This window comes from Talpa occidentalis, unplaced genomic scaffold, assembly GCF_014898055.3.
Source record: "Talpa occidentalis isolate TD23 unplaced genomic scaffold, MPIMG_talOcc4v2.1 talOcc4.6, whole genome shotgun sequence".
NCBI lineage: Eukaryota > Metazoa > Chordata > Mammalia > Eulipotyphla > Talpidae > Talpa > Talpa occidentalis.
Window position 1 is genome coordinate 106,067,108 of NW_023604972.1, and position 72,089 is coordinate 106,139,196.

At 39.7% G+C, this 72,089-nt stretch overlaps 1 protein-coding gene across 1 annotated transcript; it reads left to right on the plus strand.

Moving 5' to 3' along the window:
* Positions 1–2,066: 2,066 nt before the first annotated feature.
* RHOBTB3 (Rho related BTB domain containing 3) lies at positions 2,067–58,229 on the plus strand. The gene is made up of 12 exons (XM_037530700.2): positions 2,067–2,210; positions 2,386–2,611; positions 7,201–7,387; positions 14,858–15,012; positions 18,256–18,367; positions 21,199–21,564; positions 27,952–28,064; positions 30,999–31,119; positions 36,018–36,191; positions 38,730–38,896; positions 44,177–44,273; positions 55,256–58,229. Coding segments are annotated over exons 1-12 (1,836 nt in total). The 5' UTR covers positions 2,067–2,208; the 3' UTR covers positions 55,372–58,229.
* Positions 58,230–72,089: the final 13,860 nt, after the last annotated feature.

Consider the following 72,089-nt stretch of genomic DNA (forward strand, 5'->3'; position numbering starts at 1 on the left):
TGTTGATTTTGATTTTTACTTTGTATTAATTAGTCTTTTTCCTGGTCCCTTATGAAAACACTCTTTCTAAGTGAATAGTACAAGTGTTAACTATATGCATCTAGTTTGAAACAGATCTCCAGAAATTTTTCATCTTGCAAAACTGAGTAATTCCCCCTCCCCCCATGCCATAGTTGCCCCCATTCTACTTTCTGTTCCTAAGAGTTTGACTACTTTAGATGCCTCACATAAGTGGGATAATGCAGTGTTTGTCTTTTTTGTGACTGGGTTACATAACAGTATAATGTGCTCAAGGTTCATTAATATTGTGACATATGACAGGATTCCTTCTTTGTTTAAGGGTGAATAATATTTCATTGTATGCATATACCACATTTACTTTACCCAGTCATCCATTCTGGTGTCTTTGTTTTTGACCTGTATTTACTGGAGGAGACCTATGAGAAAATATATTTTCTAAGGACCCAAGAGAAAAGGTCATTGAGGCCTCTTAACTATCTCAGTGTGTTTTACATTCCAGGGACTAAAAGGGAAATTATACTGAGTGCAAAGGGAAATTAGATTTAGGAAAAAAAATCAATGATTACATAAAGAATGCCTCCCATTATACCCTACTTGCACACCAGAAACTATTAAACTACTTTCAACTGAACAAGGACCCATAATAAAAAGCTATTCACATTCCAAAGGTTTCTTACCTTAGCCATTTCTCTGCTTTACTCATTACCTTCTGCTTCAGACCCTCAAAATGCTCTGTTAGGAAAAGAAACAGGGAAATTTAAAATTAGGGTAAACAAATAAATAAATAAAGGGATAAACAAGAATTCATTCAGCACAGACCACTCATAAGCATTTTCATGTTCATGGAGAAGCTGATCCCAGGGTAACCTCTGGCCCTTCTTGGTATTAGTGGATTCCAGTGCTCATTTGCATTGAGGTAGTTTGTGGCCTCTGAGGGACACTCATAACCTTTTCTTGAGTGAGTTATGAAAGAATCTAAAGTATCCTCGCATTAGCATGATTATTTTTTTCTGTTGCTCTGAAGAACTATTATTAAATATGTAGTGATAATGAGTACTAAAAAATCTCCGAGTAAACTAGTATTTAGCTAGTAAACATATCAAACCCTTCACATGCCATTTCTTTTTAAAAAACGATCATATAAAGAACCCCAGCGCTTTTTCAAAAATCCTGCAGTTTTGGTAAAAATGTTAAATATAGCTTGAAATAGTAAATAACCCTCCCTGAGAGATATTAGCAAATTAATTGGTCTGTGAACAAAGAAGGCTTTCTGCACCAGCATGAATGTTGCCTTTCTTTTTTTCTCGCAAGTATGATTTTAGAAAACAGCTGTAGTGCATGTTGACAAATGACAAAGCGGCAGACGTGGTAAAACACTTTCGGTGACAGCCAAGAAGAGGAAAAAAAAAAAAAAACAAAAAAACAAAACCGGGTTGCAGGAGAGGCCCACGGGCTTGAATCCGTCGCTTCCATAACCTCTTTTTCCAGCCTCCAGCGAGCGGGGGCCTCACCGCCCCATCCCCCATCCCCTGGCTCTGGTTACAGCCTTTCGAGTTGAACAAACTTGCTGCAGGAGGCTTGCGATCGGGAGCTCTCGGGCTCGGGCGTCTGTATTTATTAATTTATAGGGCGCCGGCCGCTCCTTTGTATCCCACGGCCGAGGCGGCACTCCGGGGCCTCCGCGGGGAGCGCGTACCCCGCGTCCGCCCGACCCCCAAGGCCGGCACGTGCTGCGCCCGCCCGCCGCCCGGCCCGCCAAGGGGGCGGAGGCCCTGGCTCGCCTCCTAACCCTCTCCCGGCCGGGAGGAGGAGCAGCGGCGGGAGGCGACAGCTGCCCGGCCTCGGGAGCGCGGCGGAGAGGGGGCTGCAGCGCCCGGGCGCACGGCCACTCTCGGGGGGGAGGCGAGGGGCGGCGCGGCCACCCGGGATGTTCCCGGGCACTTCCTGACTGGCTGGCAGCGCGCACCCGGCCCGGCTCGCACGCCCCGGCCCCCCTCGCCCGCGCCCCGCCGCCTGCTGCTCCTCGCGCGGGCCCGCTCTGCGTCGGCCGCGCCGCGGTGTTGGCGCGCGAGGGGGACGCGGCCCGGGATGAGCTGATTGCGGGTGAAGACGCCGCGGACCGACCCCGAGAGGCTGCGAGGAGCCGCCTGTCTCAGAGTCGTCGCTCTAGTCCTTGGATTCGAGACCATGTACGTACGCGCCGCGGTCCTGCCATTGTCTCTACCCCGACGCGGGGCTCCACCCCGGGCCGGGGGGCTGCAGCCCACCCGCGCCGCGCGCTGCCCCCCGCTTCCTGCTCGGCCGAGGGGACCGCGCGCTGACCACGTGCCGCTTCTCCCTCTCGCCGGCCTCTCTCCCCTGCAGGTCCATTCACATCGTGGCGCTGGGGAACGAGGGGGACGCGTTCCACCAGGACAATCGGCCGTCGGGGCTCATCCGCACCTACCTGGGGCGAAGCCCGCTGGTCTCCGGGGACGAGAGCAGCTTGTTGCTGAACGCGACCAGCACCGTCCCGCGCCCCGTGTTCACCGAGTATCAAGCCAGCGCGTTTGGGAACGTGAAGCTGGTGGTCCACGACTGTCCCGTCTGGGTAAGGGGCGGCCCCTGCTGTGTCGGGGCGAATGGAGCTGAACCTTCCCCCTTTCGTGGATGTGGCATGTCGGGTTACCTGGATAGAGTTTGCAAGCTTTGGGGGCGGGGGCGGGGGCGCGGGAGGGAATCTGTGGGCCTTTGTGCCACTGGGTAGGGGCAGCCTCGTCGGAGGACACGCTTACAAGGCGAGAAGCCCGAGTGGGAAAGCTGAGCACTTACTTACCTTTCACGCCTGTGGGTTGTCCCTTGGGTAGACAGCTGACAGTTGCTAGTGTCAGCCCCAAGGGAGCAAGGGATGGGGTCACCACGTTTCACCAGCAGAGAGCAATGTTTTTTCATGACTACCCTGTGGGTGATAGTGTAATATTAGTGTTCTAAAAATAAAGCCCTCTGAAAGCTCAATACTGGCAAAAATACATTCCGCTGGGGTAGTTCATAAGTAGGACCCCTGGAAAGGAGAGGAAAAGATAGGTACTGGGAATTAACTTTAAGTGATTCATTTATAGCACGATCCTTGAGAATTTTTAATTGGTGTTTTTTTTATTGAGGATAATAGACATATAACTGTGTTAGTTTTAGGTGTCGAACATGATTTGATACTGATGTATTGCAAAATGATCACCGATGTGCCCATTTGATGTTTTTAATTTTGGTGATCCATATACTTTTTGATATATTAGATGTGGGTTTTTTTGTTTGTTTTTTGTTTTTCATCATTCATAAATCAGAAATAATAATGCTTGGGATTCTAAGAAAACTTTAAAATTTGCCATGATTGGAAGACATTGTAGTGAAGTAGTTGTATCTTAGTGTACTTCTTGAGTGTTTGATAAAAGGAGAAAGGAAACTATTCCCTGACATATATAAATGTTTTCAGTACACCAGAAGTTTATTTTGAATGTTTTCATCTAATGTTATTTGAAATTTCTAATTATTTACTGGTATTGGAATGAAATTGCAGCTAAGGATTATATTTTGTAACAAAAGAAAGTTTAGTGACTGAAAAAGAAAATAGAAGTTGTCGTAATGTAAGGATTTTACATTTAAACAGCCATTTTAAAAAACTGAATTCAGAGTTATAGGAAACTAGTATACCTTTTAAAGTAATATATTTTTTACGTACAGTTTTGATATGCAGATTTCCCTATCATAGAAAGAAAAGACCACTTTCCCATATAAATTTTCAGATGGGGGGAGAATTATGTTAATAGGCTAAAATGAATGAAAAACAGATCTTTTCAATAACAGGGATGCTATTAAACTCCAACATATTACAGTGAGGATGTTATTCATAAGGAACATTGATAAAGAATTTATTGGCTGGAGTCCATGAAAACAAATAAAACACTTCTTTTTCCTTGGTCATTTCATTGTGAAAGAACTTACAGTCAAAAAATGTATATACCGTGAACATGTGCTAAGTACATAGAGGAAATAAATGCAGGGAAAATAAAATAAGCTGAATTAGGATGTTAGGATTACCTTTCCTGTTTTTTCTTTGAGCTGTTAACTCCTTCCTGTTTATGTTGTTGATTTAGCAAAAAGCAATTCTTGTGAGCCCATGTATTGTAGTAAATGAAATCTTCCAAATGGATTAAAATAAGCCATTGTAATCTGGATTTTTGCCATACACTGATTGCTGTTTTGTTATGCTAATCACCTTTTGTTTGGTGAACCACTGGTCCTGTTTAAGGCATTGAGTTTGTAACCAGGTATAATTTTCTAGGATATATTGGTTTTCAGACAAAGCAGAGCTATTATTATAAGGTGCTTTTCTTTTCTCAGTGGTAAGTAAAAGCCCGTGAGACATATTAAAGTTGATTGTATTCAGCAGCTGATATTTACATGTATACAGAGTCAGAATATTAAAAGTAGCAGAGCAGATAGAGCACAGGTTTTGATATCAAAAGAAGCAGTTATCAGATCTCCACATTGCTACTAAATAGCTCTTTTCCTTTTGAAGTCACTTATTCTCTCTCACCCTTATTTTCCCTGTCTATAAAATTAACAATATAATCTCTGCTTCCTAGAGCTGTGCTGATGAGTAAATGAGATAGTATATGTAAAGTACTTAGCATAGAGACTGGCATGTAGTAGGTACTCCATAAGTAGTAGCTGCTGTAATTATGGTTTTATTACAACTTTAGTGTAGCCATGTATCACTTTTACTGAGCAGAAGTAAAGTTTTCCCACTCATCGTTCAAGATTTACACAACTAGATACCTTGGGGTAGCAGTGTTAGTACTTGGTAGGTACTGTATTTGCAACCCCACAATTGAGTGAAATAAAATTGTTTTGCTGTTAAAAAAAAAAATACAGATTTAAAAAAAAAAAAGATGAGTTCAATTCTCCAAATGTTGCTCCAAACCTTGTGTTGCATAACCTCCAAGAGGAAATCCTGGAACTGATTTACAAGGGGTGGGAGAATTTGATTTCCTTCATAATTCTAGAAACTACTGGAGCATTTTCTCTTTGTTGTAATTTCAGAAAAATGCAGTCTTGTTTCCTTGGAGTTAGAATGAGATAGTTGTGCTTCTGTCCCTAGTTTTCCTCTGGATCCATATACTTAGCCTGGATCTTTGCCATATATACTTGGCACTTTTTAAAATAAATGTGCTTCAAATCATTACATGTAGGCCATTATTTAGTGTGTGTGTCTCTCTCTCACCCACCCCTTTTTTTGGTGCAGTTATATTATGATTTCATTTCTAGGTCTTTCCTGTTTACCAAAAGTATTCCATAAAAAGCAGTGAGGTAATACAGGCACAATTTTCTTGTGGCCTTAAAACCCTGATTTGAATTAAAAATAAAATTATTTATAGTCTTTATAGTCTCAATATCACAGTGTTAATCCATTTCTCATGACATTTTTCCCATAAAAGTCTCCTGCTTCCTCATACACCTTTGCAGCAATTTAGAGTTTTGAGCTATGGAATGTAAGAGCGATTATGTTTGATTTGTTCTCTCAGAATTGTTCTCTCTTTGATTCTACTTCTATTTAGTTTTTAAAATCCTGTTCATCTGACTTTGTCCTATTTGTTATATACCTTGTTAAACTTGTAGATTTTGAACTTGACTGTAGCAGAAAGAGTTGGAACTCAATGATATCTTGTGGTTTGCTTTTGGACGTTAGGGCCGAGCTCTGCTGGGAAGCTTGCACATTTTCTTAATCTTTGTTCCCCTAGACTCTCCCCACTCTTACACCCTCTATTAAATTCAAGCCTTGGCCTACACACCGTATACAAATTTGTCTTTTTTCAATTCTTTTAATCTGCCTTAAAAATTGCTTTATTTGTTCCTTGTTCAATAGGTATCAAAAATTCGAGTACCCCAAAAATCTCTAATTATTTTGACTGAGTGTGTTTTTAGGAAATGGGTGAGTTGGAAAGTCGAGAGAACAGGGAGAGGATTTGCTGGGGTTTGGGTAAGGAGAAACACTCTCCACAGTGGGTGTCACTGTGTTAACATTTCTCTAGAATTTTCCATCATAGGATAAAAGTTCTGACATGTAGATTTTGATCGATTGATTCCAACACAATTAATCCTGTTTTGGACTCATATTTCAAAGTGCAAACTTTTACAGAACAATAGCTTTTGGACCTCTTAGTCTTGTCTAGTTGTCAATTTTCTTAATCTAGCTTTATTGCATCCTAAAAATAGCTACCTAAGGCTACACGAAAGGACAGAATGATGATTAATAGTTAACTAGAAATGAGAAGGTACTTATGCATATTTAGCAGTGATATTAAGATACATATTTTCCCACTATCATTATTCACACAGAAGTTTTGAAAATTGCTTTTAAAATATTAAAGTACTGCATTTTAAAGAGTGGATTTGTAATAAATTACTTTTGGCTCAAGTCTAAATGTAAATATTAACAGTCATCCCAAAGTAAAGATTTTTATACTGGAAACATTTAGTCTGTATTTTTAATTTAGATGAGTAAAATACACTTATTACAAATATTTTCCTTACTATGTTTACACCTTATAATACACTGTATCTGTTATGGAGGTATTCTCCCCTTATACACACACATACACACACATACACATACACACACCCTATACAAATGCAGTCAATACTGGCCAAAGGATGGATAAAGTTAAAAAGTATATATGAGTTTATGAAATACAGATAAACTATGTGGAATTCTACAGAATTCACAGTATTACAATCCTCCTTTGTCTAACTGGGTCACAGAAAATCCTATGAAGCTTTCTTATTAACATACTGATGCTCTTATAGCTATTGCATTGTGTTACATTTTTTAAATTGTTAGGTGATAAAAATATGGCATAATTTGAAAATGGAGTGCTTATTTTTAAGTACAAATATCTGAAAAGATTGCTTATTTCATCAGACTCTCAGGAATTCTCTTTTACCACTTTCTAAATGGCTAGACTGAATAAATAAATAAAAGCTTCAAACATTTTTAGTTTTATGTTGTCACTTTTAAAAAATTACTTTATGATTTCCCAAAATTAAAATATAGGAAAAACTTAAAACTGCTATGATATAGTTTATGTCATGATTGAGTTGAAGACAAATAAACTGAAGACTGCTATTTGCGTTTTGGTTTAGGACATTTTTGACAGCGATTGGTACACCTCTCGAAATCTAATCGGGGGTGCTGATATCATTGTGATCAAATACAACGTAAATGACAAGTTTTCATTCCATGAAGTAAAGGATAATTATATTCCGGTGATAAAAAGAGCATTAAATTCAGTACCTGTGATCATTGCCGCTGTTGGTACCAGACAAAATGGTAAGTATTTAATTTTCTTTTTTATGAGAGCACAGGGACTGTACTGATTTTAAATAGAGCTAAGTTTATCAATGATTAATGCAGATTTTTTGAAAAACAAAATGACTGTGGATTTAAATACCAGCTGGTACCTCTTTATCATTGGCTATGACGAGGAGACATCAAAGGAAAGTTTCTCAAACTTCAGCTGTGTTTCTGAGGGGTACATACTTGGTTTTTAAAATGTTCTTCTGCAAAAGTAAAGGAAGTCAGTATTTGTGTTTTTTTGATATAGGAGAGGTATTAGGCTGACACTCAGCCTGGAAAACTCTGAAAATCTGAACATCTATCTTGTTGGGGAGGATGGATTATCCATGTAAGTGAGGACTTGGGGCAGGATTTTTAGGTATATTCAATAAATGAGCAATTCACTAACAACCCTGCCTAAGAGAGGATGAATGAATCAATATCCTAGGCTGATGGATTCATTTAGTTCAGTCCTTTTCAGTAGTTGCTACTATGTATGTTTTTGTCAACTATCTCAGGGTCAAATCAGAATTCACTTAGAATCAATGGTATTTTATAGTTCTTAGTGGTGTTTCCTCAGTAAAGCTATCTTTAAATTTTCATTTTTACTCACTTAATTTTTTAATTTTATTTTATGAGGTATGGCAAAGTAAAAAAAAATTACATTGACTAACCTTACAGTGGAGCCTAATGCATTTTTATGTATGTATACATCCATGCAACCATCACACCAACCAAAATAGAGAACATCGCAGCACATTGGAAGGCTCTCTCTCTCAGGCCCCTTCCCAGTTAATAATACCTTGTCCCTGGAGGTAATTGTTTTTCTAACAACTAATATCATGGATTAGTTTTACCTATTCTTTTTTTATATTATTATTATTATTATTATTTTTATTTTTGCATTGAAGAACTGGGGTGTAGGCCAGAGGTGGAAGGGGGTGAGAGGATTCACCAGAGACAAAGTGGGGAGCAGAACAGGAGGATCTACTAACATACACTGCTAAGGGGACCAGCAGGAGAGACAGGAGAGGTCTGCTGCACCATACGTAGATTAGCTCCCTGACTGGGGATCTAACTTAGGCCAGAGGGGTGATAGTGCTGAGACTTAACCCATACTCCACCAGGGAGGCCCAGTTTTACCTATTTTTGAATTTCATACAAAAGGCATTATACAGTATATAGTGTCTTGTCTGACTAATTTCAGTTAGCACAGTACCTTTGAGATTCGCCTGTGTTGTGCTTATCTGTAACTTGCTCTTTTTATTAGTGCACGTTATTCTGTTGTCTAGCTTTCGGGAGTGGGGGGTGGGGGTAGGAGTAGCTGTCTTTCATGATATTGATATCATTCAATAATCCAGGCCCACCAATTATTTTGCATAATTCATTCAGTTATAATAAGTGACTGAAAATAATGATTTTCTATCACTCTTTCTACACTTGTTTTCTTGTCTCACTGCCGCTATATCTTTCTTTTAGAATCATTATGAGTTATGGATTTATTTTTTAAAGTCAATATTTTGTAATCTATTCTTGTGATTATATTTCCTGATTCTTAGATTATCCCCAACCCCATTAATTTCTGGGTACATTCTTATTTGCTAACACAAAATGGTTCAGAGCTTAGAGTTTGCCTGCCCCAACCCTGGCATTAGTCATTTCTTTAGGAAGTTTTGGTTCCTTTTAGTGAGTAGAGATACTTAGATATCAAGAACTGGACTCTAGGGGTGCTTATTACTGGAGTTATCATTGCCACTAGACCACCATTTTATTGGATAGAGCCACATTTTTTTTAAATCATGGATTCCCAATTATACTTTTGTTCCAGCCAAGTATTTATATCTCACTTCAATAATTTTCCATAGTGAAGTCTTACCTAAAGTACCAGATGTTCATGATATAGCCCTTGATTACTTCTAGAAACTTGTAGGACACAATTCAGTGTTTCTTGAATATCTGTCACACTGAACAGTTTGAAGAACTTAATATCTTTGTGGCCTCCCTGCGGCCTCCTTAATATCTTTGGGGTTAAAGACAGAGTTATCAAGCTATCGCCAGCCACTGCAGCACAAATTCTATCACTGGCCAGCCAGGGAGCAACCCACATGGTGCAACAGACCTCTCCTGTCTTGCCTGCTGCTCTCCTCAGCAGTATATTTCAGTAGATCTGCCTGTTCTGCTCCCCACTCTCTCTGGTGAATTCTCTCACACACACCCCTCCGTACCTCTGGTTTACACCCCAGTTCTTGTATGCATAAATAAATTGCTATTTAAAAAATAAAAAAAAAGAACTGAATGTCTTTATATCTGGGAAAGTCTCTCCTTACTGACTTCCCAGATATCACCTTCCTTCAATTTTCTCCTTTATAGACTCTTATTAGTTGAAGTTGAAACTTTCTGGTTCTCCCCTCCATTTGTTTTATATTTCCTACCGCTTTATTCCTTTATATTGCATTGCAGATGAATTCCTTGGTCTTATTTTCCAGTTCACAAAAGAGGTTTGCTATCCTTTCTGCTTTATTAAAAAGTTTTCAATTTCAGCAGCTTTTCATATACAAAATCTTTTATTGGTTCTTTTTTATGGTTTTCTCGTTCTCTTTTAATGATGCAATACTTAAAAACACCTCTCTCACCTAGTTATTTTAAAATTCTGTTTTGATTGGTCGATTAAGGCTGGTTTTAAGGGGTGCATTCTAAGTCCTTTTATTTGGTGAGATTTTATTTCATGGTACAGATACTTCTCAAACTAGATATTTCTTATTTTGCTTAGTTTGACAGTTTAGATTTTCTATTGGATTGATGACTTCCCTCTCTGCGCTGCTGCTCTCTGGGTGGGGGTGGGGGTGGGAGTGGGAGTCTGCCAAAGATCCCCAACCCTTGCTGCTTCCACTGGGTGTTCCATCTAATCTCCTTCAGTTCTCCTGGTGGTCTCCTCCTTGATCCCCCATCACTGAACTCTCTTGATGTTGCCACAGTGAGTGGGGGCCCAGCTGCACTCTCAGCTTTAGCTTTCTTCTTATTCTTGTGCTGTCTGCCTTCAGCCTCTCAGGCACCCCTAGTTTCTGGGCTGTGAATCCCACCTCTAACTTTTGAGTGTTGCTGTATACCACATCTCCCCTCCTCCTTCCTATTCCTCTATCTTTTCCTTCCTTTCTCCCTCCTTCCATCTCCCATTACCCCTCTTTGTTTCATCATGGATAGAGTTGGGAGAGGAGAGTGCAATATGGGTTTAACTTGCCATCTTGAAACTAGAAGTGAATATATTCCCTTTTTTTCTCACATGGAGGCCTTTGCATATGCTATACTCTGATTGGCGTGCCCTACTGCTTAACTCCTGTCATATCTGCGTTGCAAATTCATATTTTCCTTTAAATCATTACCCGTTCTGTGACGTCTTCCCCGGTCCTTCAAGCAGGGTTAATATCCTCTCTCTGTTCTCATGGTGATTTTGCATGACTTTATTTTAGTACTTTTGTGTTATAATTGTTTATAGTCATGTCTGTCTTGGCTCAGTTGACTATAACTACTTTTATCTGTCTATCTTTATATTCTTAGTATGTGATGTATGGTAGGTATTCAATAGACAGTTATTCAATAAATGAATGAATGGTTTTATGAATGATACAAATAAGTGAAAAAATCAAACTTACTAACAAGGTGAAATCAATTTAACTTATAATTTGTGGCTATAAAGTCATTGCAAAGTGAAATCTGGCTATTCAACTCAAGGGCATTCATTGTCAACCCCTGTCCCCAGACCCCTTGCAAATGCATGAAATATTGCTGGATGTTCTCCTGGTGACTGCTTTCTAGCAGAATTAATTCAGCAAACATCAGCCTCATCTCTTTCCTCTGTTCCACATGTTTTGACAAGCTTCACTGTGTGTTTATGTCTGCTTCATCATCCTTGGCTCTGAATAAATTTTTTGACTTTTACTAAATATTCAATCTTTCTTTAAAGTAGAATTATTTTTCCAAACATATTCATGGTATTCATGTCCTTAAGCTCCTGAAAATGAACATCCTGTCTTTTTTCTTTTAGAAGCTCTGATAAAACAGAGTACGTTGCTAGGTGAGAATTTTAAGGATTTTCAAAGCTTTCAAGCACTTTTTTTTGTTTTTTTTGTTTTTATTTTTTATTATTTTTAAATTTTATATATTTTTTACATTATTTTTCATTTTTGTTCAATGTATACATTTTCATCTTGATTATAGTCCCCATACAATTCCCACTCCCTTGTTTTGATCCTACTCCCTCCCCGCCCCCCATCCCATAGTGTGTCTCTGGTTTATAGTTGCTTGTTGATTTTGATTTTTACTTTATTATAATTACTATTTTTCCTGGCCCCTTATTTAGGTTTTCTTAATTCCTGCTATGAGTGAGACCATCTGGTATTTTTCTTTTTCTTTCTGGATTATTTCGCTAAGCATGATCCCTTCCAGCTCCATCCTTCTTGCTGCAAATTGCATGAGTTTATCTTTTTTGATTGCTGAGTAATATTCCATTGTGTATATGTACCACATCTTCTTGATCCAGTCATTTATCACTATTCGCAGATGAAATGATAATATACATAGAGAACCCCAAAAACTCCACAGAAAAACTAATCAAACTTATCAGTTCAGTAAAGTAGCAGGATACAAAATCAACACACAAAAATCAAGCACTTTGTGAGAATTACCCTGTAGGTTCTCAAAGCTACTGCTTTGAAAGAGATGCTATTCATTTGAATGCCTGTGTTACACTGCATTTGCTTAAAAATAATAGACATTTTGATAACAAAAGACAACGTGTGAGATAAAGACTGTAGTATTAAGCAGCAGTGTAGCAATCTCTTTCAGAGTCCCTGTGATCCTAAGGTAGGATCACAGGAGTGAAAACTGAAGAAGGACCACAATCAAAATTACTTTGGGTGCTCTTACTTCTCCTGATGAAATATGCAATGTAGGTTTACTTAATCCTTAAAGGATTTGTTGATTCTTTGACTATCCCCAATAATATAATTACTAACCATTTTTACCTTTGGGGTATGTGTGAACAAAAAGAAATGTCTTCTGTGACACAGAGGAGCTATAGGATTATATAAAAAGGAAGTTTTGAAGAATGTCAGTGAGATGCTTATGGCTGCATAAAGTGGAAAACCCCACACTGTTGGGTTAAACCTGAAATAAGTTGGATTTTCCCTTAAACCAAGGTTATTTGTTGAAAATTATTTTACATTATGCTCACTTAATTTTTCACTTGAGTCACTACTGACTTAGCTTTATTTTTGTCTACAAATAAAATTTAATGAGATGATCTGCCTACCCACTCCATTCCATCAACATAAGGAGAGCTTTGTAGACATAAGAAGGCCTCTGTCTTCAAAGATCAAAGTCACTGTTTAGGAAGGCTTTGTGAAGAATGCAAAATAACAATGTGTTATTTTTTAAGATAGACAAAATTCTCTATGAAAACTTTATTTGCTCCAAACTTAAAATGATCTGAGAAAAACTAAAAGCAAAGTCTTACATTAGTTTATGGCATAATTGAAAGAACCCAAGCTTAAAATTTCTGTATCTGTAGAATTAATAATCCTTTTTTTCAACTATATTTTTATGTTTTAATGTCCCTTTATCAGGTGCACAAGCAATAGTTTTACTGTTGTTTCTCCATCTCTAACACACGAGGAGGCAAGTCACTTAATTTCACTAAACCTCTGTAAAATGAGAATGTGAATACATGGTGTCTGCATTATAAAAATCTAAGTAATGTGTATTCTCCTTAGTAACCTATGTAGTGTGCATATGACTCAGTATCTTTGGTACACACCACATATGTACTTAGATGTTTTCCATCCTTATGCAGCTCACTGATAGGAAATTTGTATGCTGGGAAGAGTTGCTTATATGTCCTTTCAGAGCCGCCATACTTCCTCCCTCAGTTACCCAGCTTGTTGGCTGCTGATGGTGCACAGCAGAGTCCCATTGCCAATGTTACCTTTGTGAGCCTTAATATTCAGAACCCTATTTAAATGAAGTTGGGAGGCTAGAAGGAGAGTGTCCACATGTGTAATTTAGCAAAGTACAGGACCCAACTTGACTGGTATCTCCCATAGGATGTAATGCTGTTTTCCCCTGCAGTGGAGCTGGGAAGGAAGTTCTCCAGAGGTTATATAAGGGGTTGTTAGGCCTTGATTCAGCAAGTGCACATGCCACGCTCTCTATTCTGTTGTTAGTTTCCACATAAAACCATTTTGTTGTTGGAATAACTGATCGCTTCTATTTGAGGTCACCACCCACTGCTGATAGGAGGTTATCCCGAAGGTTATCCCCTTCTTTAATTACTGATTGGTTCAGATAAGCAGAGGCCCAGCAGCCTTTCCCCATGTAGGGAGCCATCTAAATGGCCATCTAAGTGCTAGAGCCCTATGTCAGGTCTGCTGAGGTCTCAGTTGTAGTATGTATTTTTCTGCTCCCTAGTCCTGTTTCCTTCACCCTGAAGAGAGTTATTTCTAAGTTCACCCCCAGTAATACTTCTGCACACCAATTTCCATCTCAGAGTCTACTTCCCAGGGAAGCCAACCTACAACAACATGCAGTTCGAAAAATGGATATACCCCCCTTTGGATTTGGCTGCCTTTTGAATAATGACATGTCTATGCTGAAGAATAAAACAAAACAAAGCTAGCTGACAAATTAAGTGTTGAATATGTATTTTTAACCTTTTTAGGGAGTATTCTAATAGATAGCTTGATCTGCCACCTTTCTAGCTTTAGATCTGTACATTGTACAGCCATCACTCTTAGGGTATCACATTTAAAGTAAATACTTATTCCTTTAGTTTTTTGATGTCTCAACCAAGGAAAAAGATAAAGGACAATTGAATTTGGCCTCTGGAGTTGGCCTATGCTTTAGAGTCAAATAAATGTCTGGATTACTAAAAGTACACTTTATATGAAATCTCCAAAGAGAATAGCAATTTTGCAAGCTTAAAGATTCAGGTCAAATTGAGGAATTCTTTAAGAGTGTAAGGTCTGTTCAAACTTGTTGAATATATTTAAAGCTTACTACAAAAAAAATGAACACCTACCAATCCACTGTATTCCATGGTTTCCATGGGAAATCAAGTTATTAAATTTGTATTGATATTTGGAATATCAAGTTTGTATAAAAGGAAGAATGCCTGCTATTACTTTCTGATTAGCCTAATTATTAGACTAGATTTAATAATATCCATTCATCTGTTTTAAAATTCTTCTATAAAGGACTGTTTATTCTTCTTGCAGTTTTAGCTTGTTTATTTGGAGGACCTTTCTGTTATGTTGATATTTTTTATTCAGAGTCTGATGGGTAATGGCTGTGGTAAATGCCCTTGAACTGTGTTTCTGGTACAGGATCTTAATTTGTTATTTAATATGCAGATTGTCTACCTCTTTTTACTGTTTAATTTCAAAGCTCTGTTATTCATATTCATTTTCTCAGAAGAATTACCTTGCACATGCCCACTGTGTACCTCAGACAGAGGGAGCTGTGTTAGTACAACTGAAGGGATCCAGCTTGCTAAAGAGCTAGGAGCTACCTACCTGGAGCTCCACAGCCTCGATGACTTCTACATAGGAAAGTATTTTGGAGGAGTGGTAAGTGGAAATTCCTATTACATAATCTAAGTTCATATGGCAGGTAGGCTCGTTAGCTGTTTTCCAGAACATCAATTAGATTAGTTTTAAGAGCCTGATTGGTTTTACCCTTGAGAAATAAAATGAGAGTAAAGAGTTTTATCAGAGTAAGATATATTTTTATTTCTCTCCCCAAATGAAACATTTCCTGTTGTCTAATTTGATATTTTACAGTTTCCCATTTGGCAATACTTTATTGGTCTTTTTTGCACACATCAAAAATATGTTGACTTACACAAAAGTGTGTTGTCAGTTTTAATGGTAATCCTTATATAGTTCACAAGGCTTACAACCTGAACCAGCAGGACCTGGAAGTTCTCCTTTATTTATATCTATTACTTGAAAGAATCGTGTTTCTTCCTCTATATGTACTTTGGCAAGATTTCATGTATTCCTGATCTTGGTAGATCTCATAGATCTCAAGAGGAACTATTTAAACAAGAAGCGTCTTGTTGGCTATGTGGGGAACTAGGGTTCGCTTGCTCTGTTGTAGTGGCATTTATCGGATCCTGCAAGTATTTTGAAGCCTATCTTAGCTCACAGCACCTAACCTGAATGTTAGGACTGCTAGGTCTTTGAGGACATGTAGTTGTATCATTTTAGTATTAACTGACTTTGAACCTGTCTTTCCAGTTCTCTAAGAAGTGACTCCTCTCAGTAAACAAATCTAGTAAATATTTTAAGAGATTTAATCCAACGCAAACTCTACATTAATCAGGCCTCCTTTGGACTTCTCCATTAGTTCTCCAGCTCTTTATCAAGTACTCTTTTGAATATATCTCAGTGTTACCTATGTAAACTCATGCTGAGATTTTGAGATTTCCACGGATGAATCTAAAAATGCTTTATTCTAAAGTTACTAAACTGAGTAAAATTAGAATTCTGATTTCTATCGAATAGAAATGATTATTATTTACTACTAACATAAAGGTACATTAATGATACAGTTATTAAGGGAAGATATACTTACTATGCGGATATCATTAATCACTATGAGAAATGTTTGTCTGATTTGTAGATATAAGTAGTGGGTAGAAGGTAGACGGGGTGGAATCTAATTTTTTGGTCAAGATTATATTATAGCAGCTTAAAAAACGCACCCTTAATTTGGTCTAAGAATTTTGCATTTTCCTGAAATACCCAGAGAGTTGGGGGAACGAAGATCATTTGGATTCTTTTGCTGGAGAAGAGGGGCCTGGTGCTATTGAGCCTGAGGTCTTCTTGTTTCCCCATTCCAGGGCCTGAAATTCTCAGGATCACTCTTCCCACCTTCCAACTTACACTTTCTTTTCTCTCTCTGTTTCCTCTATTTCTCTTGTTCCTAACACTTAGTTTGCATGTAGGGTTTGGAGGCATGATGAGGATTAAAGAGAGAGTCAAAGTAGGAAGAAAAACATGGTGATTTTTACTTGAATCAAGACTTAATGATGGTATGGAGAAAAGATCAGAAAGAGCTCTTTTCAGACTCTTGAATAGTTAAGTACCACTGACATCTTGAGAGTAAAAAATAATGACATTTGCAAGAATGTTAACGAAAATGATATGTCAGATTAAAAGGAGCATTTAAAATCTTTGTTTAAGGGGCCTCCCCGGTGGCGCAGCTGTTGAGCGCTGGGTTGGGAAGCTGCCCGCAGCCTCTGCAGCACCGGTTCGATCCCCGGCTGCTCCCCAGGTCCCCACATGGCGCGCAGACCTCTCCTGCCGCCCGCTGCTCCCCTCAGCAGTGTATTTCAGTCCTTCAGCCTGCTCTGCTCCCCACTCTGGCTCTGGTGAATTCTCTCATCCTCCCGCACTTCTGACTGTAGCCAGTGCTTGTATGTATGTATGTATAAATCAATCAATCAATCTTTAAAAAAAAAATAAAATAAAATCTGTGTTTAAGAGTGCTATTACCTTTAGACACATACAAAAGCAGTGTACATGCCCTCAATCTTTAGAAAGCCCCAGTTAGCCCTCCTCCGGTTGCACCCCATCCCACAGGGCTAGAGTTGGAGCCAAGGGGTCGTGCTTAAGAGAGCTCGTAGTCCCTTCTAGACCTTAACAATGGTAGCTGCTAGCCACATGTGTCTGTTTATATTTAAATTATTTTTTAAAAGTTTACTTCCTCAGGTGCACTAGCCACATTTTAGTTACTCAATAGCTACATGTGGCTAGGGGTTCATGACTATATTGATTAAACATATGTTACAAAATATTTCTGTTCACACAAATCAGGAAGTACTATTGAACAGGACTGTCACCATGCACCAAAACCCAGGACCCTAGAATGCTCCTACCGGCTAGCTGGTCCTAGATCTGTTTTCTTTTTTTTTTGTCTAGCCTTCTGGATTGCTGGTGTTTATAATGTTAGGCTTGAGAGGTGGCCAAGGGGTGACTGCTTATTAGGAATGTGCGGGGAGAGTGGATGGAGCACAGACATGTGGGCATGGATGTCCTCGTGATGTCCAAATCTCCTTGAAGCGTGGGATGGAGCAGGGAGTGAAGAGGGGCAGTTGTGGGGCCTAGGAGTCAGGGCTCAGCTCTCTCTCTGTTACATGAAACTTCGAGGAAGAGTCTGAGATTATAAATCTGAAGCTGACCTTCCAGGCTTATATGATGACATATTTGTCAAAGCAGGAAGATAAAATATTTTTTACAGAACAATTTGGTTTTGTGATTTACAATGTTTAAAGATTTACATGTGTGATACATGGACCTTCCTTTGTACTTTTGCCTCAGGCCTTGAACAATGAAGAAGAATTTTAGTTTATGAAATAAAGCATATCTTTCAAATTAACTTATTCAAGAAAAATTAACATTGTGCATGTGAATGGCCTTAGTTGAGATGAGCATCTGTTGACAAAAAGCCACATCTCTTTCTGAAGGTCAGCTTCAGAATTTTGCTGGAATTAACTGCTACAGTTGCCCATGAAATGGTTATTAACAATCCCATGGTAGTGCTGCTTGACTTTCTTGATTATTCAAGAGAATAAACAGTTTCTTCTTGAAGGGTTAGTTTATTTATGTTTATTTGTGTTTGCACAAGGCACAATCTGTTTCATTTGATTTATTATTTTTAATTAAAAACTGTTTAAAAGTTTTTACAAATGCATACATGGTATTGGCATTAAAATATTTGGCAAATGTGATTTGGGGGTATAAGTAATCATGGCAGATACATAATTTTGTTAGAGCTTTAATTAAAAATTGATTCATGTTTTTTAGTTGGAGTATTTTATGATTCAAGCCTTAAATCAGAAAACAAGTGAAAAAATGAAGAAAAGGAAAATGAGCAGCTCGTTTCATGGAATTAGACCACCTCAACTTGAACAACCAGGTGCATTTACTCACCGATCTCTAGACATTCAGTTGATATTTGCTGTAGATCATTTCTCAAGTCTTAGAGCATTTGTTCTCAAATTTGAATATGTTCAGAGCTCACCTGCCATTCTGATTCAGTAAATCTGAGATGGTGTCCAGAATCTCTTTTCTAAATAAGCTTACCAAGTGATTCTGAAGCAGGTGGTACTTGTACCATATTTTGAGGAATACTGAGTTAATAATTTGTGCCTCATTGATTCTTCCAAAAGTGAAAGTGTTCAAGAGCTGTTACCGATTAAAGTCTAATGAGATGCACTGCATGAAGCTTGATTGACTTCTGGTTTAATAACAACACCTAAGAGATATTCTTAGGACAATTGGGTAAAATTTTACATGGGCTGGAAATTAGGTGATATTATGAAATTATTATTAGTTTCCTTATGTATGATAATGGTTTGTAGTTAGTATAAGAATGTCCTTATTAGGAGATGAATATGAAAGCTTTTAGAGCAAAAAAATTGTGATGATTGCAACTTACCTTTAAATGGATCAGGCGCAGGCAGGAGTGTGTGCATTTGTGTGTGGGGGGTGAGTAGAGAGCTAAGGCAAAAGATAATAAAATGTTAGTAATTTCAGAATCTTAAGAATATGCATATTGTATCATTCTTTCCATTTTTTAAATATTTGAAAATGTTCATAGTACAAGATTAAAGGCAAATTAAGTTTAAAAATAAATAATATTAATTGTTGTCAGAAATTTTTACATAATTTTGTGATTGAAATAGAATAGTACTCTATCCAGGGCCTCCCCTGGTGGCGCAGCGGTTGAGCGCTGGGCTGCAAAGCTGCCTGCAGCCTCTGCAGCACTGGTTCAATCCCTGGCTACCGGTAAGGGTCCCACATGGCACGCAGACCTCTCCTGCTGCCCACTGCTCCCCTCAGCAGTGTATTTCATCAGTCTGCCTGTTCTGTTACCCGCTCTGGCTCTGGTGAATTCTCTCACCTCCTGAGCTTCTGACTGTACCCAGTGTTTGTATAAATAAATAAATCTTTAAAAAAAAAAAGAATGGTACTCTATCCAGGTTCATTTGTTGTTGTAAAGTAGGTACTTGGTAAATATTTGTTAGTTGAAGGAATGTGAGTAAAAATGCAGGAAAATATAAGTTAATATTTAATTAATGTTTTAGAAACAATTTTTTAAGAATGTAAATATAAAGGCCATAAAAAATATGTACACTTGGCTTTGAACTTCCTAGTGTACAAAGTGAAAGGGGAGATGTAGTTTGTTACATAGCAAATCTTGAGGCTTAAATACTTCCTGGATGAGAAGATGGGTGGAGAATAGCCAAATTAGTACTATAAATAGGTAATTTTTTAGTCCTTATTACTCAAGAAGAGAAAACATACCTGTTTCAAAAAGAAAGCAAAGCATTTCTTCTCATTTAGTGCTAAAAGAAATTTTTTGTGTGCGTCTTCCTTGGGGCACTCTAGGTGTCTAAAGGAAAGGGCCTTCCAGAGTGTCCATCAGCATCAGCAGTCTCAATGATCACAGGGCTGCTTCTTGTACTCTTCTGTACAGAGCTGTGGGTATCATGTGAAATATAACCAGGAGCCCAGGTAGATACAAGTCTGGGTACACTTCGTTCTGGTGTTGACTTCTTTTTTTTTTCATTTTTTAATAGATTTATTTATTTATGCATACAAGAACTGGGGTACTTCTTTCAAGGCTAGATCTTGGGCTCTGGTGCACATGGCTTTCAGATTGTTCTCAGTCTTTAAGGTTTTGTGAAGGTGCCTCAGGCACTGGAGGGGCAGAAGGGGTTGGTGCAGCTCAGAAGGAGCCTAGTCCCTATAGTACCTTGTTATTCTCTGCTTTATAGACTCAAGTTTTGCTTTAAAATAAAGAATAAAAAATAAAATAAAATAAAGAATATTTGTTGCTAAAGAAATCTGTATTTCACTAAGTGAGATGATTGCATAACATCCCAGCAACCCTTTCCTTTACTGATAACACTTTCCTCTACTCAGCTTTGAATAAAAGTTAGCACACATTTTATTATATAATGAAGGGCTATGATGAAGGCCTAGGATGTGGTCCTCTGTGTGATTATTTTGAATTGATTGAGGATTAATCTACCTTTAGTGATCAAACATTACATTCTCTTTTTGGGAATTAAGAGTCTCACCAACACATTGAGGTGTGCTGAGGGGAATATGCTGGTTCTGGGAAAACACTATTTTAAGTGAAAGAAAGAAATACTAACTTCAGAATTACAATAAAGTGGTCAAGATACTTTCAAGCAATGCAGTCCAAAACCCTGAGCCCTGGCTTGGAGAGCCTGAGTTTTTACATTTGGTCCTCCACCCAACATCAGTCCTAGGAAGAAAAGACTTCGGATATAAGGCTGGGCTCTTCAGAACTTAAAATTTGTTGTTTTTTTAAATCATTTGAAATCAAAGAATGATGACACTGAAATTCAGTGATTAAAGGATTATTTTATTTTGGAACACACAAATAATGTTTGGGAGACACAAAATGTTAATTATTGGCCTTTATGGCATGAATGGGCTTTTCATTTGTACTATAAAAGTAAATAGCATTGCTATGTATCTGTGTTGTGAAACTCTACACTCTCCAGAATATTAGATTATATATGTTTATATATTAGATTATGTTCTACAAAATTGCTATTTTTGCACATCAAAAATGACCAAATATTGATAATTTCATGATTCAACTTAATAATATTAAAAAATAGTGTTTGCTGTGTTTAACATAAAGCTGAAATGATGAAGTCTGCAGACCTAAAGAATAGCTTGTTATTTTTATTTTCTTTTTTGAAACAGAAAAAATGCCTGTCTTAAAGGCAGAGGCCTCACATTATAACTCTGATTTAAACAACTTGCTGTTCTGCTGCCAATGTGTGGATGTGGTATTCTACAACCCAGATTTGAAGGATGTTGTGGAGGCCCACAAGATTGTTCTCTGTGCCGTTAGCCACGTTTTCATGCTGCTTTTCAATGTGAAGAGTCCTGCGGACATTCAGGATTCCAGCATCATCCGGACTACCCAGGATCTCTTTGCTATAAACAGAGATGCTGTCTTTCCAGGTGCTGGCCAGGAGTCTGCTGGAAACCCACCATTACGAGTCATTGTTAAAGACGCCATCTTCTGTTCTTGCTTATCAGACATTCTGCGCTTCATTTATTCAGGTATCTTGTCAAATGGCTCTGGTCCATGCTTTTAAGTTTTCAAAATTTGTTCAAGCTTCCATTTCCTTCCAAGTTTACTTGCCTTGATTTTTAATCTACTTGTAAAAAAAAATTGCTTTTCATGGGCTTCTCATTTGCATTATAAAAAGTAAATGTAGCATTTCCACGTGTCTATTATGAAATTCTTCAATTCTGAAAGTTTCACACCTGAGCAAGTATGTTAGTATATTACTTAAAAAAAAAATACCCAACATGTGAAAATACAAGAATCTACTTACCTAGTGAAAGAAATAAAATTTTCCATGTGTATGTGAAAATAAGTGTCTATAACTTAAAACCTAGCTATTCGCTCTTCTATTTGACTTTTAGATTTTGGAGGGAATTGAGGAGAGGAATTAGCAGGGTCTTTGCATTCTGTTTAGGAACTGGAAACCACATACAAAGGCTGAGATCCTACCAAGGTTAGCTATGACCGACTTCTTTTTTCTTACTATGTGTCCTTATGTTTTTGTTTTTTTTTCAAGATGTATTCTATTTATGCATACAAGAGCTGGGGTTTAGGCCAGAGGTGGTGGGGTAATGAGGCTTCACCAGAGACAGAGAGGGGAGCAGAACAGGCGAATCTACTGAAATACACTGCTGAGGGGAGTAGCAACGAGACAGAAGAGGTCTGCTGCATCATATGTAGGTTAGTTCCCTGGCAGGGGATTGAACTCAGTGCTGCAATGGCTGCCCATAGCTTGATGGTACTAAGACTTAACCCCTTGCTCCACCAGTGAGGGCCACTGTTTTTAAGATTATCAATCATTTTTCTTTTATCCTTTTAAACTTAGTAACAAATATATTCTATAGGGTCAAAGTTTTATCAGAGTCATTTAAGCAAATGAATTAAAGATGGGTATAGGCCAGAGGTGTGGGGGGTGAGAGGGTTCACCAGAGACAGAGTGGGGAACAGAACAGGAAAATTGACCGAAATGCACTGCGGAAGGGAGCAGCAGGCGAGTCAGGAGAGGTCTGCTGCGCCATTTGGGTAGCTCCCTGGCTGATGATCGAACTCATGCTGTAGTGGCTGCAGACAGCTTCATAGGTTGCATCTTAACCCCTTGCGCCACCAGGGAGGCCCTAGGAATTAAGTTTTCTTTTTCCACTTGAAATTGTGTGCTAATGGAATATTAGGTTAAGGTCATTCCTCTGGAATGTGTCTGGGGAAGTATTTAAAATCTGTTTTTATACTTTAGAATGAAGGATGGATAGAAAGTTAAAGGTTTACAAATAAAGAAAAAAGTATGTCATATATGTAAATTTTTGGTAGCCTTTAGTTGAAATGATTGATGAGAAAAATAAGATTTTAATTTTTCATTTGGTTGAGGATATTTAATTTTATAAATTAAAAATTGTTGGTTTTGACAAGTACCATTGCAGCAGGAAGAATTAAGTGGATTAACTATATATGTGTGAGTATATATATTAATTTATATACATTTGTGTGTGTGTAGAAAGAGAGAGGGGGTAGAATGTGGTGGTAGGTCTTAAACCCAGTGTTCAGTGGAACTGGCATGAAAAAAGCCAGTGTAACCTTTATGCAGAGTACTCCAGCACAGCGCCTTTAACTTGGCAGGTTTTCTGTGTCTGCTGAATTAATGAATAGATTCTGGTAGCTGCAAATCATCTTGTGAATAAGGCAGACTAGATACATCATTTGCAACTACAGATTTTTATCCTTAAATTTAGAATCTCACAGTTTAGAATTTAACACTAATTTTGAAAAATCAAAATGTTTACATGTTCAAAGAAAAAAGTGTCATTAATGATATATTTAGAGAACTCAGAAGAAAATGCTTGACTTTTCTTTTCAATGATTTTACTATTGGAATTATGACTTATTCAGCAAGTTTGCCACAGTACCCATTGAATACTTTCAAAGGCATATGAACACTTTGAGGTCAGTTATATCCTCTTCAGTATGGCAGTAGTGAAAATGGCTAGATGGATATCCAGTGACAAAACTTGTGTAACTTCTTCCTAGGCAGTGATTTTTTTTTATTGCAAAATTAATACATGCAGGTGGAACAAACTGGGAAGAAAAGAAAAAGAAAAATCCTGTTCTTCCCCTAGTGCCTCCCCCAGAGTCACTTACTAATAGGTGATTTTTGTGTGTTCACTTTAATGCTCTTTGAAAGAAATAAAATATAATGGGAAATTTGTATAAATGAAATCATAACCCTTGTAACTGCTGTTTTCTGGGAACCACAGGTGATTTCCCACGGCTGCATCATAGAGTGGGAGGTGATGGCTGGAAGGAAATGAGGCTAGCAAGGTTGGTGGGAACTGTTTCTGATGTTCTTGTAAATTGTTCCAGAATTTTAAGCATGATCAAACTGGATTTTAGAAAGGTTGTTTCTTGGTGATAGTGGGAGGATGGTTAGAGCAAGCAAGACACGTGGGAGGCCCCACCACTCAGGCCACCAGGCTCAGGAAGGCCAACATTCTGACAGTATGTGGTCAGTGTTGCAGCTTGTCCATCAACAGGACAAGGCTTTTTAAGCCTTAAACTGTGTACAGGTCACCTGGCATTTTGTTAATGTGCAGATCAGTAGGCCCAGGGTGAGACATGACATTCTGCAATTTGAGCAGTCTCCCAGGTGATGCTAATGCTCAGCCTCGAGGACTGCAGTGCCTGCTTTTGGAAGAACTGGGAACCAGCCACAGGCAGGGAATTAGGGCCTGGGATTCAGCCTAGAAATCATAGAGGACATGGTTATCAGCCTTAGTCAGCTGTAAGGCCGACTGATACAGAGCTCTGTGGGGCTGGGACTGTCAGTGCCCTGTTGTAGCCCCTGCCTGAAGTTGAGGAAAGAGTATGCATAGAGGCTGGGTGGAAACTATTGAATAAGTGAGCCTGGGAATAGTGATTTGAGGGGAATGATGGTGAGGAGAGCTTGCTGAGTTGTAAGTCCCTGACTAGTGCAGGGCAGGGAGTTCCTACTCTGGTTCTGAGCTGTTGCATTTTTGCTCTGATGGTTCCTTGTATGTCATGTCCCAGGCAAGAGGTGGCCTCAGGTAGGCCATTGCCTGGGGCTACAAAGAGATCTGCTGCTGGGTAAGGAGAAGGGAAAAGAAATGCTTCCTGGGATACTTATTAATTATCCTCTAGTTATTTATAGTGTATAACCTCACACTCCAGTAAAAGTTGTTATGTTTAAATTATGTTTTTAAAAAAATTATAGTTGTATTCACACTGTAAAAGCAATTTTGAAAATGTAGATAATTGGTTGAGGAAAAAAAATCAACTAGATTGCCACTCTTGAGAGTCTAAATATTTTTTGATGTTTCGTGACTAGGTTTTTGTTTTTTGGAAAACATTTTTTATCAACAGACAAAAAATTTCAGCCTGCATGTGTTTTCCTCAGAGATTTCAATAAAGACACCAAGTGTGGGGGTTTCTGTTTTATTTCTTGTCATGGAACATTTTAAAACTTTTGAACAGAGCACAAGATGGGTTAATACAGTCCTGGCCTCACAGAAGTCCTGGCCTACCCAGGGGCTACAGTAGGAAACCGCAGGAGACAGGGGCCATTTGTGCCGGTGCGTGACACAGAGGTGGACACCACGACGTGGCACCTTGGCCATATTTGCCCTGAGCAAACATGGACTGAAAAACCATAGTAAACCTGCCTCCTGCCTCAGTTTTTAATAAACCAAGTGACAAAGAATGCCTTAATTCTTTTTAAATAACATACTTTTGAAAAATCTCTTAAGCATTTGGTATTTTGTATATATTATGTCAACATGGACACTTCGTCCTCATTTGGGAAGGGCTTGTTTAATAGTGTGGTTAGCACTTCCCACCTATCTGTAAGGCGTCAGCTTGTTTTCCTATGCAAATTTCTGAGTAAATAGATACAGTAAAAGTTGGTCTGTTTTGCACATGCTAATTTTCTACTAGAGAATGAATAATGCTGAAGGGGAAGTAGTCTGAAAATAAGGCCAGTTTCCTGGTCTTTATAGAGTAATCCTTAAATGGATTTTACTTGTCACATTCTTATAATACTAGATACAGTCTTTATGCTTGCAGATTCTTGAGTCACACATCTCAGATGGTTAGGAATTGAAATATTTTTAAGAGCCTCAAGAATTTAGCTTCGAGCTCTTCCTGCCACAGATGGCTCTTAGAATTTCACATCACTTGTTGAAATGCTTCCAGAGTAAATGAGTATGTGGAAACAAGCTTTCATCTTCAGTTTGCACAGTATTCTCCAGCTTTTGGAATGATTTAGTGGCATGCTCTTTTCTGCACTGCATTTGAAAACACAACTTAGTACACATGAGTACATCATGCTCTCTAAGAGTCTAAGCAAATAAATCTTGAGAAGGTAGTAAAGAAAATCCTAGTCAGTTATGCAAGATGAGTAACTTCTAGAGATCTGCTGTATGACATTGTGCCTCCTATTAACAGTACTGCACTGTACACTTACAATTCTGTTAAGAGCGTGGCGCTCACATTAAATGTTCTCACCACCATATGAAAAAAAGAAAACCCCAGTCTGAGGATTACTGCTTTATTAGGAGTGTTAAAGATGATTTGATTAGCATTTCAAATTATGAAAACGTTCATTATATTGCCCTTATGAACTAATCTTACTTTTATCCTGTTACGGGGTTTTTTATGTCTGTTCTCAAACAGATCTGCAGCTTGTAGGTATTTACCTGCTACCAATCCCATAAATTTAGATTTGATGCTTGCTTGCTTTCCAATAATTTTATGAATGGAGTTATTGTGTAGGTGTTTTTTATAATTTTACTTTTTTAAAAAAGATTGATTTATTTATTTATACAAGCACTGGGTACAGTCTGAAGTGCAGGAGGGTGAGAGAATTCACCAGAGCCAGAGCGGGGAGCAGAACAGGCAGAGAGATGGAGGACACTGCTGAGGGGAGCAGTGGGCACGGCAGGAGAGGTCTGCACGCCATGTGGGACCCTCGCCGGTGGCCTGAGATCAAACCGGCACTGCAGAGGCTGCAGGCAGCTTCTCAGCCCAGCACTCAACCTCTGTGCCTCCGGGGAGGCCCTGATTTTACTTTTTAAGAATAATATCTGTCTGCTTTCCTGGTGGCATAAGGAGTTAAGATGCAACCTATGAAGCTATCCACAGCCACTGCAGCACAAGTTCAATCTCCAGCCAGGGAGCTACCCACATGGCGCAGCAGACCTCTCCTGACTCGCCCGCTGCTCCCCTCAGCAGTGTATTTCAGTCTTCCTGTTCTGTTCTCCACTCTGTCTCTGGTGAATCCTCTCACGCATACCCCCACACCTCTGGCCTGTACCCTGTTCTTGTATGCACAAATAAATAAAGCTTTAAAAAAAATAATATCTGTGATTTCCTTTAGCATATGAGAGTAAATAGTCAAAAATGCCTACACCTACTCTTTGCTTCCTACCAGGGTATTGACAATGCGTTATAGACCTAAGGGAAGAACAGAGGTCATTAGCACTTGGTAAACATTAGAATCACCTGGAAGTCTTTAAAATTTATGTCAGGACCCCAGCTCCAGAACTTCTAATTAACTTGAGGATGAGACCTTCTCTAGTAAAAGATCTCCCAGTAAATTTAAGGCACAGAGTAGATAATCTCTGGCCTAGAGTATATTTTCTTGATCTGAAGCTCTTTGACCTAAAAGATTTTTGCATTAACTCCTGACCTTTTTTTATACAAACTTTACTGTCTATGTGCACATGGAAATTTTTCTGGAGAGATGATCCAAAGAATTTATCAGATTGTGATAGTGTATGTGATCTCTAAATTAAAAATCATTCTTCCAGGAAGAGGAGAACCAAGTGATGTAGACCACACAACTTTGGGAATTTGAGGAGGAAGGGGAGCTGACAATGAAATCAGAGTAAGAGCTTTTAAAGATAGGCAAAGCAGTCGTGTATTAGAGCAGCTCATGAGAGCCGACTGTGTTTATTTCTCCTGATTCTGCAATGTCATGATGATGGCTTGTATTTGAGCAAGATGGGAGTATTTACAACACAGAAACAGCAAATCCTATAAATCAGGACATCTCTTCCCATCTCCCCAGGACACATTGCAGTAATCATGAAGGCCAGGTGAGAAGTTTCAAAGACCCACAAGAGTGCAGGTGCTGCAGGAATGTCTCCCTGAGGCCTGAAAATCACTGAATCACCCATCTGACTCTTCAGATTAGCTTTAACATTTTTGTGTCATTACAAGGATATGCACTTGGGAAAGAAAAATTGACAAACTGTGGAAGTGATTTCTGAAAGTGTCATCTTCGGTAAAGAAAAATTAAAAGAAAAGATGAAAAAAGAACAAACATTAATATCTGATTTAACAAAGAAATATAACATATATTCATTTGTTTGCAGGTGCTTTTCAGTGGGAAGAATTGGAAGAAGATATCAGGAAGAAATTGAAAGATTCTGGCGATGTTTCAGATGTAATTGAGAAAGTTAAATGCATTTTAAAAACACCAGGAAAGGTAAATTAGTTTATTGCAAGTTGGTTCACTCACAGTTTCTCTGAACTACATGTAACTGATAGATGTCTTATGATGAAAATAATGCTGAGTCATGAGAAGAATCACTAATATATAAATATTTTCTTTAAGCATATTTTTGACACTTAAATATCCTAAACATAAACACCATTTATTTCTCACTGCCTCAGATTTTAATTCACATAAGAATTCAACTGTGTGTGAGTCATGTCTTTAAAATGCTGATTTATGAATTCCATCCTTGGTAACATCCCCATAAACCTCTGGGAATATGCAATCTATGTCAAGAATGAAGAGCTGTTGAATTTGTCAAGTTACAGTTAAGCTTGTTTAAGTGGGTGCTTTCTCATTCATCAAAAATTAAGTCCAAATAGGATTCAGGAGCAAGTCTGTACCTTTTTCAAGCATTCTGAGAAATCTGTATGATCAGATGGACAGTTAAAGATCAGTTTCTCATCTAATATAGGTTCAGAATTATAGGTTTATTAGGTTTATTAGGTTTAAAGGCTATAAAAGTACAGACTTGGTACATGATCATAAACTTGGACGTGTTAAAATTCTAGTATCTTAGATTGTACAGTCTGTTATGAGAGCTTTAAAAAGAAATTTATTAAATTTTAGGATGCCCACATTGCAAAATTTAGCCAGTATATTCTTATTTCAGATTCTGTGATAAACAAATTGGCTACAATAGATAAAAAGGTAAGTTGTATGCAATGCCTAGCAGAATATAGATTTATACTAAATAGAAAAAAATATGATTATTCTCTTAATTTTTATACAGATGACTGTCTATTCTACAACCTAAATTACCAGCATTTTAAGTTAATGTTGTAAAACTACTGGCTTTTAATGAAAATTTCTGACTATTCTTTGAAAAATGGTCTTTTTTCTTTTTAACAAAGTAACATGGGATTAAGGAGCAAGACCTTTCTTCTGTTTTGATAGCGCATGAAGCAAGTATTCAGATGCTTTCCAGTCTTATAGGTGACAGGGCCGAATGGTAGCTCCTTTTCAATAGAATTCAGATAAATAATGCTTTCGTAGAAATGTGATAAACCTGCACTCTGTTTTTCAAATTTTCTTTAGAATAATTTAGTTATGAATCACTGAAAACACCTATCATTTGTGCATTTCTGTGCTCAATAAATTTTTGCCCTTCCATTTTTTTTCAAGTTTGTGGCATAGGTGACAAGAGAACCTTGCTTGTATAGATTCATGATCTTTATATTATACATATGTATTTAATACATAAGGAACATCTTCTTAGTATTCATGATATAGAACTTGTAACCCCTATATAAATGGTAAGAACAGAAGTATTACCATTTATTCTAAACCTGAGCCTTTCCTTGGTTCCTGATTCTGAACACAGTCATTCCGTGAGTATCGAAAATGAAATGAATTATTGTTGGGAGAGTCAAGGCTGGGAGGCTGCATGATTCCATAATATTGAGCTCAATTCTGCCCTTGGCACAGAGGAGGTGTGAAGAGTTCTAGTCACTCTTCCGGTGCTTTCCTAGGATAAGGGTCTCTTATTCATTGAGTACAATGCAGGCATGTAATACTGAATTGGGAATCAAGAAATGTATGTGTCAATTGTGAGTGTGTTCTCTGGTTTTGAGCAAGTCTTCTCAAGACTTTTATGAAATGAAGGATAATATGGATGATTTCTAAAACCCCTGCACACTCTAAAATTCTGTAATGTGTTTTGACTGTTGCTCTCCTTTCTGTGTGGCAGTCACCTGAATCTTCTCCACCGGTTTCTCTGATGTATATTAATATGTGTATACTGTGTATAGGATCCGAGAATGTACTTTATAGGATCAGGACTTGTATGATCACAGTTGTTTCTCTGTCTGCCTGTGGATATAATTTTTAGTGTGTATTTTCTTCTTCCTTGTGAGAAAGGATAGTATCTCCCCCTCTCATCAAATATTCTAACTTTCATCATAGTACATTAATCAAAAGCAGGGGGTAGGTTTCCTTTATTTTTACCAAGTCATGTGCTTGATTATTTCTTAGTGATAAAACTTTCTGAATTCCCTAACTAACCAGAAGGTCAGAGTTCTGACCTAGACTGTGGTTCTGAGATTCAGCATGGGAAATAGGTGAGGGGGAGAGGGGCGGGGCTTCTGTTCTTGGAAGAAATGAATGTCTAAAAGATCACAGAAAGAGTAAACAAAGAACCCCAACCCTAGTGGGGAGCAGGGGAGGGCTGGAGACCCTTAGGTCAGGCAGAAGCACTATTACTGGAGGCCACAAGCTCAAGCAGCAGTGTGATATCACAGGTAGGGTGGTGGCAGATGAGGGCCTTTAGAACTCAGATGGGAGATCCAGCCTTTTACAGACTACTGTAGTTCCAGCAGCTGTGGGTACAAAACATATTCAAGATAAGAAGATTGTAGATAAGGTGAAGATGAAACAACTTAACCCTCGGGTAGTTTAGTGTTGCTTTAGAAAGCAGTAGAGAATAAAGTGTGATGAGAATATATGTATTTTTTCTGAATTAAAAATTAAGTTTTTCTGCATGCGCTTTATTAATTAGTGAAGAAATAAGCAGGTTATTATGTGTAAATGTAGTTTACAAGGCATTTATGAGGTTGGACTGTTGTCCATTTCCTGTTAACAAAAACTCCTGGGAATTCAGGATCCCACAGCTTCTCAGCCATAGGGTGGAGTTTTTGCCTCTCCAGGTCACTGCACTCACGCTGCAGAGTGTAGGGCACTCACTGACAGGTAGCACATGTGGTAAGTTCCCATGAGAGCTGTGATCACAGGTGAGGTGCCATCGAGAAGATCGTCATTATTTCTTTAGTCATTTAGTCCAATTTTCCACTTTCCCTAACCAGCCCGTATATATTATCAAAACACACTCTACAACATTTTTCCTTGTACTTTTGTCTTTCCTTATAGATTAATTGCCTAAGGAATTGCAAGACATATCAAGCCAGAAAACCTCTGTGGTTTTATAACACTTCCCTCAAGTTTTTCCTTAATAAACCCATGCTTGCTGATGTTGTCTTCGAAATACAAGGTATGTTTCAATTGTCATAGGATTTTATGATCATTTTTATTTCCTGTTTTCTTACCTAAACTTTCTATTTCAAGATTGAGCATTTGAATGAAGAAGTGACTATTCTCTATTGCAGGACACAGACTACCACTATCTGAATTTCAACAGAATCTTTAAGGAGAGTTAAGCATTTTATTACAATAAGAAAAGTTTGTATTTTCCTTGGGTTTTTCCCCTTATCATATGCTTCATTAACTTTTAGGGGCTAGTAAGGGATGGGGTGATCTTTAATAGCTCCATTATGTATTTTTGTTTGTATTTCATTACGAGCCTATTTTTTTGAATCATCTAAAAGCAGCCTCTTTAATATACTACCTTTAGCTTATTTTATTCAACCCTCTTCCTTTCCATTGAGCAAAAGAAGGTATCCATAATTTGAGGGTCATGCCTGGCTTACATCAGGCATCCATAGAGATTGCTTCTTATTCCTCACAGGGAATTATCACCAAAGCAAACGAGAATTGCTTTATCTCCATAAAAAAAAGGAATGCTACCTAATTTTAATTAAGATGAACTGTATTAATGCCCATTATCGATTAATCGCTTGGATAATTTTGTCACTAATATATTAAAGGTGTAATCTTAAAATGAGTTGTCAGATTCCTTTCAATTATGTAAGAAGGCTAGCAGTTGTTTTCATCTCAATTAAGTAGAACTTAATTAGAACTTCACATGGGCTATTACTAAAAGGAAGCCATAATTTGAATAATATGGTAGAAATGTATGGCAGCTAGTAGCCATGTATTTTAAAAACTTTAAAGATTTAGAAACTGAAAGATTCATTTTTATCTTTATTTTTGGCCACTTGCCAAGACAGTGAATTGGAAACATTCCAAAGTGCTTTCTGATATTCTGTCTGTCTGCGTTGTGAGCTTGGGACACTGAGAATGGGACAATAAGAGTGACTTTGAAGCACCATTAAATAATTTGGAAAAAGGAAAATGAGACCAAATTTGCTTACAATTTGCATAGGAATAGGGGCCTCCCTGGTGGCGCAGCAGTTGAGCACTGGGTTGCGAAGCTGCCCGCAACCTCTGCAGCGCCAGTTCGATTCCCGGCCACCGGGCGAGGGTCCCACATGGCGCGCAGACCTCTCCTGCCGCCCGCTGCTCCCCTCAGCAGTGTACTTGGCCACTCTGCCTGTTCTACTCTCCACTCTGGCTCTGGTGAATTCTCTCACCCTCCCGCACCTCTGACTGTACCCAGTGCTTGTATAAACAAACAAACAAATAAATAAATCTTAAAAAAAAAAAAACAATTTGCATAGGAATAATTAACACCTGCTTATAATTTGCATAGGAGACATTGATGTCAAACATTTTGTTAGTGTAGCCAGCTGAAAAGTTCTCAAAAGCAATGCGATCATGAAAATATGTTACCTTAAGAGAAAAGAAATAGGGCCTCCCTGGTGGCGCAGCAGTTGAGCGCTGGGCTGCAAAGCTGCCCGCAGCCTCTGCAGCGCCAGTTTGATCCCCGACGCTGGGCAAGGGTCCCACATGGCGCGCGCAGACCTCTCCTGCCACCCGCTGCTCCCCTCAGCAGTGTATTGTCAGTCTGGTCAGTCTGCCTGTTCTGTTTCCCGCTCTGACTCTGGTGAATTCTCTCACCCTCCCGTGCTTCTGACTGTACCCAGTGCTTGTATAAATAAATAAATCCTTTTTAAAAAGAGAGAGAAAAGAAATTAAACAGTGATATTAATAGGAAAATCCTTTCTCTTCATAATCTCTTACTTTTCTTCCATAATTCTGCTAATGGACCCTTTTGTTCATGACCCCACCAATAGCTGAAATTAGTTATATGCTTTGTAGCTACTCTGGTCTCTGTAGCCTCCCCAGCTGAAAACCTGGGGCTGTTTAATTTTGATTGTCTTCAAACTCCTCTTTAAGAAAAGTTTCTTGAAAGTGTAGCAATTAAATACCACAGAGGAAAGATACTTTAGGCCTTGACATTTTCAAAGAGCATGTTTATCTTCTAGCTGGAAAATTGATGTCTTCCCCTCCCCTTTAATTAGAAAATTCCAACAAGTCCACCCTCCAATAATTCTTCAGCTCCACCCTATTGCTACTTAGTATATAAATGCTACATTTTGTTTTCTGCACATGTTATACATTGTTTATATATTCATACAGTTTATATACAATTTAAAAAATGTGACTTTACTGAGGTATTATATTGCAGTTTCACCATCAAACAATTTGTAACAACAGAGTAATCTCTTTTGAGCGTGACCCTTGCTCAAAAATGCAGTGAGATGGGGCCTCCCCTCCATTCTGCAGTCCGTTGAGTGCAGGGCTGTGAAGCTCTCCACTGCCTCTGCAGCATGAGTACAATCCTGGCTGGCCAGTGAGATACCCACATGGCGCGGCAGACCTCTCCTGTCTTGTCTGCTGCTCCCCTCAGCAGTGTATTTCGGTCAGTCTGCCTGTTCTGTTCCTCACTCTGTGTTGGTGACTACTCTCATCCTCCTGCACCTCTGGCCTGTACCCCATCTCCTGTTAAAAAAAAATGCAATGAGAACTGGAGACAAGTGGAGGCAAGAGCATCAGGGTTAGTTGTAAATGAGAGAGCACGAGAAAGAGCTCCAGGAATCCCCTTCCAAGAGGGGATCAAAGCCTTTGCTGGGTTTCAAGAGTTTAGGCCCTTTTGGTGAGAAGCAAAGAGAGGTTACTTCATAAGGGGGCAGTTTCCTTCTTGTATGTCCAGGGTGATTTCTCTGGTACCTGCACAGTTGCCGTCTACATGCCTCATCATGTAGCACATGTTTGGACAATGGAGCCAGATCCCACCCAAAGGTGGATATTGTAGCATTATAATGAATGCCCCTACTACTGCGTGTCACTTTTGGTCATTCTGTGCAGCCTTATTTTCTGGCTCTAACCAGTTTGGAGGCAGGGCCCTGCAGCTTCTTTAATTACAAGGGTCAGCTGTGAAAACAGCCCAAGAATGTTTGCCAAGAATATGTTGCAGAAAAGGTTGTTGATAAAAACAACGGGTTGGAGAAATTTATGGTGGGGGCTTTTCAGACACCTCACTACCTCGTCTGAATAGTAGTCTGAAAAGGTAAGAAGCAGAAGTTGATGTTTTCTTTACTTGGAGTTATAATGGTTTTCCGAATTAAATTCTGAGCTTGAAATGGACTCTGAATATGCTTTAAGATACTGATTGTTCTGTTGCTGGTTTGGTAACTCTTGTAGCCACATCATCAGTGGAAAAATTTTGGTTAAAATTCCAAGGCTACTTATCAAATTCCTTTTCCATCTACTGTCCATTTGGTATTTTTGGCCAGCCTTAACATCCCTCTGCTTAATTCAGATGATAAGTTATCCAGTTTGTGTAAACCGTACTTTTCATTTTCTTTGTCTGATTTTCAAAGTACTCCACTTAAGATTTCAGAACTTTAAAATTACAAGTCAAATTGTGTTACCTGTTTCAATTTGTTGTTAATGGCTGTAAACAAATATATATGGAACTATGTAAACTGGCTGTTCCCCATACACGGTCACTGTAACAGCATGAAGCCTAAAGCAAAGAGATGGGGAAGGGGAACAGTGGAGGTAGGAGGGTGTCTGTCAGCTGGTGTTGGCGCCACCCACCTGATCCAAATGCCAATGCGCAGCTTCTCCCTGCTCCTGCAGGAGGGATGTCTGTGTAATCACCGTGCCAGGCACTAAGCTCAGAACTGGCAGTGTAGGGTATTGCTTGTGGCTCCTGAGGGATTGTTGGTTTTTGAGAAAGCCACTGGGCATAGATGGAACTCTTAAAAGCCAGAGGTTTTGTTTGGGTTTAAAGAAGGCGAAGAATCCAACAATTATAAATATTTTACAGCAGAATATATGACCCAAAGAAATATGAGATTTTAGGGCTACTGATTGTCTAGCCAAGCAGAGAGAGTGGCTAATGGAATTTTCTGGAAGAGAGCAACTTTATCACTCACACTGACTGTGGTGTCTTACTAAACTAAAAGCTGACAGCTCTAAAGCAGAAGTCGCTTCATCTTTGTCATCTTTATATCTTCAATATCAAACACAGTAGAGCTCCATCATGGTCTGTTGAGTTGATTTAGACTGAGCTGCTGGCTCTCTGTGGATTCATAGTTCCCTGAAGAGGTGAGAACTGCTTCTGCACTCCTGATTCCAGGCCACATGTGTCCCATTTGGTGCTGCCTTGGTGTGATGAAGCAGTAGCTGGTTGTTTTATTAGCAAGCTCTCACTAAAGAGTCAGTTTAGCTTAATGAACTTTAAAATTTAAAGTAGTTCTGGCTTTCCCAGAACTAGGCATTGTTCACTAAATCAAGAGAGGTTCCAGGAGGAAGGTAGCATGCTGATGAGACAGCAGGAGACTAGGTCATCCCCTTCCAAATTTTCCATAAGATCTGAGACTCAACCCACAAGAAACACCCTCTCCCTTCCTGCTGTGATCTATGAACTGCCTCTCCATGATAGTTTACTTCTCGGTTTCCTGTTTCTGATAAGGAAGTCTGGCCAGGACTGTTTAGCCAAGAAAGGTAATGATGTTGCTTTCTGGGTAGCACATGGGTAGAAGTGGGTGGTGGCATTTAAAGGCAATTAGAAAGGATGTTTTGTTACAGAAACATGGAAATAAAATATTTAATTTAGTGTTTGTCTTCAGGAAAAATAAACTAAGTAACAAATAGTTGCCTAACTTGCAAATGGTTGGTTTCAAAGCCAAAGTTTGAACTCTTATTTCAATTAAAACTAAAAAGTCTCTGGATTATTGCCAGTTTTTATATATCAAGTTAGCATTGCCTATTGTAGTACCACTCTTGCTAGAAGGAATATTGCCAACATAACAATTCTGCAGATTTATCTTAGCTTTGTTTCCCCTTTGAACCTTGCAGGTACGACAGTGCCAGCCCACAGGGCCATCCTGGTGGCCCGTTGTGAAGTGATGGCAGCCATGTTTAATGGGAATTACATGGAAGCAAAGAGTGTTCTGATTCCAGTTTATGGTGTTTCCAAAGAGACTTTCTTGTCATTCTTAGAATACCTCTACACAGACTCCTGTTGCCCAGGTTAGCAATATAAATGTTAGATAATATCTTTCCATTCTTTCTTTCCTTGTTACCCATTTGATTTCTATGAAATCTTTTTTTTAAGGCTTATCAGGATGGACATCATGGAATGTACTAAGTAAGTGGAGGTGGTGTTGGTGCAGTAATGACTTTTCAGCCAGTTCAGGTGGATGAGCAGAGATTGGGTTCCTCTTTTGGGTTAGTTCACATGTCCCAGCCAGCATGGAACAGCTTGGTGATAATTGTAGGTACCCTGGAAAAAGAGGTGCTTGTGGTACTTGACAGCTGCTTTAATTCTGCAAGTTGGAGCAGAGACTCCATGGAAAAGAGGCTTGGGCGATAGGTTTTATGGCTCTAGCTTATGATTGAGGCACTTTCACTTATCTCTCTAGCCCAGGATATGTAGATCATTTTTAGGCTTTCTTCTAACTTCTTTTAAAGTTAGACTGCCCTAAAGCTGACTTCCCCAAACACTTTTCCTAAGATGTTTAGAATGCCCAGTGGAATGTAGGATTTATTTGTCTATTCACTGGTCTAGGACTATCTTTGATCTGGAACCAATCGTCTACAGCAGCTACAAATTGGAACAGATCTTGTGGGGTTCCTCTAAGTGGAGGCACTTTGGAGAAATTGCCAAATTCCTTCCAAGGTCCTGGAGCCTTGGGATGCAGGCATGGAAGCTCCCTTTGATTGGTCTTCACTCATTGGCCACCAGATGGCTCCCACCACAAATAGAACTAGAATAAACTCCTGGTGCCTTAGTCCAGGATCCTACGACCTGGACTATATAGAACCTGACCAGGCACCCCAGCAAATATAAAAGAAAACCCACTTTTCATACCATATCTCTTTTCAGATTTACTTTTTTAATTTTTAGACTATGAAGATTTCTTACATTTGTTAAGTTTTAAACAAGTCATGCACCCTCTAGTGAACGGTTTTAGAAATTCCAAAACCAAAATTCCTTGTTAAATTGAATTCAGTTCTGACAACCAGTTATAGAGTGTTTTGGAGTAAATTACAAAGACTGGCATACCTTTTTTGCTCAACAAAAATGAAAGCATTGTTTGCACTTCTAAGTTTGTACCTATAATAACTAAACGTAGGGACTCACATAGATATTTGTGTACCTATGTTCACAGCAACATTATGCACAGTAGCCAAAAATTATCCCTTGGTGGACTAATGGATAAACACATTATGACATATACATATCATAGATTGCTATTTAGCTTTGAAAAAGGGAGGAAATTCTGACATACACTATAACAGCAATGAATATTGAAGCCTTTTGCTGAGTGAAACAAGCCAGCCCCAAGAGGACAAACACTAATTCCACCTATTGGAGGGACCAGGAGCAACTCGAATTCACAGAGACAGAACGTAGAATGGAGGTTGCCAGATGCTGGGATAGTGGGAAAGTAGAGTTACTCTTTAATGGGTATAGAGTTTCAGTTAGGGGTTTTAAGGTTCTGGAAATGGATAGTAGTGATGGTTGCACAATAATGTGAAATACTTAATGCCACTGAACTGTAGACTGAAAATAATTATGATTAATTTTAATTCATATAAGTTACACCCCAGTAAAAAATTATAAGTGAAAACATTGATTCTTATCAGAGAAATTATTGTTTACTTTATTATTTCAATAATAACAAATTTGTATATTAAAGAAAATGGACCATATTTGGAATGGCAGTCTGATTTCTCAATCATCTTCCTGTTAGAATAACTGAAGCTTCTGATTTTATGTTTTATCTTGCTAATTTGAAAAAATGCTTGAAAAGTAATAGTAATTATATGACAGAACACCTTAAAAATTGGTAAAAGAAATGGGGGAAATGAGTCAAAAATAGTAGTCAAAAAACTATGCTAGATACCGGAATATTTGCATTGGGAAAACCACAGAATGGTAATCTCTTCATTATGTGAAATATAGATCATTCACAGTGTTTTGGTTTCTAACTTAGTCTAAAGGAATGTAAGGAATTTAAGGAGGGATAAAAAAGAATTGCACGAAAAATCAAAATTATAGGAGAAAAATTTTTTAAACGCACCTTGAATGTTAGCCAGTGGTTGGAGGAGGGAAAAATTTGGAGTTATTGTATTTCATACCACTAAACTGCACACTTAAAAATGGTTAGTGGTAAACTTTATTATGTTTATTTTACCACAATAAAAACAAAAAGACCCTGAAGACTAAAGCCAGCAAAAGAAAACTTGCCAGGATTTAGTTTAGGTAGCATAAAGAATTACCCCCTAGTCCTGAAATTACTAAGGGCAACTGTAGAATCTCCTCTGGAGAATTTTAAAATGTCAGACTATGAAACTCCCAAAACAATGAACAGATGCACTTCTAATTATGATGGTTAAAATGAATTCTTTCAGAATGGAGTAATGGCTAAGAATGCTGACTCACCCTTAAAATTTGTTTTCTAGGAATTCTACAGTGGATGACATAATTAGCAATTTGTTGTTTTGGGTCATAATAGAAATGGTTTTACTGTTCATTTTCTCTTATTTCCCTTCTTGCATCAGCTGGCATTTTCCAGGCCATGTGTCTCCTGATCTGTGCGGAAATGTACCAGGTATCCAGACTGCAGCACATCTGTGAGCTATTCATCATCACTCAGCTGCAGAGCATGCCCAGCAGGGAGCTGGCAGCCATGAATCTTGATATTGTGGACCTGCTCAAAAAAGCCAAGGTAACTGACCTTGTGAATCTAGTTCTATGATTTTTTTAAAAATCTTATAAAATTTTGAAATACTCTTAAAATTTCTGTTTCTTAAGAGATATATTAGCATGTGTCTTAGTTTGGCAGTTTGGCTAAAGGAGATAATAGTGGCCTGACAACATTTCTGTGGCTAGGTGATTTGCAAACCTAGAGTTTCTGAGCAGTGCTTTTCTAAGGACGCAAAGTTTGCCAATATGGAATTTTAAAGCTGAATGGCAGCTCTTATTGGAGTCCCATGAGTGTGGTGCTGCATTTTGTCATATCAGCATTATAGGAAATCAAGTTTACATTGAATTTCCCCTAAATAATCACATTTTGGAGTTCCTAAAAGGAAAATGACAGAATTGATTCATAGAGATGGTTAGGCCAAACTCAGTTGTTCATTCATTCATTCATTCACCTCATGAACTTGTGTTGAAGTTTTAGTTATATATAGGAGATACTGGCTTACTTTATTATTCCTTTCAGAACACCTTTTGTTAATATGTCTCTATTTTCAGTGAAAAATATTGGAAGTTGAGAGTCACTACAGTGTACCATGTTTATTATGGCCTCTTCTAATCGCAGGGCCTTCTGGTTTTTTTTTGTTTGTTTGTTTGATTTTTTAAAGATTTATTTATTGGGCCTCCCTGGTGGTACAAGGGGTTAAGTACTGCACTATGAAGCAATCCGCAGCCTCTGCAGCACAAGTTTGATCCCCAGCCGGCCAGGGAGCAACCCACATGGCTAAGCAGACCTCTCCTCTCTTGCCCGCTGCTCCCCTCAGCAGTGTATTTCAGTCAGTTTGCCTGTTCTGTTCCTTACTCTGTATCTGGTGGAGCCTCTCACCCCTCCCTCACAACTCTGGCCTGTACCCCAGCTCTTGTATGCATAAATAAATCCTTAAAAAATATATTTATTTATGCATACAAGAACTGGGGTACAGGTCAGAGGTGTGGGGTGGGGGGGGTAAAAGGTTTCACCAGAGACAGAGTAGGGAACAGAACAGGCGGATTGACTGAAATACACTGCTGAAGGGAGCAGCAGTCGAGACAGGAGAGGTCTGCTGTGCTATGTGGGTTAGCTCCCTGGCTGGAGATCGAACTTGTGCTACAGTGGCTGCAGATAGCTTCTGTTTTAAAAATAGTATTGCTTCACATTCTAGGAAGCAGAGTTTACACAATGAAATTAATCATGGGTAATTACAGTTACAAAGACCCTAGAATATGAATCTGACAAAAGATTGGGCTAGGTCTATACATAAGTTTGGTCTGCTTTCTTAAAATCTCAGATGTTGTCCCAGGCAAAAATCTACTTCATTCCCTCTCTTTTATTCTTGGGAGAAGGAAGTTTATCCAGATGGGTCATCCTACCCTTGGGTATTCTACCATTTAACCCACCATCCTATGACGGGTTTTAGAACTTGTGGTAGCCTGGCCCATGGGATGCATTCTGATCTTGATAAACTGAACCTTCTTAGTCTTTTTCACAAGGATATTTTTGATATGTCATTATAAATTACTAGGCCTTTGTAAAATACTATCCGGCATCCAACAAATTGGCTACCCCTATCAACTTTGACAAATGAAATTAAAAAATTATGACAACATTGTCTACATCAAATATGCAAAGACGGAGCCACGTAATGGGGCAAGGAAAGACTGTGTGGCAGGTGACAACTCAGCTCTGGACTGAGGTGAATTCACTAATCAGCATACAAATGTTCATGGGCATTGCCAAGAATTCATTGAAATGAATTCTTATTTTGCTATCTCCTTGAGTACTTTAAAGTTTATTTCTCTCATAGTTAAGTCTTAAGAGCATATATATTTTTAATATTAGGGATAAAAACAACTTTTTAAAAACTGAGTCATCCCTTTTTTGCAATATATTCATTGAGCTTGGGATAACTAACTACCCTCCAAATTAAGTTTAAAAGTTCTTTTTCACTCTAACGTTTTCCCAACCTCAGTTCATTTTCAATATATCATTTTCATACTAACAAGTCTGTGATATTTTTTTAAAAATGGATACAAGCTTCTCTTACCTTCTAGGTAGTGTCCTTTTAAATAGCTAATTCATAAAAGAATTCTCTTTATGGTTGTATTGATTTCTTTAGGTCCCACACACACTTCCCCCACCCCCACACACACACACCTCCCCCACCCCACCCCACCCCCACACACACACTATTTCATCCACATTATCTGTGAACACATTGTCAGAAATTCTTCCTGACCTGACCTGGTTTACCTGACTGTATGGTTTCTGAATATGTGATTACCTTAATTTTTTCCCTTAAATTTTAAAAGTCTAAGATACCAATTCCTTTTAAATTTTAGTGTTTCTGAAGGCTTTTTTATTTCCTAAGATAAGCCTATATTTACCAGTTTTCTTTTGTTCTATTCCTGGGGGTCTCTAATTTGACAATTACATAAATCTAAGATAACAAGGTGATTTTTCTTTCAAGCTCTCCTTTATGTTCGTCTGAGGTTTCATTTCACCAGCCAGTTCATCCTGTTGGTCAGAATTTAGTTAACCTTTCCCCCAGTGTTTCTCAGGCTTCTAAGTAGTGAAAATATCTTTTAGCAGAATTAGACTTCCAGTACCTCACTGAAAAAACAAAATTTAGTCAGTCATCCTGTCTGCCACGTCTATCAGGTAGGCATTTGTCATCCATTTGATATAGATCAGTAGTTTTGGTATGTCTCACTTCTGCTTCCATTTTCTCCTACCCTTCCTCAATTCTTTAACATGATTCTACTTGTAGGTTTACGTATTTCCATCAAGTTGTCTGTTAACATACAAAACAAGTTTCTCTCCCTTAATCAGATCAATCTATTCAACTTGAAGTAGCTATTTCCTTATCTCTAGCCTTTAAATTCTTTGTACCAGCCTTGCAGATTCCTATGAAATTCTGTTTCCTCTTCAAGTGTTAAACTCAACTTCACACTTACAATCTGTGCATTAATATCTGTGCATTAATATCAGAAACAAATCTGACTCCTGTGAGGTTCCTGGTACTTTATCATTATCGTTCTTCGCAAGGGTATTAAAGGTTATAGCATTTGTTTAGTTTTTTTAATGTTTTTTGCCTTTTAATTCTTGTTTATTTCAACTTATAAACCTATTTTCTCTGGTCAGCACATACTTCTTACAAAGAAAGTCTTACAGTGAGATGCATTTTATCTCTTGCCAAGAGCCCATAATAATACCTTTTATCTTGGTTAAAAATAAAATTATGCATTTTAACCATATTTTTCTACCCAATTGTTCGGTTCTGTGATTTCCCTATTCTTTCAAAGTTGCAGCCCTTGGGCAGTGTCCTAAATTTCTGTTGGTCCTGTATGAATCATTTAATAGGGTTGGTGACTTCTGTTAAAATAACTATAGGGTCTTGCTTTATTTTCTTGAGATCACTCACATTCATCTGCTAAAAGATAAGGTAAAAAAGGGCCTCCCCGGTGGCACAGTGGTTGAGCACTGGGTTGCGAAGCTGCCCGCAGCCTTTGCAGCACCGGTTCGATCCCAGGCCACTGGGCAAGGGTCCCACATGGCACGCAAACCTCTCCTGCTGCTCACTGCTCCCCTCAGCAGTGTACTTCAGTCCTTCTGCCTGCTCTGCTCCCCGCTCTGGCTCTGGTGAATTCTCTCACCCTTCCGCGCTTCTGACTGTACCCAGTGCTTGTATAAATAAATAAATAAATAAATCTTTTTAAAAAAAAAAAAAGATAAGGTAAAAAAGGATTTATGATATGGCATAGAAAAAACTATAGTCTCATAATTAGACTTCTGACTCCAGTGAAAGTCAGAGGGACATGTGAATTTACATGTGAAAAAATTCCCACATTGTAACTATTTAAAGACCTATAATTTGAGTTTCTTCCTTTAGATTTGAGATTTAAATCATTCTTCAATTTAGCTGATTTAATATTTTTGAGTGTCCTTAAAAGAGCAGTACTAAAGGTGAAAACAGCCTGAATGTTTATCAACACATAAATGGATAGACAAAATATGGTATATACATGCAATGGAATATTACTCAGCCTTCAAAAGGAGTAGAATTTTTATACTACTACAACATGGATGAACTTTGAGGATATCAAGCTAAGTGAAATAAATCAGACAGAGAAATGACAAATACTATATAATTCACCTTCACCTTATACAAGGTACCTAGAATAGTGAGAATCATGAAAGCAGAAACTAAAATAGTGGTGACTAGGCTGGGTAGTAAGGAAGTTGAATTATTGTTTAATGTTGTTAATTGTTTAATATTGTTAATTGTCTGTTGTTAATATAGTTTCAGATAGAGATGATAAAAAGGTTCTGGAAATAGATCATGGTGCCGGATGCACAATAATGTGAATGTACTTATGATAAAAAAATTATCAAAATGGCAAATTTTATATATATTTTATCACAATAATAATTATATACTCATGTACCAAAGCTGCCTGCCAGCAAGTTACTCTAATCTGAATTGAATGGTTACCTGGATCAGTGGTGTCAACAAATTGACCCCAAGGTGAAAATGTCATGGTCAAGTTGCTCTGAGTCTCCCCACCATTAGCAATAGCTGGAACTTATATGAGAAATATGCTAGAAATCTTGCTCAGTTTAACAGTCCATCCCAGTTTAAAGCAACTATTCAGATTTAACTTTCTCATAGAAATATTTGCACATTGAAATCCATTATCCTTAGGCTGCTGGTATTTCCTCAATATATTTTTTTTGGTTTTCCTCTAGTGACCTTGTTTAGATTTGGCCAAGTGTGTACCTTTGCTAACCATAATCTTATCCCCCTTGCACAGCTATAGTAGAGCTACTATAACCATGATCATGTATGAAAAGCTTAAATAATCCTTCACCTCTAAATCATAAATGACATTGGAAGCCATTGTTTTTGTTGTTCAACAACAAAAAAAATTGTTGAATCAAAATAAAAGAGAAAAAATAAAAGCTTTAATTAAGTCCTCAAGAATTCAAATGGTCTTGTTTACTGCAGGTGCGTTCAGCCACTCCAGCAGCAATACTTGCTGTTCACTTGTTATTTGGTTTCTTCATTGAATGATATAATTTACTGTTTTTTGTTCATAATGCCTCTTTTTCCTTTCTGCAGTCAGAGTAGCCTGCAGTTTGCCTCATCTGTAGATACATTAACATAGATTTGGGTCTCCTTGACTTCTCCTAGACCATTCTCTCAATCTGATCATCATGCCAGTGGCCATTATGTACAATATTGTTTCACTTTCCATTTTTTTCTTGCAGTTTCACCACTCTGATTGCCTTTCAACTTGGCTACTTCATTTCATTGCCACTAACTACCTCATCTTCAGCCAAAAGCCTGAATTTCAGGATCTTTCAGGTAGATTGACAATAACTATTTTGAAAACTTTGTTTTTTTGGTCTTGGATTTAAGGTATAACTTGTCAGAATAGTACTTACAAAAATCAAAGTCAGTGTAATACATTCCTCTAAAATATGCAATGTGGTAATTGAAGACATTTTATAGTGACTTGTGTTATATTAGTAGCTTGACCTATTTTACACAAGAAGTTTCCTAGTGATTGTTTTATAGCTCCCATCCATTTTTAAATGTGGGTTTTTTTTTTCCTGAAGTAGGGAGATATGGTGGCCAAAAGTGGCATTTGGTTATGATAAACAAAATCCAGTTTTAACCTACAAGTGAGAAGAAAAATTTAAACAGTACAGATTAAAAAAAAAACTTTTTGGAGAAATTATAATTGTTATTATTTATAATATATAGTTTTATTATACTGAATATATGCTGTCTATACAGGAGTCCATTATATTAGTTGGGAATAACAAACATTTTTTTATTTAGCGAAAGATATTATGAAACTTACTGGCAGAGAGTATAGTAATGTGATTTCTTAAGGGAAATTATAAGGATTGAAACACACCAAAGAGCTCTTAAGTACTGCATAAGAACAGAACAATCATCAAAGTGGACGTTTAGTTAGATAAAATGATTTGCTCATGTGATTACCTCAAACATACTCAAGGAATAATCAAAAGAAAAAGGAAAATAATGATCACTTAATCAAGTAGTTTCAAAATCCTGAGTCAAAATCTCCTTGGAGATACCTGAAGATCATCTAAGATGGAGGAGCAAAGTTTTTGGAGGGGTATATAGGAGGGAAGAAGAAAGGGTTAAAATTTGCAGTTCTTGGACTTCTTCCTCCCACCTTCAGCCAGAATAGTTCTATTATCTGTTTTAAATATTAGAGTTCTACATAAAATGTTACTTGTAAAAAGGAATCAGCTACTAAAAAATATGAAGCCTTCTCGATTTCATTCAGTAACTCATGTACTTTTGGCCTACACATTCAGCCAACAAACATTGTATGCCTATTGGAAGTCTCCATGTGCACTCCTTACTCAACCTTTAACTCAGTTGAGTAACATCATCAAATTAACAATAGACCAACAGATTATTACTAACCATCTGCGTTGCACAAGAGGAAACTAAGTCCATTCATAAGATAAGGTGTTTTTCTGATTGTTGTCTGTTAGTAGGTATATTCTTATACAGTTGTTCTTTAAGAAGTCAATTAAAAATGAAACACACTGTGTTTTAATCATAGATCTGCTTTCATTAACACCTCCCATCTTCGTTTGTAAAGGAATCAGATTATTTTTCACTTACTCTCTTACATAGCTATAAGATACATATGGAGGACTATTACAACCTTGGGACAAAGATGCTGTACAAATCCTTTGAGTCATTAACTCTTATTATATTTTATTACTTACACAGTTGCCCATAAAGTATATTATGACCAGCTGGCATAGTGAAAAGCAGGACTCCAAGGTGTAATTTGAGAAGCCAGATGTGGAGATGAGGCTGTGTCTGTGGTTGTCTTTTGTTCCTTTGATGGGAATCCAAAGCATCTCATGAGTGCTGTGACTCAGCTGTACCTGTTCATATCCAATATCTGCTGTGATACATTCTTTTGGGCAGAGAAAAACAGCCTCATGGATAAGGGAGAAAATGTAATAGTCAAAATCCACAGGCACAGCCTGGCAGTCTATGAATTGAATGTAGCTGCCAAGGGGGTTTATTTGGACTACAGCACATTTAAACAACCTAAATTTCTGGCTTCTTCTGCAAAGTTGGAAGGTCTGGCTACTCTGGGCCCATCTTCCCACAAGGCAGCAGTCCAGAACTGAGCAGTGACTGAAAGGGGTGTGTTCACTTCACAGTGGAGTAATTTCTCGCCTGCCTATTGTCTTACACCTAGCCGCGTCAGATGGTCACTTGAAGTTATAAAGGGTTCTTGTCACAATCAATTTACAGCCTTATTATAAAACTGCTTATTTTCCACTTCAAAAATGATCAAATTATTAGAATTTTGTAAATTGTTTTTTCTTAACTGAGAATGTTTCCTTTTTAGCAGAGGTCAGAAATTTGAAAAGTGAAACTGGAAAAGAGCTTGCACCAACACTGGCATTGATATGTCAGGACTGTATTATGAGCTCATTAAATATTAGTCATATTTTATATACTGGGCTCTTATGAAAATATCCTAGAAATATGTTACCCTTGTTACTTATGCATTCATTATTCTCATGGTTAAATTTAACTCATATTATATACTTTTATGGTATTTTAAAAACATTTTATTGTTTATTGCTAGCTGCCAGAATTCATCTGTGATAACTTTTATGTTTTGTTTTTTTTAATATTAGTTGAGGGAGTAATTTTATATCATCTTTGCTTCCTAAGAAACCTAAAACTGATATCTCTGAGTAGTAAAGTTGTTTCTTTATATCTAGGTTCCACAGCCTGAACAAAGACTTTGTTAATCTGAATTATAATGAGCTAAAACAGTAGAAGGAAAAGTAGAAGAAGGATCCTAAGTGTCTGCAGAGGAATACTATAATGAGAACAAGCTGATTTACCCAGCAGAATTCCCAAAAGCTTTAGAAACTTGAGGTATCTCAGAAAGCAAAATGAGATTTAGAGCTAAAAGCAATGGAATTAATTCAGTGGTGATTACGGAGTTTTTGTTATATTTTACCCTACACCTCAGGAAACTTTCTCCCTCATTATCATAGGAGATGGAAGGTCCTTCCTGAAGGGAAAAGTTCTTTTTTTACATTTTTTCAAAAGATTTATTTATTTATTTATACATACATACATACAAGCACTGGGTACAGTCAGAAGCACGGGCAGGTGAGAGAATTCACCAGAGCGGGGAACAGAATAGGCAGACAGACGAAGTACACTGCTGAGGGGAGCAGCGAGCGGCAGGAGAGGTCTGTGCACCATGTGGGACCCTCACCCAGTGGTCGGGGATCGAACCGGTGCTGCAGAGGCTGTGGGCAGCTTCGCAACCCAGCGCTCAACCACTGCGCCACTCGGGAGGCCCGGGAAAAGTTCTTGATCATGGACTGCAGGTATAAGTGAGAGGCGTTAAGGAGCTGGACCAAAAACAGGAATGTGTATATTTTGCCTAGTAAGCTTCATGTCTCCTTTCCAATTCTAGGATCTAGAATTTTGGCAAACAGATATTTTTTACCTCAACTCCCATACTCTGGGCATAAAATTGAAACATCCTTCTCAGAGGAAAGAAAATACCCAGGAATCATTTAGGAATTCTCTAAATGAACCCAACAGTTAACTGCTCAGTCATATATTGAATGTATTATGCTGGTCAGCAGGTTTTACGGATGCCCTAAAGATTTCCAAACGGCTTTCCAATAACTCTTAAATATAAAGAGATAGCTGAGGATCAATAGGCATTTGAGGTAACGTCCAACATGAAAGATAGATACCAAAACCGAAGTCAAAATGAATAAAAACATAAGGTGTTTTTTTTTTTTTTTTTTTAGAGGAACAAAATTCCTCTAAGTAGGAATTAAGAACAGGGACACAAGGAGTAAAAAAAAAACCTTAAAAAAAAAAAAAAAACACTAAAATTAATATCCTCAAAGAACCAGAGAGCTACAACCATAAAGCAGGGATAGAAGTGACAATATTGTTAGAGACAGAAAGTGAAACAGTGGTTTCCAGGGACTGGGGGGTGGGATAGGGAGTTTTTTTAAAGGTAGAGTTTTAGTTTTTCAAGAAGTAAAGCATTCTGGAGCTTTGTTGCACAACTATATGGAGTCCTTATTAATCCGATTGAATTAAGATGGTAACTTTTATTATGTGTGGTTTACCACAATTTTAAAAAGGAGTAATAAAGGAAGTTGTTCTCAGATGCTAGAAAGGTGATGACAAAACAAAACAAACCAGGGGCGTGCAGGGGAGCTCGTTCCTGCATCGCCATTTTGCAACAGGGATCTTTCTTGCTGGAGACTGTGTGCACCAGCAGAAGGCTCACCAAGGAGACAGAGGTAAGCTGGGAGGCTTGCCCATGCTGGGCGCCTTCTAGCCTGCAGTTCCAGCCCAGAGGGGAGCAGCACCCACCGCTGGGGCAGACCAGGCGTGCAGGGGAGCTCGTTCCTGCATCACCATTTTGCAACAGGGATCTTTCTTGTTGGAGACTGTGTGAACCAGCAGAAGGCTCACCAAGGAGACAGAGGTAAGCTGGGAGGCTTGCCCATGCCGGGCGCCTTCTAGCCTGCAGTTCCAGCCCAGAGGGGAGCAGCACCCACCGCTGGGGCAGACCGGGCGTGCAGGGGAGCGCGTCCCCGGCACTGGCATTTTGCAGCAGGGACCCTTCTTGCTGGAGACTGTGTGAACCCAGCAGAAGGCTCACCGAGGAGACAGAGCAGGGACCTGTCTTTGCTGGAGACTTGTGAACCCAGCAGAAGTTCCCCAGAGGAGCCAGTGGTGAGCTGGGAAGGTCGCCCAAGATGCCGGCCAGTACCAGCAACACAGTGTCACATGGAATACAGCAAATTAGAAAACAGGCAGTAGGGAGTAGAAAAACAACATGCAACCCAGCAACTCCTCAGCAAAATAGCACACCACAAAAAGAAAACCATCTACCAGATTGCAACGACAGTAACTTGGAAGAACTTCTGAGCCTTCCAGATAGAGAATATAAAATTGCTGTGATTAAAAAACTGACAGAAGTCATAAAGGAAAACAATGATAAGGGGAAAATAATTAATGACCAGAAGAATGAAATTGAGTCCCTAAAGAGGGAAGTAAAAGAAATGCAGGAGATCAAAGAATTAATGGAGACGCTAAAGAACTCTGGGAAAAGCAGTGAAAGCAGAATAGATGAAATGGAAGAACGAATAAGTACTCTTGAAGACACAGAAATAAAAAGAACTAAAACAGAAAAGGAAGGAAAAGTACGAAGGAAAAAGACCGAAGAAAGACTTCGGGAACTATCTGACTCCATGAGGAAAGGAAATATAAGAGTTATAGGAATCCCAGAAGGAGAGGAGAGAGATGTAGGAACAGAGAAAATATTCCAGGAGATAATTGAAGAGAACTTCCCAAACGCTAAGAAGGATCTGAAAATTGATATACAAGAAGCAAGAAGAACACCAAACTTCCATGACGAAAGGAAAAATACAGCAAGACACATAATAGTAAAGCTCCCAAGAATCCAAGACAAAGAAAAAATAATGAAACTAACAAGAGGGAAGAAACAGATAACATTCAAAGGGAAACCAATCAGACTGACATCAGACTTCTCTGAAGAAACACTACGGGCAAGGAGAGAGTGGAGGGACATAGTCAACAGACTCCAAGAAAACAGATGCCAACCAAGAATACTCTATCCCGCAAAGCTCTCCTTCCTCTTTGAAGAAAGAATATGGACCTTCCCAGACAAACAGAAACTCCGGAATTTCATTGCGACTAAATCCCCACTCCAAAAAATACTACAAGGAGTCCTAAAGCCAGAACCTCAGAGGGACGAATAACAACAAAAGAAGGCCAAAAAAAAGTTATTAAAAGAATAAATAAATAAAATCAAAGGAAAGACAAACACAATGGCAAATACAGATGCTAACATATCAATACTAACTCTAAATGTAAATGGACTAAACTCTCCAATAAAAAGACACAGAGTTGCAGGCTGGATTAAGAAACAAAACCCAACCTTTTGCTGTCTCCAGGAAACACATTTAGCTGCAAAAGATAAAAATAGACTCAAAGTTAAAGGATGGAAAACAATTCTACAAGCAAATGGACCAAAAAAGAAGGCAGGAACAGCTATACTCATATCAGATAAAACAGATTTCAAACTTAAAAAGATAAAAAGAGACCCCAGTGGTCATTACATTATGATCAAGGGGATAATACTTCAAGAAGAAATAACACTCATTAACATATATTCACCAAACGAAGGAGCACCAAAATATATCAGACAACTATTGGCATCTCTGAAAACAGACATCAGAGAAAACACATACGTAGTGGGAGACTTCAACACACCACTATCAACAATGGATAGATCAACAAGACAAAAAATAAGTAAAGACACTAAAGCTCTAAATAAGGATCTAGAGTGCTTAGGCTTAACAGACATATATAGAACACTAAACCCAAAAAAATCTGAGTATACATTTTTCTCAAGCGCACACGGATCATTCTCTAGGATCGATCATATACTGGGGCACAAGACAAACATCAACAGATACACCAAGATTGAAATCATACCAACCATCTTTTCTGACCATGAAGGCATCAAACTAGAAATAAACCATAAAGAGAAGGCAAGGTATTCTCCTACCTCGTGGAGATTGAAACCCACACTACTGGAAGTCCACTGGACTAACGAGGAGATAAAAGAAGAAATTAAAAAATTCTTTGAATTGAATGACAAGGAGGACACCAATTTCCTAAATGTATGGGATGCAGCAAAAGCAGTAATAAGAGGAAAATATATAGCAATAGATGCTCACATCAAGAAACAAGAAAGAACTCAAAGAAACAACCTAATCTCGAAGCTCAAAGATCTAGAAAAAGAACAACAAAAAAGCCCCAAAACCAGTAGAAGAAAAGAAATAATAAAAACCAAAGCAGAAATAAATGAAATCGAAACTAAAAAAAACAATCCAAAAGATCAATGAAACCAAGAGCTGGTTCTTCGAAAAAATAAATAAAATAGATAAACCCCTTGCCAGGCTCACAAGGGCAAAAAGGGAGAAAGCACAAATAAATAGGATAATAAATGAAAGAGGAGAAATCACAACGGACACAGCAGAAATCAAAAGAATTATTAATAACTACTATGAACAGTTATATGGAAACAAGTTTAACAATCTAGAAGAGATGGACAAATTCCTACAACTCTACAATCACCCAAAGCTAGATAAAGAAGAAATAGAACACCTAAACAGACCAATTACAATTAGCGAAATTGAAATGGTAATCAAAAACCTCCCCAAAAACAAAAGCCCAGGACCTGATGGATTTACAAATGAATTCTACCAAACATTCAGAGACGAATTGGTACCTATCCTTCACAAACTCTTCCAAAAAATTGAGAAGGAAGGTATAATACCTAACACGTTCTATGAAGCCAACATTACACTAATACCAAAACCGAACAAGGACAACACAAAAAAAGAAAACTATAGGCCAATCTCCCTAATGAACACTGATGCAAAAATCCTCAATAAAATTTTAGCTATCAGAATCCAACAGTGTATCCATAAGGTAATTCACCACGACCAAGTAGGATTCATTCCAGGGACACAAGGATGGTTTAACATCCGAAAATCAATCAACGTTATCCAACACATCAACAAAAAGAAATATAAAAACCATATGATAATATCAATAGATGCTGAGAAAGCTTTCGACAAAGTGCAACACCCATTCATGATAAAAGCCCTTGAAATTCTTGGGATACAAGGAACGTACCTCAACATCATAAAGGCCGTATATGACAAGCCAACAGCCAGTATCATTCTCAATGGTGGAAAGCTGAAAGCAATTCCATTAAGATCTGGAACAAGACAAGGATGTCCACTTTCACCACTGCTTTTCAATATAATACTGGAAGTCCTAGCCAGAGCAATAAGACAAGAGAAAGACATCCAAGGAATCCAAATAGGAAAAGAAGAAGTCAAACTATCACTCTTTGCAGATGATATGATAATATACATAGAGAACCCCAAAAACTCCACAGAAAAACTAATTCAACTCATCAATCAGTTCAGTAAAGTGGCAGGATACAAAATCAACACGCAAAAGTCAGTAGCCTTCCTATATACAAACAATAAATCTGAAGAAGAAGAAATCAAAAAAACCATCCCTTTTATTATTGAAACAAAAAAATCAAATATTTGGGAATAAATCTAACAAAAGAGGTAAAGGACCTATACAAAGAAAACTATAAAACACTGTTAAAAGAAATAGAAGAAGACACAAAGAAATGGAAAGACATCCCCTGCTCATGGATTGGGAGAATAAACATTAAAAATGGCCATCCTACCAAAAGCAATATACAGATTCAATGCTATTCCAATCAAAATTTCAATGTCATTCTTCAAAGAAATAGAACAATTATTGATGAAATTCATATGGAATCACAAAAAACCCCGAATAGCCAAAGCTCTCCTGAAAAAAAAAAGAAGGGAATGGAGGCATCACACTCCCAGACTTCAAACTCTACTACAAAGCCATAATCATCAAAACTGCATGGTATTGGAACAAGAACAGACATACAGACCAATGGAATCGAATAGAAAATCCAGAAATAAACCCACAGATTTATGGTCAACTAATCTTTGACAAAGGAGCAAAGACTATGCATTGGAGCAAAGAAAGTTTGTTCAATAAATGGTGCTGGGAAAACTGGGTCGCTACATGCAAAAGAATGAAGCTTGACCACTACCTCACACCATATACAAAAATCAACTCAAAATGGATTAAAGAACTAGACATAAGACCTGAAACCATAAAATACATAGAAGGAAATATAGGCGAAACACTACGTGATTTGCATATCAAAGACATCTTTGCAGACGCATCACCCAAAGCAGTGATAGTGAAGGCAAAGATAAACAGCTGGGACTACATCAAATTAAAGAGCTTCTGCACAGCAAAAGAGACAATAACAAAAACAAAGAGAAACCCCACCAACTGGGAGAAAATTTTTGCACCCAACACTAATGATAAAGGACTGATCACAAAAATCTGCAAAGAGCTGATGAGACTCAACAACAACAAAGAAAATAATCCAGTCAAAAATGGACAGAGGAACTAAAAAGAAACTTCTCTGAAGAGGAAATGCGAATGGCCAACAGGCATATGAAAAAATGTTCAACATCACTTGCAATCAGGGAAATGCAAATCAAAACTACCATGAGATACCATCTTACACCAGTGAGAATGGCACATATTAAAAAAACTAGCAACAACAAATGTTGGCGAGGTTGTGGAGAAAAAGGAACTCTTCTGCACTGTTGGTGGGAGTGCAAACTGGTCCAACCACTATGGAGAGCTGTGTGGAGATTTCTGGACCTACTAAACATAGAGCTTCCACAGGATCCAGCAATTCCACTCCTAGGTATTTACCCAAAGAACACAGAAACATCAATTCCAAAGAACACCTGCACCCCTATGTTTATAGCAGCACTGTTTACAATAGCTAAGCTTTGGAAACAGCCCAAATGCCCAAAAATAGATGACTGGATCAAGAAGATGTGGTACATATATACCATGGAATATTACTCATCATTCAAAAAAGATAAACACATGCAATTTGCAGCAACATGGATGACGCTGGAAGGGATCATGCTCAGTGAAATAAGCCAAAAAGAAAAAGAAAAATACCGGATGGTCTCACTCATAGCAGGGATCTAGAAAACTTAAATAAGGGACCAGGAAAATGAATAACTATAAGAAAGTGAAAATCAAAATCAACAAAAACTATGAACCAGAGACACTTTTTGGGGGTGGGGGGCGGGAGGGAGGGATTGGGGTCAGAATGGGGGGATTGCAATTGTATGGGGAATATAAAAATAAAATTTATTAATTAAAAAAAAAAAAAACAAAACAAAACAAACCAAAAAATGAGCTAAATAAAAGTTGAAAGATAAGATAAAGGTAAGGAAACCCCTCTCAAAAGTACAAGAAGCTAAAGACAGGTAGGAGAGAAACACTTTTGTCTTTTTTATTTAATTGGAGACAATCTAGGAGGTTAGTAATAGAAGTTATGCTTAAAAAAAAAAAAAACACGGGGGGCTTCCCTGGTGGCACAGGCAGTTGAGCACAGCGCTGTGAAGCTGTCCGCAGCCTCTGCAGTGCCGGTTCAATCCCTGCCCGTGGAGCAACCCACATGGCGAGGCAGACCTCTCCTATCTTGCCCGATGCTCCCCTTAGCAGTGTATTTCAGTCTGCCTGTTCTGTTCCCCACTCTGTCTTTGGTGAATCCTCTCACCCTCCCACACATCTGGCCTGTACCCCAGTTGTTATATAAATAATCTTTAAAAAAAATGGGTAGGAAGTTATCTGAGAAATAGTACAAGAAACTGCCTCAGTCCTAAAGTACCTGAGTCAACAGACTGGAAGGGCTGGGGTAGTGCTCACCCCAGTGAGTGAACAAGGTGCATCCTGGGTCATGAAAGCGTGCCAATGATATAATAGAAATATCTTGTTTGCATGATAAAAAAACCCACACAGCTCACCTACCAAGGACCCTGAGTCTGAATAGTAGTGGATATCTTAACTTTGAGAGCTAGAAAACAGTACAGTGCTGGCTTCAACATTCTAAGGAAAATTTTCAACCTAGAATTCTAGACCAAACCAAATTATAAGTTGTGTGTGAGGATAGACCAAAGATGTTTCATCACAGACAAGGTCTCAAAAATACTTCTTATGTAACCCGCTTTTGGGGAAACTGATAAAAGTTGTGCTTCACCCAAAGTAGAGAATAATAACCAAAGTGAAGGACCTGGAGTCCAGGAGTGGAGGGTTCTTGCCTGGAAACAGGACACAGGCCTAGGAAGTCAGGGGTGCCAGACACTGATGGGAAAGGCCTCCAGGGAAAACCCAGCATGACTGCTTCGGAATGCACAGGTGATCTGGGAAGAGTAGCTAGTGAAAAGGCAATGGGAAAGACTTGAAAGAGTTTGGAAGGTAGTGTTAGCTACAGAGAAAATTAAATGAAAAAAAGAGACGCTGATTATTTCCAGGAAAAACAAATTTCAGTTAAAAAAAAGGAGCATAATCAAATACTTCTGATGAAGCAGTGGACAAGATGTGTATACTTGTAAATCACGTAATAACATAAATCTTGATGACTGATTTAACAAAAATTGTATTCATGATTTTGGAAAACTTGAGGGAGATACTGTATGTGGCTTGAATCTCATCTGTTAAATAGGAAATCAATAGTCAGTATCTTAACTTGACCCCAAATAAGATATATTTAATTAACAATCTTTCTCTAAAACTTTTAGTGGAAGAACGCAGTTTTGTTGAAAAGCACAGATGGCCATCGAATATGTACTTGAAGCAGCTTGCGGAATACAGGAAGTATATTCACTCTCGAAAATGTCGTTGCTTAGTAATGTAACCAGAGCTTTTATAAACATACATTTTTTTACTATTATGAAGACTGGGATACTTCTGGGTTCCAGAAAAATTCTTGTGACCGAAACAAATATGGGTGTTAGAAAAAAAATCCACATACAGCTTAATGTGTCTATTAGTTCTATTTGAAAAAAACTACTCATATGATCTTAAAAGGGAACAGAACATACCATAGGCTAACACTAAGGCTTCACCCTAGTATATAATGCTGTTGTACAGCTACTTTTCCCTTTTAGATGCCCTGTTGCTTTATAATAATACCTCTCCCATTTGTGAAATGTCTGGATTTTTTAAAAAATCGTACAAGATTAATACAGAAATTTCATCATGTCTGACTAATCGCTCTTTTAAAGTAAAGGGCATTTAAAAGACCCAGTTATGACTATTTCTAGAATGAGAAATTCAGGGGAAGATTGATCCATCTGAAATTTTAGAAATAGAAATTTTCCTGGAATTTTGAAAGTGAAATGCTATATGGTCCGAAATCAGTGGTGTGACAGTGTTTGAACCATTATTAAAAATTTTCTGTTTTTCATCTGAAAAACCCATCTGAACTACCTTGTCTGTTCCCTGAGATTCCGATTAGGTAGGAAACCTAAGCAGGCATTGCTTTTTGACCATATAACCTGTGCAGTCCCCTGGAGCTCCACTGTGAGAAGGGCCCCTGCTTGGCTCACTACTCTCCTGTTGCCACCTTGAAATCTTAGTGTTTGAGGAAAAGCTCCATATTTTCACCTTGTGCTGGACTCCAAAATTATATATATATATATATATATATCACCTAGCAGGATATGTACTTTCTTTTCTTGTGCAAACATCATACTGTCTGAAAGTCAAAAAAGAGGCACTGTTATCAAGGGAAGAGGAGGGGAAAACCCTTGAGGGAAGTTTATGGGGTTTCCCATCTTTCGGGGAGCTGTCCCACCCAGGGCCTCTCTGCCACCTCATCTGGGAAGTGGAAAAAGTGTGACATGTTGTCTTAGCTTTAAAACATGGTTCTGGCTTTATCACAGATGAACAAATACTTTCTTGATCTTTCTGTAAGACCAGAATGTTGAAAAAAGTGACTGGCGATTATGACTTTAATATGCCTTTATGAAGGTGCTCATCAAGATGCTTATATAAGACTGAAAGATGCTTACTAGAGCATTCGCTATTGAAGGCTTAAGACTTTTGCTTTAGTGTATTTACTAAGATTAGGATGTCAGTGGCTTGAATTGTTTGAATTCTTTTCAGAGAATCACAAGGATGTTTGATGAGGGGTTACAGGAATCTTGTCCTTCAAGATTAACCAGTAAGTTCAAAGAAAGAATAAAAATCAGACACTTGTGACATATAGAGAAAATGGTATTAAGATAGAAGACAGAACATAGTTTCTTTTGTAGTACAAGTCAACAGATATAATTATATCAGAAGCTGGGGGATAGAAAACCAGATTATTATTTATTGTTAGTATCATCTTCACCTACAATTCAGTATTGAAATATATTGTTCTTTTAATTTCCAGTGAATTTAGAATACACCTAACTTTTTCAACCATTCAAAGGTATGACTAAACAATTTTACACTATAGTGTTAGGATTACATGCAATGTAATTGTACACGCAGTCTTTAGATGTACACCAATACTCTGAGTAAAACAGTAAAAATTCCCTACATAGATCTTCCAAGAAACCAGATTTTAACTGGGTTGTATTGACGATAATGGGAGTGCATTTTATGTGTTTTGTACTTTAATCCTTTGAGTTGTCAACTATCAATGAATCCATGGACAAAGATTAGCATTGTAAAGAGTAGAGACTGTTGTCGATGTCTAGAAATTTTAAAATGCAATGATTGTCTTTTGTTCTTCATAAGCACATGCTTTCTTACCCCGATGTGAATCACAGCACTTAAAATTCTAAATCAGTAACTGTTGATCTAGAAAGTTGAAAATGTAAGTTTTACAGCAAGATAAAGTATTTTCTTGAAAACACTATATAATGTTGGAATAGACTGTAGATCACTTGTAGGTGTCTGAGTAGAGGTTGGGTTTGGAAGCTGGTGCTCTGTTGGGATTAAGCATGTGGTTTTTATGAACCTTCGTTAGCACCTGTGAGTGTGACAGACTTGCAGATGTGGGTACCCTGGTTCTCCCGAGCTAATCACAACAGTTATCAAATTAATTTTTAAACCCGGACTCCTCAATACTTTTGAATTCACTCAGTTTAAAATAAGAAGACATTAAAAACTACTTCTAAGCTATCTTTGCGAAATGAGTGCGCTTTTTGAGTTTTTTTCTTAATTGAAAGATTAATTCTAGATGAATGTATGCTTTATGCTGAAATCTGCTTCCTTGTATTTACCAATCATTTTAATTATAGAGAAGATAATGAATGGTAGAGTTAAGACCTTTTCTTTCCAGGCCAGATTTTCACCTTATATAAACCCTTTGTGTACTTCTGACTACTCTGTGTTCTTATTATAGGATACTAGACTTGTAATGTAGAAAGTTTTGACATAACTGAAATTTACCCTATCCAAGCCAGCATGGTGGCTTTATACTGGGAGGAAACAGAAAACTGAAGAATTGGATAAATTTGACTTCCAAGACAGCTAACTTTTCCATCTATAATTTAAAAGCTACACTACACTGATATAGTTAGACAAAATATCCTCAAGAATACTTTATTTTATTTAAAGTATCTGTTTAATTCAGCCTCTAATAATTTTGCAAAGAAGGGTATGTGTGTATTTTAATATAGCCTGACCTGAATTTATATGTTTTTAGCTTTAGTATTTAACATTTTGTAACAAATAAACCTTTATAAACACAAGTTTAACACGGTGTCCTGTAGTTATTTTACTTTGAATGTTGAAATGCTGAAATGAGTTTGGGAATATTGCCTTGTGTTGTTCAAGCATAAATATGTTTCATGGATAACTTCCTTTAGGTGTAAAATTTTTTGAATATTGCTGGTAGTATAGATGACTTGTGCGTGAAAAGAAATTCATGTTACCTTTAATAGCCGATAATGTAATGTCTCTAACAAAATAACTGCCTTTATTTAGAAAAGACACTTTGATAATTATTTAGCATAGAAGTATATGCCTGTAGGCTTGAGTATTGGCCGGAGCCAAGACTTGAGAAGTGGAGAAGCTGCTCTGCATAATAAGAGGATAAAAATCTGGAACTTTTAAGGGCTGTGGAGCCCCTATAGGAGGAGAGAGACCAGGAAGCTGTCAGCTGTCACATGAGGATGAGGTGTGCACTGGTAAGATAGCCCCTACCAGAATGTTCCCAAATTGTCAGTAAAGTCTACTAAACCCACAAGGGCATCCACAGTTCCATTGGATTATGTTCCCAACACAAATCTGATCTGGAAACACACACCTAGAAGTCTCCCGTTACCTAGTCAAACTCCACTTGTACACCTCATCTTTTCCCATGGCTTGGGGTGAATTCCTACTCCCTATTTCTCAAACTTCTGCATAGCCTGTCAAGCCAACTTATCTTTTTTGCTTTCAATGACTTTCCCAGAAGAATTTATTGCTTCTGTTTGTTTCTCTCCTTATCTCTTTATTTACACTTTTCTGCAGTACTTACTGACATAGTCTCAGTGAACGAAATTGGGAGCTGACAGGATGAGTTGCCCAATGTCCTGTTTGAACAGGTGGACTAAATCGTGAACTAGCAGATCCTGTATAACTCTTGTTTAAACAACTTGGCCCACCAGACTGACCAAGGCACCCTACCAGACAAAAGGTGTCCTATCTTGACTAATGATTGTTTTGCAATTTCCTGGAGAGGGGATGGTAGAGGGTCCTGCATGCGTAGTTAGTAAAAATCCTGATGGGGAGTGACTGGTATCTTGTTAGCATGCACAAGCACCTGGCTGGAGCCTAGATGCTAATGAGACATCAACCTAGGAAGGCACATGTAGCTCCTGTATGTGCCCCAGTACAGCGGGGCCCATGCATGCGGCTCCCCTCTACTTATCACTGGCACACAGACCGTTTAAAACCATTTTTCCTCCCTTCCCTCAGAAAGCCAGTCTAAAACTTTCTCAGTATTATCTCCCTTTTTCACAGGTCTAACAAAGGCCTTATCTGGATGTAATCTGTCTTGCCTACTTGCAAAGTTCTTTTACAAGGGGCTAAAAATCATTGAAAGAAAGCCCAGTATTTTAGGTGTTTCTTGGTGGTCTCTACTTGGCTATAACCTGAGGGTAGGGAATATGTATCGTCTTTGTGATTCCCTTCCCAACCTCCTTTTAGGCAGAGTCTGATACAGACTGTGGGCATAATAAATGGTTCTGAAAAGGCCAGTTTGCCTCAGCTGGAAACAAGAACCAAAAACTAGCAAATGCAGATAAGAAACATGCTCAGTCTTAAGGCTTTTTTTGCTGTGGGTCAGAAGTAGCCAGAGTTAACTAGCATGTGGGACCCAGGTGGCTAGCTCTCTGGGGAGTTGATGTACACACATAAGAAGTGGGGGACAACTAAAGGGATGTGAAACATTCCCCAAAAGATTCTTGGGGACACCTGTGTCTGGGAGCCTCTATTGGAGTAAGGAAGATGGGCTGGGTTGCTATGAATGGCATGAGTTTACGTTTTTTGACTGCTGAATAGTGGGGTGAGGGTGGCAAACAGAATTCCTGTTAGGCAGAAAGAAGGGGAAACAGCTTCTAGTGTTAACTGAGGTACGTGCAAATGATCCTTTAACTGCAAGCAAATGATTTCCCTATGGTGTACCTGGCTGTGTTCTCAAAATCTTAGCTGTTTGTTCAACTTAATGCTCAACAGTGAGCTAAATGTTCAGCAACAGTAAAGTGGCTGACATTCTCTTACATGTTGAGAGTAAATAAATAACTTCCTTATTTACTCACATTTAAGAAAATAATATGCTATTTAGTGGGCATATCTGTTAGAAATTAATTGGAGACGGGACGGAATCTCAGCCCCTCTTCCTTGGAAACCTGGACTGCAAAGATCCACAGAACTCTTGAACTCAGAAACAAACTAACAAAACCAGACAGTAACTTCTCCTAAAGGCTAAACCTATGCACTCATTTGTGACTTAGTGTTTACCTTGTTTTGTTCATACCCAAGCTAGATAGGTATGCATTTATCCTGTTTCTTCTTCCCAGAGTAACTACATTGCCAGTTGTAATGCAACCATCCCAAACCGGGTAGCTTCACTACCGGTTCAAGCAGGTTGGTGTTTTTAGCTGTTTTCATGTTCTCCACCACACTCCACCTTACGCCACACCACGCCATCCACTGCCGCCCTGGCCTTATAGGCCCAGTCTTTTGGCTCAGGTGCACCCACCTGTGTATGCCCGCACCCTACTCCAGGTGTCCACCATCAGGCATGCATTTAATGTAATGGTGGGAGGGCGGAAACACTTGATACCTTTTATATACCCTATGCCAATAAAATGCTTTTCTCTTAAAGCTCATAACAATGGTATAACCAGGACCCTGCAGTGTGGTCTGCAGAGCAAGACTGGTGTTTTCTGACTGCTGCCTGGCAACGGGAACCATTAGAAAAACTTGGCAGACTTACCCATCCTCACCAAAAGTTGCTGCCTGTGGGCAGTTTCTCCCTGGGGCCAGCCGGGCTGAATGATCCAGTGGGAAGTATCATCTAGGGTGGGGGACCCTAGAATGGAATAGAAGGCAGGAGCCAGCTTGAAATCCTGCCCAGACTCCCCACATACTCCAATTTCCTGGATGCCAACTCCCAGACTCCTACACTGTACTTGCCTCAGAAAGAAGGTTCAGCAGCTGACCTCTAAAGAGAGGAGCCAGGAGTTTTTACAGCTACCAGGAGGCTGATCTTGTCTCTGGTCTTACCCCTGCCACCGCCTGGAGAAAACACCAAGGGCCCTGGGCCTGGTGCCTCAAAGAGCTGTTTATCAGATGCTCTAGCACTGCCTGGTGCTTCTGCCTTTGTTGCTGTCTGATCCAGCATCTGGTGCAGTTTATCCCAACCTTCAACAGTGCTGCTGTGGGCTGCTGCAGCCTCATCTTAGTGGCCCTGCCTGTGAGCACGTCTGGCCACCAGGAACTCCAGGCTTCCATTGGTGGGTGGAACGGCAGGAGGGGTTCATCTCAGGCTTTCTCTGACAGAGCAGACATGTGAAGGAGGAGTCCTGGAGCCCTCAGTAGCTTTTGCAGGCTTTTATTGGGATTTACCAGGTACACGGCAGGCAGGGGTACCAGGGGGCCGGGAGGCTGGCAGGACTCCCAGCCCCCAGCATGTCTTCTCTCTCTCTGGGCTCTCCGGCATACTCTTATGGCCTTTGCTTCTCTGCTCCTATCGCTCTGCTGTTCCTCTGGCATCTCCGTGACGCTGCCCTTATAAGCCCAGTCCCTCAGACCAGGTGTACCCACCTACGTATGCCCACACCTACTCCAGGTGCCCGCCATCAGGCATGCATTCAGAACCGCAGATCCATCATTAATCCTAATGGCGGGAGAGCAGAAGAAAGCCTGATACTTTACTTACCCTACAGTGGGACAGTGCCATCTTGAATTAGTAGCTTTTTGTTTGGGGCTTCTGGACACTGAGATCACAGGCCATATATACCCTTAGTAACTTTTTGTTTCCCTTGTTTATTAAATAAGCCCCATTACTGCAGATCTCTGAGTTTGACTGGTTTTGCAATTATGCGTGCAGGTAAAAACCCAGTGACCTGTTCTCTTGGGCACTGTCCTTGGATGACTATAGCACCCCTCTAGCCTTGTTTCACTGTGATTCAAAGTTCCCAGTGGTTTATGTGGTAGTGTAACATGAGGGTGAAGCTAGAGGCATGGGGGTGAAAGAATTTACCAGAAGCAATTGATAACAGAAAAGACAGATTTATTGAAATATCCTGCAGTGGAGCAGGGAGCAAGATGAAGATACACGTCTATATAAGAAGAAGGATTTGAGGTTTTCTTTTATATTCTATCGTGCTGGGAACCAGCCGCTGCAGTCTGGGTGTCAGGGGTTCCTGAAGGATGGGACAGCGTGGGGCAAAATTGTGAAGGAGGGGGGAAGGGGGAATGAGGAGACACTTGATCAGGGAGCAGGCATCATCCTGCTGAGGGTCTCAGCAGTCCTTTATTTATACATTTCAAGCAAACTGTGAGCGCATAAGCATATGCATTAGAGCAGGAAGATAACAATCACATCTTTCTCAGGAACAGCCAAGGGTTTATTTGCCCTCCTGCAGAGGTCATGACATTTATTATTTTTTGATTTAAAGAAGGCACATTTGCTAAACGAAAGTGTTCTTAGACTAGCCATTTACCTTAAACAACCAGTCATTTTATTACTAGCAAAAGGCTTATGTGACTGCCAACTAACTTTTCTATGTTTGCCATAGTGAAGGATTAACTAAGGGCTGGGGAAACAAAGGGCAGGAAGTTACCCGGGGGAGGGGGAAACAAAGGGATTATTTCTAACTAACCTATAAAGTTTAGACTAACATATAACCAAACAATTAAAGCAAAAAACAGAAGGCTTTTATATAGAAATCATCATTTATAGTATATTGTTTTTATATTGATTTGATATTAAGGAACCAAGGGCCTGGAGGGCGTTAATGCCAGGCAAGCCGCATTGACTCTTCCCTAGCCCCCAGCTCTCAAAGAAGGGAGGAATTCTCCTAATCTAAACAAAGAGTTTTCTACCTATTACTCCTCTACTTACTTAGCCTAGTTTCTGTGTCTAACTTTAAGATCAAGGGAAAATTCCTTTCTCTGTAAGATTGCTGATTGCTGTTTGTAGTTGTGAGGAATTACAAATATTTTATCAGAGGCAGGGCCGAAGATAGTTATGTTACGGAGCAGCCCCGATATAAAACGGGTTGCCTGGCTGTGGGTCCTCACCTGCGTGCTCAAAAAGGGACTTATTAATACTCCACTACAGGCACACACAAAAGGTTAATAAAAGGTTTATTTACAAGGGAAAAGGAATTTTTCAGAAATCTGCCCCATGCCCGGACTTTTGTCAGACGACATGAGTAGCACGTCTCCCAATACTATTGTAGGCTTTCTTACTTGCGGTGCCAGTTTGCACCAGTTATGGGCTGGTATATCTGGTCTTGGGCACTGGCTTTTGACACAGAATGTGTCCTGGCCCTGAGTCTGTGTTCCTGGATCTGGGCTGGTTTTCCTGGTCATGGTGCTGGGTTTGATGGCCCACTGGTAGCTATATTGATGCCCTTATCTAGTCAAGCCTCCCAAACCTGCCTGCTGAGCAAGGAGCAGGGGGTCTTAGTTCTTAATCTTACTAAATGGTACCATGGCAGTGAAAGGACTCAGCCAGAGTCACTGGGCAAAAAGGCATCTAGTATCTTGCTCAACGGAGCCCCGTGGCCCTCTCCACCCCTCTCTACTGGCACCTGCTGGAAAATCCTGACTGATGTAAGAGGAACTGTCATGAATGTTGAAGACCGTGGGCCCAGATGTCCCCTGGAGAATGAGGAAGCCCACCTAGGGGCGAGAACAAGGGCCTGCAGATACCATCAGAAAACAACTCCATTCCTCTTCAAATCAGTTCCCCCAACTGCAAGCCCCGTTTCCCTCTTCCCATCCAATAAAAACCTGCTTTCCCCTGACAATGGGCGCGACTTCATGACCCCAACCTTGGGTCCCTGAAGTTCCCCAGGAACGCAATAGAGCCCTCCCTTTAAACTTATTCTGTCGTCCTTGTCTTTCTCGCCGACCCTTTTCAGACAGTTCAGCCTCTAACATGCCATATTCAAGCAGAACAGTTCAATAGTCAAAAATTGTTAAAAAGTTTTTCTTTTGCTTGTATTTTTCAGCGTTAACATTTTATCATGAGTAATATATTTGCTTGACTCAAAACTTTAGAATAATGTGTGTAGTTTGGGAAGATGTGGGTCTATTTCCTTTCACTCCGTATCCCACGTCCCCCGTAGGTAATCATTGCCATTAGTTCCTTAGACTTCATGACTGTGCTTTATTTTTGTGAACACAAGCACATGCAGATTCTCTTCATCCTCCCTATGGTAGGCCAAATAACAGTTTCCCAAATATGTCCACATCTTAATACCTAGAACCTGTGGGTGTTAAATTTTATGGCAAAAGGGATTTTGTAAGTCACCATGTGAAGAAAAACAGGCCATGACTGGATGTCAGGGTAGCAAGGATGAAAGAATTCACCAGAAACAGTATGGAAAGTAGAAAAGATGAATTTATTGGATTTCCCTGCAAAGAATTGAAGGGGGTGAGAGGAGAGATCTTTAGCGCAGCAGGGGACGTTTGAAGCACTGTTTATACTCTGAACTTGTGGACTTGCTAGGATTTAGGGCATAGGTCTGTGTTGGTTATCTACTGGAGTGTCACATGGTGATTAATCTGCATATTCCTCTAGAATTTACATCAGCCTTTAATAGCCACAGGTGGGTTTGAATGATGTCTGGACAAGAATAGAAAGACTGGAAAGGAGGTGCCTCAAGACCAGAACCTGACCCAGAAAGAGGTGGGGGTAGAGGGAAATAACATGACCGTTAACCCAGCTGTAGAGGTCGGGACCCTTAGGCACCAGTGCCTTATCACAAGGCCTGAGACCTAAGCGGGATCCGTATAGGGAGTGGAGCACAGACCTGAGGGTAAAGATATAGAGATTGGGCCCATCCTAGAATCTCCGGTCCCTTTTGGATTCTGCGTGGTTATCCAAAATCAGCAACAAACTGAAGGCTCACAAGGAGTGACCCCTCCCAAACAGAAGAGGACTACATCAGGGCAGTCTCTGCACAGGCTCGGGGCAGCAATTCCTCTGCCCACCTGTGACTATGCAGGTACCTCTTTTTACCTACTCTTTCCCTCCGCAGGGCAGCAGCTTTCTGCCTGCCCATGACCTGTACATGCCGGGGCTTCTCCTCACTGACCTCCCTCAGTGGAGGCAGCTCTCCTCAAGGCCGCCCTCCTGCAACCATGCAGGCCTCTCTCAGCAAACCTGTCCTTTTGCGGCAGCTCTTCCTGCCCACTTGTGTCTATGCAAGTGTCCTTTACTTTTCTGTCCCTTTCCCTAATAAACCTGCTCTTTAAACATAACTGATGTCTCTGTCTCGTGGAGAAACTCGCCTGGGAAACTCGCCACGTGCCGCTGAAACGGGAGCTCTGGTGAATCTGTAACAGGGCAGGGAGAGGGGCACCCCAGGCCCCGCAAACCTGCCTACTCTAAGTGGGTTCTGCCATCCACTGCATCAACACAAAACATAGGAGACTTTAATGGGAAGGAACTTTAATACAATTAGGAAACAATACAGGAAAGGCAAAGAATATAGTTTCTAAATCAAGCAATCAAAGTTACCGTCCCCTCGTGGGTAAAAGTCCACCCAAGCAGGATTGGCCCAGAGCAAGGCCCCAAAGCCTGTCACAAGTCTAAAGCACCTTCCAGTGGGGACCCACAGAAAAGCACCAGAAACAACCAGACAAGTCTGGGAGGAAAAGAGCAAAATCAAAATCAAGACAAAAACCACCATTGTCACCTCCCACGGGTCTCTCACCCACATCTGTGTCACCCAGTCCACGACCAAAAGGCAAGTGTAGTTTCTTCACGTGTCTCTCAGCTCCATGTGCCTCCTCCAGGTCTCCTTCTGGCTCCATCCTGCTTCCTTCCTTCCTCAGTCTCCTCTGCAGCTTCTTCTCTCTCTGCTCAGCTCCACCCTCCCTTGGGTGGGGCAGGAAACCTGGAACCTCCCCCTTTCCTGGGGACCACCCTGTTACAAAACCTTTCCCAGAGTGACCCCAAGGACCCTGCACTCCGAACCCAGCCTTCCAAAATCCTCACCATTATGACTGTTTCAACAACAATCAATTGGTTCCCTTATTAACTGGGGCCCAGTTCCCATGGCAACTCTTCAGTTTCCCCTTATTTGTTTAAAACTTCCCATCCTTATCTCCAAGGCAAGGAAGATACTGATCTCTTTTAACCCTATAAGCCCCAACATTGGTGAATTAAGTTAAGGATCTGGAAATGGTCCATTCATATTGCAAATGGTAAGATTTCATCTCTTTTTAAATAGCTAAATAATATGCTCATGCTGTAGTACCCACACACAGCCCACATCTACTTTATCCAACATCTGTAAGGTGGGCACTTAGGTTGTGGTGAATAATACTGCAATGAACATGGGTAAAACCCCTTTCGTATGCAAAAATGACATGAATTACATCCTTTGTTCTTAATCCCACCTAAGAGAGGTTTCATTTCTCCAATGCAGTATTTCCTTAAATTAGTTGTTCTCAAATCTTGGCAACATTGGAATCACCTGAAGGGCTTTTAAAACAGAATGCTGGCTCCTCTAGGTTGGGGCCTGAGGATTTGCATTTGAAACAAGTTCCTGGGCCAAGCTGATGCTGCAAGTTCACGGATCACCCTTTGCCCATCAGCAAACAATTCCATTTTCCTGGGGTCTGGAGCACCAGATACCCCAGGCCTTTTCCTCACCTAAACTCTGGGCCACCAATTTGACCTGTGCTGTCCACCAGACCCAGATTCATCTCCTGGCCCTTCCCCATTGATTGTTGGTTTTTTTAGCTGTCACCCTCCTCTTGTTTGTCTGATTCTGTTTCACAGGTTTCCCCCGAGACTTGGGCCCATGAAGCAGCCAGGCTGAGCTGAGCCTTCTAAACTGAATTCTCTTTGTTGGGGGGTGGGGTGTGTGGTGAGAATGGGGTCAGTATGTGGGGACTGGACTCAGGCTCTCTCAGGATCACCTGCAGGTCACCTCACATTATCTTTACCTCCCTGGAGGTTAGGTTTCTCAGGGATTATACTACGTGGGGTGACTTTCACCCATTGCCCAAGAGAAGGTTTACATCTGTGAACTGTCAGTGAACTAATGTAAAATTAAATTTCAAAAGGCCTAAGAGACACTCCTATATACTCCTTTAAAAGAGTTTAAATGGAAAAATTGAATCCCTCAAACTTTTTGTTTATAATGACAGTTTTCACTACTATCTCAGAATTTATCTTTTTCCTCTGAATACTGTCTACCCTTTTGTTATGTTTTCATAAAAAAAATTAAAAAAAGAAAAAAAGATTCAACTGCCCTGTAAGGACTAGAAGCAATACTGGAGCACAATCATAAATAATCTCTTAAACCAAAGGACCTTGTAAGACAAAGTTTGGTTCAACCAGTTTTGTGAGCCTTGGGAATTCTTATCACAGGTAGCAGGGAGTTACTAAGTAACCACCTTCCTTCTCAAACAGGCTGCTTCAAACTTCTGGGTACTTTTCCCTTCTCCTGACTGGCAGGATTGCTTTTTCCTTTACTTTTAGTAAATATAAGATTATCGGGAAAAAAACTACAATTTCCTCAGTTACAGTTTTCATAAAATTAGTATTTCTATAGATAATTTTATTTTTTTATGAACCTTTTTAAAAAAATAATTACTCTATGTGAATCTGTTACAGGGCAGGGAGAGGGGCACCCCGGAACCCCCTAACCTGCCTGCTCTAAATTGGCCCTGCCATCTGCTGCATCAAGGCAAAACATATAAGACCTTTAATGGAAAGGAACTTTAATAGAATTAGTATGTAACTAAGAATATCCAAATCAAGCTAACAAATTCATTGTAAATGTTCTTGTGCCTTTGGTAGAAAGAGGAGCAGGGTTGGTGTAGTGCCAGGAAGGCACAGGGCAGGATTTCTATGATCTGAGCAGACGAGTAAAGGAGAGTCCTGGAGCCCTAGGTGGCTTTTTCAGGCTTTTATTGAGCCTTAACCAGGTACATGGCTGGCAGGGAAGCCAGGGAGCCAGGGAGCCTCCCGCGGCCCCCCTCCTTCCCCCACCCCAGCCCCCGCCCCCGCGAGTCCCTTTCTGAGCTCTCTGGTGCTCTCTTGTGGTGGCCCCGCTGTCTCTGCTTCTCTGCAGCTTCCACCACTGCTACTCTCTCTCTACTCCTGGTCCTGTTACTGCCACTCTTGCTCCACTGGCATCCCCGCCGCCCTTATAAGCCCAGTCTCAGCCCAGGACTGCCCACCTATGCATGCTCACACCCCACTCCAGGTGCCCGCCATTAGGCATGCATGTAGGACCGCAAGGATCCATCATTAATGCTAATGGAGGAAGGGTGCAAAAGCCTGCTAATTTTTCATTTATCCTACAGTTGGTTTTCTAAATTTATGGGGACTTCCTCTGAGGAATGAATTGCCTCAGAGTGAACTTGGACAATTTGACCTAGAGATGCCAGGGACAGAACCCCTGGTAATCAGTAGGAGGGCAAATTACAGTGCTGCATTGACCACATGAGTTAAGGCAATTTTCTTGGGAAAAAGTCAAATATAAAAATCATCATTTAAATAAATAAGTCTTGCAAGTATTATCTGGGTATTTTCCTAAGCTGCACACGCACCATGACCAATACCACCACCTACTAAACTGTCTTTTATCGCCCTCACTGGATGTTGTGGGGCCTGTAAGAGAAATCACATTGCTACTGCTGACACGGACTCCATAGGCTAGTGAGACTGTGATACTGAAATATTATTTCAACATTACCTTTTACTACACTTTTGCTAAGTGCTTAGCACACATTATTTCCTGTGCTAGATACAAGACTGCAGAGGAGTGTAATCTGGTGGGGGTGACTGACCAGCAGGTGATGAAGTAGGACCTCCAGGGTCAGTTGATGCAGCCCCTCTCTCCTTTCTTTTTTTTTTTTTTAAAGATTTATTTATTTTATTTATACAAGCACTGGGTACAGTCAGAAGAGCGGGAGGGTGAGAGAATTCACCAGAGCCAGAGCAGGGAGCAGAGCAGGCAGAAGGACCGAAGTACACTGCTGAGGGGAGCAGCGGGCGGCAGGAGAGGTCTGCGCGCCATGTGGGACCCTCCCCCAGCAGCCAGGGATCGAACTGGTGCTGCAGAGGCTGCGGGCAGTTTCACAACCCAGCGCTCAACAACCGCTGCACCACCGGGGAGGCCCCCTCTCTCCTTTCTTACTGTGTTGCCTGAGATAGGTGAAGTGGCCTCTCTGGATTTTGCTGGTTTATAAAATGGGTGAATGGGTGTAGCAACCTCAGAGTTTCATTGGGAGGAGTAAATGAAGGCAAACACATAAAATACTGAAATCAGCGTCTTGCACAGAGTTATCATCCTCTAAGTACTAGTGTTACAATTATTAAAGTTAATGCATTGTCCCAGGAATGCCATGAGCTAGGTGCTACATTTCCAATCTAAAATGAGCACGAGTGACAGCCTATAGCCATGTAGTTAATAAGTGGCCCAGCTGGGGAGAACCCAGACGTGACTGCAAAGCCCTTGTGCTCTTCCAACTAGCAAACAGCCTGTGTAAGCAGTCTAAGAAAAAATAACGTCAAAAAGAAAAAGAACGCAGCTCGCAATGAAATTGCTGCTACCTCTGAAGGGGCAGCACACTGTTGACTTTATTGGAGCTGGAAAGATGAAAAGAAAATGGGGCTTCCCTGGTGGCTCAAGGGGTTAAGATGTAGCACTCTGAAGCTATCCGCAGCCACTGCAGCCCAATTTCGATCCCCAGCCAGGGAGGTGACCCACATGACACAGCAGATCTCTGCTGACTCGCCCGCTGCTCCCCTCAGCCGTGTATATCAGTCATTCTGCCTGCTCTGTTCCCCACTCTCTGGTGAGTCCTCTCACCCCCCACATCTCTGGCCTGCACCCCAGTTCTTTTACACACAAATAAATAAATCTTTAAGAAAAGAAATGAAGATGGACCTGCCTTCAACTTCCTGGCAAGGCTGACTCCAAGGTCTTGGCGTCCTCAAGATCATCACCCCCTCTCCTCAAGATTATCACCCCTCCCTCATCTCAGTCCCACCCTGATCCCAGGGAACTATTCCAAGGACTAATCATGATCCTTCTAATATTAAGACTGGTTAACATGCTGCCTGTGGTTAATATTCGCAGTAAGTAACCCAAGACTGATAACCTGGACACAAACAGCACATCTTGGTATGAAACAGTCAGGAGGGTAGCTGATTGCAAGGCCTATTCAGCCTCAACAGCCAGGGAGTGAGGTTTCTGTTAATTCTTTCATTTTAATTAATGTTAATTTAATTAGTAAATCTAATTAAGTTTGATTCTCATCATCAGAACTCAAGCTGGAGTAATTGGCTTAGCCACAGGCACAGAGCTAGGAAATAACCTTACCAGGATTTCAATTTGGTCCATGCTGCTTCTTAACTATAAAATCTATCCTTGGAGCAGCAATTTCAGGGACTTAGGCCCATTCCTACAGGAACCATGAAGCTTAAACATTTTGGCATTGAATTGTGCTAGTGAGATGTGAATTACATAAACTATAAAATATCACTAAGTAAAGGTGTGAGGGAAAAAAGAGAGGAAGGGAGAGCGTCGTGCCAGGACGGGCACGGAGCAGGTTCTCTCTGATTGGAGCAGAAGAGTAAAGGAGAGGGTCCTGGAGCCCTCGGTGGCTTTATCAGGCTTTTATCGGGTTTACCCGGTACACAGCAGGCAGGGCGCCAGGGGGCAGGGAGGCTGGCAGGCCTCTTCGGCCCCAGCAAATTTTCACTCTTTCTAGGCTGTAAAGTCAGGACTGGCCACAGTGCAGGTTTCCTGATCCCATGCAGACCGGGTCAAGGAGGAGTCAGAGTCCTCAGTGGTTTTTTGCAGGTTTTTTTATTGGGGTTCACCAGGCATATGGCAGGCAGGGGTGCTGGCTGGGGAGCTGGGAGGCTGGCAGGCCTCCCAGCCCCCAGCAAGTCTTCACTCTATCTGGGCTCTCTAGCGTTCGTTCTGCTGCTTCTCGGCTTCTCTTTCGGCTTCTGCTTCGGCTTCTGCTGCTGCTGCTGGCGTCCCCGTGATGCCGCCCTTAAAAGCACAGTCTTAGCTCAGCTGAATCCCATCTACCTATGCCCACACCCTATTCCAGGTGCCCGCCATCAGGCATGCATTCAGGACAAGGATCCATCATCTATCCTGATGGCGGAAGGGCAGAAAAGCCTGACATTTTCCTTACCCTACATAGGCTCTCCGGCCTTCTCTCGAGGCCTCTGCTTCTCTGCTGGTTCTGCTCTCGCTCATTCTCCCTCTGGTCTCTCTTTCACTCTTGCTCTCTCCTCCTTCTGGTCGCTCTGCTTCTGCTGGCATCCCCGTGATGCCTCCCTTATAAGCCCAGTTTAGCCCAGGTGTATCCCACCTACAAATGCCCACACCCTAGTCCAGGTGCCCGCCATCAGGTATGCATTCAGGACCGCAGAGAGCCATCATCAATCCTGATGGCGGGAGGGCAGAAAAGCCTGGTACTTTACTTACCATACAGATAGAGAAAGGAGAAAAGAAGTAAGGAAGGAAGAAAAATGTGGGTAGCCAGAAAAATGTTTTCTACCTGCTTTAATAACCACTGAAAACCATGAGTTCCATGAAGACCAGCAGAACTGGATGAAAACTAAACATCTTTTATTTCTGGGTAAATGCTTTCCACATACACTTGTGAATTTCTTAGCACCCCCATTTATCACCCACAATACAGTCTTGTGACCAAGCAGTTCTACACTCACGAAGAGCAAGCATAAACCTGTGTGTGTGTGTTGGGGGTGGGGGCATGCTTGCTGCTGTTAACACAGTCCTGGAGTCTGACTTCCTGCAAGAGCAGTCTGCAGGATGTCATTTCACAGTCACTAGGGGTTGGGCCTGTGTTGCTAATAAGGACTTGGCACAGACTTTGGGTTACGATGATTCTTGAATTGAA

Excerpts from the sequence above, each read along its gene's own strand:
- RHOBTB3 (XM_037530700.2), top strand. Across the intron at positions 28,065-30,998 it reads TTTTAAAAACACCAGGAAAG|ATTAATTGCCTAAGGAATTG; the intron begins GTAAATTAGTTT and ends CTTTCCTTATAG. Across the intron at positions 44,274-55,255 it reads TGAATTTCAGGATCTTTCAG|TGGAAGAACGCAGTTTTGTT; the intron begins GTAGATTGACAA and ends TAAAACTTTTAG.